The 72,089-nt window shown below is 32.8% G+C and overlaps 2 protein-coding genes and 1 long non-coding RNA gene across 3 annotated transcripts in view; 1 reads left to right on the top strand and 2 right to left on the bottom strand.

Annotated features, from left to right (window-relative positions):
* Positions 1-9,406: 9,406 nt before the first annotated feature.
* Positions 9,407-35,617, bottom strand: LOC143069749 (CXXC motif containing zinc binding protein-like). Its single transcript, XM_076244522.1, has 7 exons — positions 35,540-35,617; positions 25,071-25,154; positions 19,557-19,613; positions 18,244-18,325; positions 17,511-17,620; positions 17,019-17,084; positions 9,407-12,378 (listed from the first exon to the last, which is right to left on the bottom strand). Exons 1-7 carry the CDS (start codon positions 35,543-35,545, stop codon positions 12,298-12,300), a joined length of 486 nt encoding a protein of 161 aa, XP_076100637.1. The 5' UTR covers positions 35,546-35,617; the 3' UTR covers positions 9,407-12,297.
* Positions 35,618-41,319: 5,702 nt separating this feature from the next.
* Positions 41,320-50,207, top strand: LOC143069718 (uncharacterized). The gene is made up of 2 exons (XR_012976467.1): positions 41,320-41,420; positions 49,382-50,207. It is a non-coding gene; the product is annotated as an uncharacterized LOC143069718 (long non-coding RNA).
* Positions 50,208-61,454: 11,247 nt separating this feature from the next.
* Positions 61,455-72,089, bottom strand: part of LOC143069756 (UPF0587 protein v1g245604-like) — a 19,259-nt gene continuing 8,624 nt past the window's right edge. Inside the window, exons 2-4 of the mRNA XM_076244531.1 lie at positions 70,944-71,027; positions 64,961-65,011; positions 61,455-63,384 (exon numbers count right to left, since the gene is read on the bottom strand). Coding sequence (XP_076100646.1) covers positions 63,304-63,384; positions 64,961-65,011; positions 70,944-71,027 — 216 coding nt within the window. The 3' untranslated portion in view covers positions 61,455-63,303. The remainder of the gene's footprint in view (positions 63,385-64,960; positions 65,012-70,943; positions 71,028-72,089) is intronic.

A 72,089-nucleotide genomic window follows, 5' to 3' on the forward strand; every position in this document is an offset into this window, starting at 1 on the left:
TTTCATGCATGTTTATGACGATCATGAAGAATTTGTATGTTAACTACAATCAGAATGTATTTAAAAGATATTAGAAATTAAGAACAAGATGTAAGTATAAATCCAGGAGAAGACTAGTCTACCGGGTATGTTGATTTGAGCTTCTTCTTTGTTATATTTAGTAAACTAGATTGAGGTAACGAGCAGGATTCATGAGGTTTTATATAATACGCCCTTATTACGAGCAGTTTATTTTTTATTATACCTATCATGGGAACAGTATATCTAACAATGTATATATGTTCCTGACCTATCAAAATAGAAAGAGATAACCACAAGCATAAGCTTTTATATCTAATACGGACTTCAACATTCTGTTTGTTGCCGTATAATTACGTAATTCCATAGCTAGTAAAACATGCCTGGCACGTTTTCCTAGGCAAATTTTAATAGAACCGTATTCTTATTGTTTTTGTTTTGAAAAAGGTCCTTTTAAAATGAATCAATGTTAATAATAAAATTAAGAAAGGAACATTCGTAAGTATGTGCATCATAAAAGCCTATGATATCAATTTTCCTAGGAAAAAAAGCCTGTGTAATAATTAAAAAACCCATATTTTAATAAAATAGTGAAATATTAATGCACAACTGTTAAACAATTTAAAATATATATGAATAAGAAATTCCATTGTTTACCGTATAAATCATTGTTTTCATAAAAATAATTCCCATCAAAATAAGGAATATCGGGACTTTTTTTTTTTACCCCTGGTGATGAATTCCTAAAAAAAATTAGTCTGGGCACCTAAATTTTGTCAAGAAATTGTATAGTAAAACTCACTATAAAAATCCTTGATTTTATTAAAAGATTAATGCATTTTACTAGTAGCCGTACGGTGACCTATAGTTGTTAATGTCTGTGTCATTTTGGTCTTTTGTGGATAGTTGTCTAATTGGCAATCATACCACATCTTCTTTTTTATATTAACATACCAATGCCTGGGCTTTCTTGTTGGGACGAAGTTGAAAGAGACATAAGCCATTGTATACATGTCAAATATATCCTATTTTAGAGTGCTACCATTTAATTCTGATAGAAAGGGGGGGGGGGGGGCTAGGATGAAAAAAAAAATATCCTGCATTTTTATTTAGTTGTAATCTCGGTCTTGTCTTTTTATTTTTCGCTCTATTCGGTCTTGCTTTTTTTATTAGTTAATCCTGACTTTTTTTTACATAATTTGTCATCCTGCTTTTTTTTGCCAAGTTGCTCATCCTGCCTTTTTTTACATGATTTGTCATCCTGCATTTTTGTTTATAAGTACAGAGCCACGCGAAGTAACACCTATAGGCATATAGACAAAGCACATTAGCAAAAATGAAAGACAAGAATACGAGAATATTATAAACAATAATGACAGGATGTACAAGTACTACGTAACCAAAGAAGCACAAAAAGGCGTATATTAAATTTAACAACCTCATTCATTGCTTTCTTGTTTTTAGAATTTTAATTATATATGTTAAATCCACCCATAAACGATTGAAAATTTTTAAGTACTGGGACCGAAAGGTTAGAATGTAAACGTCACAGAGGTAGAGATATACAATAATTTTGTCGTTCAAAGTATGAAAGAATATAGTATAGCAGAAGGTAAATTAGAAGTTTACCTTCCCTTCTTGCCGCTTGTTTTGCTTAATGTGTATTCCGATTTGTTGTTCAATGTAATGTTCATTGAAGCCATGAAGGACTTATGATTTGCCAAAATCTCATCCTTGTCAAATTACTGTTAGACATATTTAAAACTAAGGAACTTATCTCTATTCCGTTTGAAAGCTGTGTTATATTTGAGGAAACAGGATTTTTTACTTGAAATGTGCCAAACTCAAACTTGAATAGTTTATATTAGATAAGATAAATATAATTTTAAATCTGTATATGGTTATTTTTCCCGACAATAAAACATATACATCAACAATAAAACAATTCACATCGGCATTCCTATTCCTATTTCAATATAAAAAAAAAATGATTATGATTCGTTTTTTCTTTGATCAATTGATTGATTGGTGTTAAACGCTTGTTTCAATCCTATTGTGGTATATTGGCGGTAAGTTTTTATTTGTGAGAGAACAGCCGACCTTCGATAGGAGAACTGACGATCCTAGTAAACTAAGATTGGCGTCGAATGCATTTGCCTCGATTGCATGATAGCACTCGGAACCTCAGTGTTGACTGGCCAGTGATACAGTAGATCGAATACTTAGACCACTTGGCTTCAAAGGCCCCCGATACCTCTTTGACAGTGAATTTCAAATTGTTGCTGAATGTAATATTGGTTCCTCAGTTAGAGTTATGGCAACTACCGTAATGTACTGCACACTAACATGGCGAGGATGAAACAGATAAACTGTTGTGGCACCTTTTTTTGGAGGAACTTCAACACTGGAAAAACTTGATATACATAATAATTTTCTAGGATTCAGTATTCCATACGATGTTAGAGATGAAATTTTTAAGCCTCTTCGACATTTGAATACTATTGACTTATCACAAAACAGAATACCGGTTTTTCCGCCTTTGTTTTTCATATTTCTTGAACGACTCGTGACCTGTGGGCATCATTCAGCGTAACTATTATCCTTGTGCGAACGACTCGAAATCTTGAATTTACATTCAGTCGGAAACCCGGTTGAAATAGAACAAAAGAATCGAACCTCTTTGTTAGAGAAGGCGATAATTGTGTACTGTAATGTTTACTATAGTGACAAACATTTTAAAAGTTTATAGAAACACACAAAATTACAATTTTCTTCTCAATAACGATGTGTTTTATTTTAAAAACACCATTTGCATAAGTTTACAATTTAACTAGTACATAGTTAGGCAGAACAATTAGATATCAAGTCGATAACATAGGTATCTTTCAAGTTGGATGTAGAAAATGCATATCCTCCGATTTAATTTTTTTTTTACCACGGACGGAAAACATATCAATCTTTTAGTTCAGTAATTTTCATGTCTGCCCTTCCATTATGTGACTCAAGAAAAAATTCCAAAAAATGGGTAACAATAGTATCGAAAAGAGACAATCGAGTGCACCTTTTTATGTTAAGGCGTGTTTGAGTTGAATATTTTGTCTTGATATCGTACAAAGCAAGAATATTTCATACATCGTCTCGCTTCAGATTCTATCATTTCTATATATCAAAGCTACAGGTTGACTTTATAACATAAAAAAATCACAGTACTAAAAGATGAAATATATGGGTCAAGAGAAATACCTATCTAATGAATCACAAAAACAGAGTTGGTGTGTTCGAATAGCTATTTTTTTTTACTGAAAGTACTTGACGACAGTCTTTCAAGTTGGATGATGAAAATGCATATCTTCGAAAAATTATAATTTTTTGTCTGTGATAACTAGGGTTTATAGTCTTCAATCACTAAAAAAAATCTAGTCTGCCCTTCCACGAAATATTTAATTAGAATTTTTTAAAATGTTTATGATTTTTCGAAAATTCCACCTGACAACCGATCAGACAATAGTTTTAAGTTGAATCAATGCAGACAAGATCATTAACTGATGCTCATTAGCGAGTTTATACATTTGTCTTTTAAAATACAACTGACTTATAAGGATCGTAATGGTGCAATGTGGATAAATTTATCGGTTTCCAAGAGCAAAATTGGTAGCGCGTCATCCCTACAATGGCTTCCATTTCTACGATTGTGAAAATGAACTGGCGTAATGGGGAGATAATTTTGACGAAGTAGAATCCTGACTGCATTAAAATCTCATTGAAGATATCGACTTCAAAATATTTCAAATGAAAAACTTATCACATTTTGACATATCAAAAAATCGAGTCCAATCTTTGGGTATACTTTAGCGATTTTTCACTTGGAGTCCGTGGCTGAGGATAACAGGTTCTTCTTGAATTTGAGCGGAAACCCATTTGTATGTTCGTGTGCTACATACGAATTCCTAAAATGGATATCGGAAACAAAGATTGATTTACTTTATCGAAGCAAATATGAATGTAAGTACGAAAACGGACCACAATGTTCTTTGTATCCTGGAGTCATTATAGGACTTGAAAACCGGGGCAATATTTTTGTCGTTTTCAATTATTCTATTTGGACTATTCTACAGATATCGATGGAACCTGCGCTATTTGTATTATATAACTCAAAATCATGAGATTTCGTGGATATACTCCTGTAATAGAGAATTTAAGCAAATCTTACATTTACGACTAAAGCGTCGGCAATTTTGTGCACCACGATGCTATTGATAATCTAGAAAAAGTAGGCAACCTAAAGCTCTGTGTACGCAGACGCGATTTCCTCACCAGAAACGAGATTTCCGTAAATAATACGAGCGCAATCCACAAATGCCGAAAAACGGTCATCATTTTGACCCGCCTTTGCTTGAATTCTCAGTGGTGCATGTTTGAATTCAATATGGCAAGAATGGAAAGTACGTACTCGCGATAAACTGGAAGTACGCTTTTTCTGGTGTTTCTGACAAAAAATGACCCAAAAGAGCTACCTTTAGTTATAATGGAATACATTCATTCTAACTCTTATATAGAATATCCTTGTGACGAAGATAGAGACGTTGTATTCTGGCAAAAAATTATCGAGGCTGTACGAGAATTATTTGACGGTAGCATATATAATATTTACTCTAATATTGTTTTACATTTTCGGCTACTTTGCGACTGCGTTATTTTTTTATCTGTCCTCTTAAAAGCTATGTAATGACCTCAAGCTTTTTTTGGCTGGTTCCTTGTGTTGGCTGGCGCTGCAACAGTAGAAGCGGAAAGCGAATTTCAAATGTTCACAATACGACTGGAGAAAGGATATTTTACCTACATCTGTTTAAGTATAATGCCTTACTACCATTTAGCTGTGAGCTCTGGTTTACAAGTTGCTCAACTCGAACTAAACGTTGGGATTAGATAATAGGATTCATACATATATTGACGCCATTATATAAGCTTCAAGAAATGAATATTAGTCGAACGAAATTATGAAATGCTGAATGGAATATATATAATCCAAAAGTTGATCCGTTAAAATTTGACGCACAAATACAAAATCAATACTTTCTTAGACGTTTAATTTCCTTTCCAAAGATTTAAGAAATAAATTAAATAAAAACCATATACTAGTATTGTGTTTCCTTTAAACGTAATAACCAGGTTTTATACCAAACATATAGTGTGTAGTTCCTCTTGAAGTCTCTGACAATCATCAGCATTTATAATTCCAAGATAATAACATTTTCAGACAGTTGACCATTTGAATAAGCAAAACAAAGGTTAAAATTTATTCTCAGAATCCCATTACAGAAAGAAAAAATAAATTGGGAAAAATGAAAAACCTCTTTAAAAAAGTCATATCAGGCAATGTACATGTTAAAATGATTAGTAAGGGTTATAAATAGCCAAAAATATCTGAAACTTAATCATCTAATAAATGTTTAAGCTTCCAGATTTGGGGTAGATAACCATCTCTCATAATTATATTCAATGACATAGTGAACAAGGTACCATATGATGCCAAAACACTGATAAGCACTATAGATTGATTTGATCCAACTATTTTGATAAAAACTTTGAATTTCATCAGTAGATAGAAGAGAATATAAATTATTCTAGAAATCTACATATAGCAAAAGTGGCATTTTTTTTTACATTTGTTTGCCAAATGCACTTTCTTTATGACTATCTTAAATTGATTAAAACCTAATTGTGAATACAATACACAGTTTTCATTTAAAAGCCTAAAATGGAACCATCTGTAGTGATGTTAATATCATCCATGCAACAACACATTGAAACAAATATAAGTATTCAAGTTGTTTTTGGGTGATGATGTAGTTGTCCTCTGCGTCGTCGGTATTGTCTGAAGACACATTTGGTTTCCTGACAATAACTTTACTTTAAGCAAATAGATCTCTATGAAATTTTATAAGAATGTTAATAACACATAAGGAAGGTTGTCATTGATTTTGGGAGTTATGGTACCAACAGTTAAGGAATTAGGGGCCAGAAAGGGGCCAAAAACGCATGTTTTCTGCAATAATTTGTGTGTAAATGTATGGATCTCTCTGACATTATATGACAAGGATCCATATCACAAAGGGAAGGCTGTGATTGAGTTTGGGTGTATTTGGCCCAAACATGCAGGAGAAAGGGGCAAAAAAGGAGCAAAAAATCTACATTTTTCTGGATTCTAGACAATAACTTGTGTTTAAATGTATGGATCTCTCTAAAATTGTTCTACAAAGTTCCATACTACTAAGGGAAGGCTCAGATGGGGTTTCGGTGTAAAAGCTCCAAAAAGGGGTTCATAAGGGTTTATTTGGGGGGGGGGGGATTTTTTTCCCAAATTTTTTTAAGGGGTATTTGTTTTCAAAAGTTTCAAGAAGAAATCTTAAATTGCACAGTATTGCGCAATAAATTTTTAAGCTCTTTGACCACATTTATTTTGTGTCAGAAACCTATATTCTGTCAAACATTTGATGACAATCCAAGTTCACACACTATCATGCTTGAATATTGTGTCAAAAGTTGGCCAAACTGTTCAGGGTTTGACCTCTGCGGTCGTATCAGGCTGCGCTCAGTGAAGCATTTTATTACCTGTTATGTCTGTTCGTTTTTTCAAACATTGTTGTCAACATAAAGAAATTTTATGATAGTGTCATACAAGTCTGAGATTTAGCTAGCTATAAAACCAGGTTCAATCCTCCGTTTTCTACGTAAGAAAATGTCTGTACCAAGTCAGGAATATGACAGTTGTTATCCATTCGTTTGGTGTTTTTGAGCTTTTGGTTTTGCCATTTGAAAAATGGACTTTCTGTCTTGGAGTTAGTTATTTTTGTTATTTGCTTTTTATTAAACATTCAGTCATGGTCGTTAAAATATTGTACAAAGATAAGGAGCTATAGTATGGTTTCTAATGAGACAACTTATCACCAAAATTCAAATGATGTGTTCCATTTGACGTAAACTTTTACAACATCTTCTCTGAAACAATTTTACAAATTTCTACGAAACTTGAGCATTATAATAAATCCTTAATGTAACTATTTCTGTTCTTGCCAATCCACCCAAAATGCATCAGAAAGAAAAGAACATAGGGAAAAATATATTAATTTTCTAATATATTGTAAACCATAATAGAAAGAAAATCCGACCAGACAAAAATGTTCAGAATGTCAAGATGTACATAGCTTCAATTTTCATCAAAATGATCAGAGCTCTCACTACTATACGAGTTTTTGCCAATTAAAACAGACGTTTAGTGAATTTGGTTGTTTCTGCCTATTATCTCCAAACATTATAAATGGATAGAAACTGTAAACAGCAAACACGCTGAGCTAGGGAGGATCTACCAAACTGGTATTACCACCGAAACCATGGGATGTGTACTTATACGAACTGAGACTTCTTTATTCCATATGTTACAGTAGTATATGATATGCAATGGTGTCGATTAAAAATAACACCACTCCAGACACTTTTGTTTTCCACATAATTGATCATAATTAATATTGCCAATAATTAACAAGTTGCGGGTCGAGTCCGATACCGATACCAATAGTATAATTATTCAAATGTTACCTATTACCTTATCTGTACGTTCCGCATCTGACAGGCGCACCACCAAACGGTGTATTTAGATTTTGCTATATACACGGGTCATATTCACAGGGTTGACACTACTAAAGTCAATCATTGTCACATTGTTCCCTATTGTAGTATTTTATAATCATTATGACTTCCTAAGATGACAATACGAATACTTAAAATCTGGACGTAAAATAATGTGAAAGAAGAGAAAACTGTACATCTAGTTATGGGCATGACTTTATCAGATACCAAAATAAGGCTTACGCATATTTATATACTTTAATTCAGTCACGGGTATGTTCTAGTAGAATATAATAATCACAATATGGATAGGAACAATTAGATTTATTTACATCAAAAGTAGTGGTTCAATATTAAGTATTTTGATAATTGCTGCAATATTGAATCTCAAATCTGAACCAAATGTAACTGTTCTGTACTCATTTTCTGCAAATTGTGGACAAATTTGGACCAGCAGTTTCGATTTTCTATTAACGACTACATCACAAAATATCAGAGACGTAGAAACATTCTAAAGAACCAAAGTGATCATCAAAAATTATAAACAGATAGAAATAGAAAGCCATGAATTTTTTTTATGATAAACATAAATATAAAAAAAAAAAAGATGAATGAAAGTGAATAATGAATAATTCACCCAAAAATAAATCAAGAACATCATTCAAATGTACTTAACTTGAAGAAGGACTTTTTTTTAAAGTTTACTCACGACAGTCTTGTTTAATCAATTTTTTTTTAAGGAATGAAAAACTGTGAAAACCTAAAGATAACTGTTATTCCTGAATGATGTTACTATACTAAAGTTAAAATTTCGGATATTCCAATTTTACAATATGAAACTTTTTTTTTATCGAATTTGGTAATCATTACAGTCGTCGAGTTCATACTAGTTTCTAGATATTGACTGTAATAGCATTTACATTTTTAACCATTAAAAAATTCATATCAAATAGGGAAATTTTTCTATTTAAAATTACCTTATTCAGTTTGTTTAACCTATTAGAATTAAGATAAAAAAAAAAGACATTTATCAAACAATTTCTCAATGAACACAACATTTTTTTCGGTAACTTCACTGATAAAAAAGTTATTTTGAAATCCCAGTTACAGAATTTTGAATTCATTTGTTAAACTGTTTAATTTCAGGTTAGTTGCAAAGAATAGGTTACAGGAATATTATATATGATTTTCTAATGAATAAACTGCATGCGAGAACAACTGATAGTTGTCTCCACAAGTGCATTCATTTTTAAAAAGAATCTGCTTCATTTTAACAAATATGATATTGAACTCACCTGTCTTTATGAAAGTTCGAATAGATATTTCTAAAAACATAACCATTCAAACCATTTCTGTCCAGAATGTCCACAATAGAAACGTTGTCCATTCGCTTGATGTGCTTGAGCTTTGATTTGCCATTCGATAAGGAACTTTTCGTTATAATTTTTCCTTGGAGGTGGAGGTGGAGTTGGTGTTGTTGTTTTTTTACTTTCACAGAACCACAGGGATTTGTATAGTGATACCCTTTCTAAACACATCATTGGAAACCATGATTACTAGCATATTGTTTTAAAAGAAAGAATAATCTTTGGCTTTACTTTCCGACTGCACCATACATAAGTGTCGAATACCAACTCATAATAATAAAATAGCCTCATGCTCTTCTGCTGAATGTATTGGAAGAATATAGAAAACCTTACACATAATGCAACTATCAGATAACAGATTACATATACAAATATACAATAAAGAGATCTAAAAATAGAACTAGAAGCCGTATTTAATTAAATAAGGAAAGAGATAGCATTGTACATTGCATTGTTACTGTAATGAGTTTTTTTCTTTATTGACAGTGTTTTTTCGAAAATGTTATAAACTCATGATTATAATATCTATTTCAATTTGTTTTAAAGGTAAAATTTTCAGGGGCGGATCCAGCCATTTTAAAAGGGGGGGGGGGGTCCCAACCCAGGATAAAGGGGGGGGTTCCAACTATATGTCCCCATTCAAATGCATTGATCAGCCAAAAAAAAAGGGGGTTCCAACTATATATCCCCATTCAAATGCATTGATCAGCCAAACTAGAGGCTCTCAAGAGCCTGTGTCGCTCACCTTGGTCTATGTGCATATTAAAAAATGGACACAGATAAATTCATAACAAAATTGTGTTTTGATGATGGTGATGTGTTTATAGATCTTACTTTACCGAACATTCTTGTTGCTACAATTATCTCTATCTATAATGAACTTGGCCCAGTAATTACAGTGGAAAATATTTTCTAAAAATCTACAAAAATTTATGAAAAATGTAAAAAATTTACTATAAAGGGCAATCACTCCTAAAGGGGTCAACTGACCATATCGGTCGTGTTGACTTATTTGTAAATCTTACTTTGCTGAACATTATTGCTGTTCACTGTTTATCTCTATCTATAATATTATTCAAGATTATAACCAAAAACAGCAAAATTTCCTTAAAATTACCAATTCAGAGGCAGTAACCCAACAACTGGTTGTTCGATTCATCTGAAATTTTCAGGGCAGATAGATCTTGACCTGATAAACAATTGAACCCCATTTCAGATTTTCTCTAAATGCTGGAATTTTTTAGTTATAAGCCAAAAACTGCATTTTACCCCTATTATCTATTTTTAGCCATGGCGGCCATCTTGGTTGGTTGACCGGGTCACCGGACACAATTTTTAAACTAGACACCCCAATGATGATTGTGGCCAAGTTTGGTTTAATTTGGCCCAGTAGTTTCAGAGGAGAAGATTTTTGTAAAAGATTACTAAGATTTACGAAAAATGGTTAAAAATTGACTATAAAGGGCAATTACTCCAAAGGGGTCAACTGACAATTTCAGTCGTGTTGACTTATTTGTAAATCTTACTTTGCTGAATATAATGGCTGTTCACTGTTTATCTCTATCTATAATATTATTCAAGATAATAACCAAAAACAGCAAAATTTCCTTCAAATTACCAATTCAGGGGCGGCAACCCTACAACGGGTTGTTCGATTCATCTGAAATTTTCAAGGCGGATAGATCTTGACCTGATAAACAATTTAACTCATGTCAGATTTGCTCTTAATGCTTTGGTTTTTGAGTTATAAGCCAAAAACTGCATTTTACCCCTATTATCTATTTTTAGCCATGGCGGCCATCTTGGTTAGTTGACCGGGTCATTGGACACAATTTTTAAACTAGATACCCCAATGATGATTGTGGCCAAGTTTGGTTTAATTTGGCCCAGTAGTTTCAGAGGAGAAAATTTTTGTAAAAGATTACTAAGATTTACGAAAAATGGTTAAAAATTGACTATAAAGGGCAATTACTCCAAAGGGGTCAACTGACAATTTCAGTCGTGTTGACTTATTTGTAAATCTTACTTTGCTGAATATAATGACTGTTCACTGTTTATCTCTATCTATAATATTATTCAAGATAATAACCAAAAACAGCAAAATTTCCTTAAAATTACCAATTCAGGGGCAGCAAACCTACAACGGATTGTTCGATTCATCTGAAATTTTCAAGGCAGATAGATCTTGACCTGATAAACAATTTAACTCCATGTCAGATTTGCTCTTAATGCTTTGGTTTTTGAGTTATAAGCCAAAAACTGCATTTTACCCCTATTATCTATTTTTAGCCATGGCGGCCATCTTGGTTGGTTGACCGGGTCACTGGACACAATTTTAAAACTAGATACCCCAATGATGATTGTGGCCAAGTTTGGTTTAATTTGGCCCAGTAGTTTCAGAGGAGAAGATTTTTGTAAAGGATTACTCAGATTTACAAAAAAGGGTTAAAAATTGACTATAAAGGGCAATAACTCCTAAAGGGGTCAACTGACCATTTCGGTAGTTAGACTTATTTGTAAATCTTACTTTGCTGAATATAATGGCTGTTCACTGTTTATCTCTATCTATAATATTATTCAAGATAATAATCAAAAACAGCAAAATTTCCTTCAAATTACCAATTCAGGGGCAGCAACCCTACAACGGGTTGACCGATTCATCGGAAATTTTCAGGGCAGATAGATTTTGACCTGACAAACAATTTAACCCCCATGTCAGATTTGCTTTAAATGCTTTGGTTTCTGAGTTATAAGCCAAAAACTGCATTTTACCCCTATGTTCTATTTTTAGCCATGGCGGCCATCTTGGTTGGTTGACCGGGTCACCGGACACAATTTTTAAACTAGATACCCCAATGATGATTGTGGCCAAGTTTGGTTTAATTTGGCTCAGTAGTTTCAGAGGAGAAGATTTCTGTAAAAGTTAACGACGGACGACGACGCCGGACGCCAAGTGATGAGAAAAGCTCACTTGGCCCTTTGGGCCAGGTGAGCTAACAAAAGGGGGGGGGTTCCAACCCCCGGAACCCCTATGGATCCACCACTGATTTTCACCCTTAAACCATTAAGAAAAAAATGACTCATTAAATTATTTCAAGTTTTACATTAAAATACTGTCAATAGAGTCGACAACTTTTCAAGTGTTACTAAATCATTACTCAATGAATGCTACAATCTTGATCATATACAGTATGTCCAAAAAGACATGACTTGTATAAATAATGCCACACTAAATTTCCCTCTCCATCATAATCAGCAAAATTCCATATTGTTGACTGTGTCAAATCTATTTGACTGTGATAAATTTATGTTCAAGATCATGAACTCCCACAAGAACGGATGCCTTCTCATCATAATCAGACCATTCCTAAAATATAAGATTTAAGATAATAAAGACATTAAAACATATATGATTACAAATAACATTCACATATCATTCAATCATCTTGAATGAGGTCAATGAATGCTAAATTGCCATATTTTTAGCTCACCTGGCCCAAAGGGCCAAGTGAGCTTTTCTCATCACTTGGCATCCGTCATCGTTAACTTTTACAAAAATCTTCTCCTCTAAAACTACCAGGCCAAATTTAACCAAACTTGGCCACAATCAATTTTGGGGTACCTAGTTAAATAAATGTGTCCGGTGACCCAGTCAATCAACCAAGATGGCCACCATGACTAAAAATAGAACATAGGGGTAAAATGTAGGTTTTGGCTTATAACTCTAAAACCAAAGCATTTAGAGCAAATCTGACATGGTAAAATTGTTTATCAAGTCAAGATCTATCTGCCCTGAAATTTTCAGATGAATTGGACAACCGGTTGTTGGGTTGCTGCCCCAGAATTGGTAATTTTAAGGTAATTTTGGTGTTTTTGGTTATTATCTTGAATATTATTTTAGATAGAGATAATCTGTAATTAGCAATAATGTTCATCAAAGTAAGATCTACAAATAAGTCACCATGACCAAAATGGTCAATAGACCCCTTAAGGAGTTATTGCCCTTTATAGTCATTTTTTTACCAATTTTTCGTAAATTTTTGTAATCTTCTACAAAAATCTTCTCCTCTGAAACTACTTGGCCAAATTCAATCAAACTTAGCCACAATCATTATTAGAGTATCTAGTTTAAATCAAAGCGCTGTAAGCGCTGAAGGCAGTTAACCAAAAACCAAGGCAACCGTAATTAGGAAAACTGTGGCAATGTTGCCTCAACATTAAACATTCATATATAGTACATTCATGTTTATCTAATGATTTATTTATTAAGGCAAATAATTTATATGTTATCAAGGTTTCAAAAGCAATGCATATATCAATGTATATTTTTTATGGTGTGTCTGCAGTGGTACAAGTTCCCAATGATTGCAGTTGTTCTACTTGGTAGTTAACCTTGGTTTTATTTGACTGCTAGAAGTTCAATTTGACTTAGTATGAACATGTAATAGTATGAATGGACTGGTTTCCCTGGAAAGAAAACTGAGTTTGTGTTCTATAGTACAAAAGTTATGATACACGAATCAGACGAATGTTCACTACAACAGGGATCAAAGATGAGGTCTGACTGACTTGCCCATAGTAAATGTAAATGATTTGTTATTTTGTCCCATACATATGAATATATATAATTTAGGGGTGGGGATCTCAACGGTTTTCAAGTTCTCAAACAGGTAGGGGTAGGCAGAGGATTTAGGGGGCAGGGGGCCCTGCCCCCCCTTTTAGGGAAAAAATTTGGTTGCTTATATAGGGAATCACTGAAGCGTGACTGGAGCGGGCCCCTCTTAGGTCAGTCAGTGGGCCCCACTTATGAAAATTTCTGGATCCGCCACTGGGGGTAGGGTGACCCTAGGGACTTCCCCTACATTTCATTTTATTTGTTATATTGTCCCATACATGAATATATATGGTTTAGGGGTGGGGATCTCATTGGTTTCCAAGTTTCAAACAGGAAGGGTGGGGTGACCCAAGGGACTCCCCCTATATTTCATTCAATTAGTTATATTGATCCATACATGAATATATATTGTTTTGGTGTGGGGATCTTGACCGTTTCCAAGTTCTCAAACAGGAGGGTTGGGATGACCTCAGGGACTCCCCCATCTTTCATCTGATTTGTTATATTGTCCCATACATTAATATATATGGTTTAGGGATGGGGATCTCGACCATTTTTAAATTCTAAAACAGGAGGGGTGGGGTGACCCCTAGCGACTCTTCCTATATTTCATATGATTTTTCATATTGTCACAAACATGAATATATATGGTTAAGGGGTGTGGATCTCGACTGTTTCCAAGTTCTCAAACAGGAGGGGGTGGGGTAACTCCAGGGACTCCCCCATATTTCATTTTTTATTTATTATATTGTCCTATACTTGAATATATGCAGGGGCGGATTCAGTCGGGGGAGGGTTGCGGGCTTGCACCCCCCCCCCTTAAATTTGCAAAGCATGGGTTGTTCTCAGCTTAATAAAGAATATTCCGATAATTTTTGCTCTGCTCGGCGAAAATTTAAGTTTGCGCCCATCCTAACCTAAAATCCTGGATCTGCCCCTCATATGGTTTATGGGTGGGGAGCTCGACCGTTTCCAAGTTATCAAACAGGAGGGGGTAGAGTGGCCCAAAGAATGCCACCTATATATCATATGATTTACTTACATTAAGGTATATATAATATAGTTGCATTATTTGTGAAAATAAAGAATGAAACTTTCAGCTACTTTAATTAACCCTTCAAAATTGAGAAAAAAACAAATAACCCCTCGAAATTGCAGTAATATGTTTACACTTTAAAAGCATCTCACATGCATTATCATCATTTATCATTTATAAAGAAAATTTAGACTGTGACCATGAACATGTATATTGTTAGATATACTGTTCCCAGCTGTCACGTTGTATTGGATTTTTAAATTAAAATTTATCAAAAAGTAATTTTTAGTTTCTGAATAAAATATTTTTCTGCTTTTTCTTTCTTTTACATATATCTTTTGGTTTACAATACTAGTGTGTATATTCATTTACCATGCATAGATGTATTTTTTCACCTGCTTGGATTTATTTTGTAAATGATCGTCAAACCCGGAATTACCCTTATCCGCTTCCGGAATCGGATCCGATTTTGTAAAATTTTGTCTTCACGGCCGCCATTGTTATGTGTTTACAATGTTGTTTTTGTCAATCAGATACGATTTTACTCGAATTTATACAATATTTGTCGGTGATTTTCTGTATAAAGCTAGCGGTTGAACAAAATGAACATCGCCGTCATGAATAATAATGATAAAAATAAGTTTTTAGCTCGTTTAATTGGAGACTTTGGTGAACATGGTGAAAAGGTTTGCAAAGTAATTTCTTATTTTCTTTCAAATGTAAAGCGACTACGTCGGGCGTAGCTAGAAACCAACTATCCTAGTCGAAATTCCGCTTGCAAAAGTGGAAGGTCGCGGACCTCGGACCACCGCTAATTTGCACACCTGCCTCCAAATTGAAAAGCTACGAAAATTTCTTTTTCTAATTTGAAATTGCCGCCAACAGCATGAACAGTTGAACTTATTATATAATAGACTACTGACGTAGTTGTACTACGTATTGATGACAAACAATATTCCTACGACTTTTGTCATTTGGGAAATCTAAACTGCTTGTCTTAAGAGATTTTCGGCGATTAAATATTTCATACAATTGTTCTTTGACATCTTAGCTAAAAGCACAAGTCATAATGAACTACACAAGGATTCTTAATAAGCACTACTTCCTATGTGTAACTTTAAAACTTTTGGATAAATCGACGATCATTTAAGGTTTTTCTGGTCATGTTTTTTGTAATCCAGAATAAAAAGTATTAAAAAGGTGTTCAATTAGTTATATATAACATAGTAACAAGCTAGATAATAACAATGGCAAGTATTTCAGGATTTATTGGGTAGAACACAAATCTAGGGTGCTCGCATAATGCAGCTTAACTGCATAAAAATGTGTGCGGTGACCCGGTCAACCAACCAAAATGGCCGCCATGACTAAAAATAGAACATAGGGGTAAAATGTAGATTTTGGCTTATAACTCTGAAACCAAAGCATTTAGAGCAAATCTGAAAAGTAGTTGAATTTTTTATCAAGTCAATATCTATCTGCCCTGAAATTTTCAGATGAATTGGACAACTGGTTGTTGGGTTGCTGCCCCCAATTGATAATTTTTAAAGAAATATTGCCATTTTTGGTTATTATCTTGAATACTATTATAGATAGAGATAATCTGTAAACAGCAATAATGGTTAGCAAAGTAAGATCTACAAACAGGTCTGTAACGAAAGGGCCAAGTTTATTATAGATAGATCAAATTATAAGTAGCAAGAAAGTTCAGTAAAGTAAGATCTACAAACACTTCACCATCACCAAAACACAATTTTGTCACGAATCCATCTGTGTAGTTTGTTTAATATGCACATAGACCCAGGTGAGCAACACAGGCTCTTAAGAGCCTCCAGTTTAAATGTTATGTCAGCAAACTTTTTTAAATCGTAAAAAAAAAATTTAATGTTACAAACCTTTGAGATTATATGTTATGTGTACGGTTCAAAATGTTAGGGGGAAAAAATGGTTTCTTTCAAAATCCTCTTTACCTTTTCATAAAAGGCAATTAAAATCTTGATCAATCAGTTTGGAGTCAGTCAGTCAGATTCGGTTTTCCATTAGTAAATCAATTATCTATGCAGTGCCTCGCACATTACTTAGGCAGCTGGATTTAGTTTTTCATTCAGGTTCATTTATATGAACCTTTTTTTAATTCATAACTCACAAATGTTTTGGCAAATTAAAAGAAGTCTATTGATATTTATGTGAAGAAATGAATGTCAATCGGTATGAAAAGTGAAGTCGAAATAACAAGAATTGGATAATTTGTGCTCACAAATCAAACAAAAGTTTTAATTGATTATAAAAGGGTCAAAGGGAATTTATTTTTTACTGCATCTCCAAGGAAAAGTCAAAAGTTAAAGTTGAAACCTACCCCTTGTGTTAATTCTACTTCAGGAAATTTGGTTCCACTTTCTGCACCTTCAGCAACAAACGCAACCTAAGGTAAAAAAAAACCATTCAAATCAGAAAAAATATTTGGCTAATGTGCTAAACAGCTTTAATTAGATTTTAATATTTCAGTAGCTTTTGTTGGCCTAAAATTGTCAGATTCTCAGCAAGGACTTAAAATTTATAATTTAACTATTAAGATCCTCCACGAGTAAATATTTACCCAGTGAGCTGATAAGGGTTATGACACTTAAACTCATCCAATCATCTTCTAAGATCATCAGCAACCATACGTTGATTAGATATTTTATACAATGGGTTGGAAAGGGTTAAATTGCCATGGAATTAGAGAAACAAATATACATGCAACTCCAGGTCAACAATTAGAGTTTTACACATAATGTTCTCCAACTTATCATGTGTGCCAATAATTAACTTAATATGTTGATCAAGAGGGGAAAAAATGGACATTTACCCTAGGTGAAAAGTCTATGGGTTCTACTCCTCTGCAAGCAAACACGACCATCGTCTTAAAATGTCCGGAATCATCAGCGGTGTATGGCTTTATTGAATCTTTCAAAATATCTAAATGAGAAGAAAGTTGTCTATATTCTCATACATATAATAACATGTCTAGAACATTTTGCACACTACTTCAGTCATTTGATATAGAAAAAACACATCATCAAAGATACTAGGCTTACAATTTAGCACTTGTTTCACCTACAAACGACTATTCAGTGACCTTAGAATTAAAAGTGTCAAAAGGCCAAAAAAAAGTACTAAGTATATGATCATAAAGGACTAAAAAAATACAAGAGATTTTGTTTAGAAAATAGCTAAGGTAATCTATTTCTGAAGTAGAAAATCTTAGTATTTTGAGTAATTCAAAATTTGGAAACAATTAATATACAAATATGATCATGTCAATTTAGTTTCACTGGCATCAATTAAAAAAAAACCAAGTATTCAATTAAAAGTGAATACTAACATCCAAAAGAATTCAATATTAGATTTAACTATTGTCATTTAAAGGTACTTTTTACCATAAACCATTTAAGTTTATTTTTTGCCTGACTAAATGTTTTGTTCATTGAGATGTCTAATGACATTCATGGCAAAGAGGGTTCAATCCTTAATGAATGATATTTCCATTTCATTTCCTGATAAATATTTAACACCTTTTCTCTCATTATTCATTGTAATACCTATTGAGTTTTCTCGGCTACAAAGTTTACATTTTATCACCAAACTGGCCTGACCTCTTCCTCCTTTCAATGGAGAATTTTCCTAAAATATAAAAATAACTTCATTATTAAATATTTGTTTAACCGCATATTCCGTATTAATCACTAAAATCAATCTGCACTGTTGTTTATGAATACATTTTACCTTTTGTACTAAAATATTTGGATAAGGTTACAAATGAAGATACAGTTTTTACAAAAGCATAATAGATCAGGGAAGATTTAACACAACAGTACAGATTTCTTTTATTATTGGGACATTTAAGACATGTGTTGATAGGTATCATAAATGTGAAGCTGTCATCTGTTTAAGGAGCTACCATTTGATTTCTATGTGGGGGCTAGGATGAAAAAAAATCTTTCTTTTATTTTTTAGTTGTAATATCTGTCCTACCTTTTTTTTTATCCTGACTTTTTATACATAAATTGTCATTCTCCCTTTTTTTTAATCAAAACTCGTGCCGTGCCCTTTTTTTCAAATTTCATCCTAGCATCTGACCCCTATAAATCAAAGGGTAGCTCCCTTAAAATAAAGTAAATTTAACATTTTATTTTCAGTGCAACAAATGAGATGTTAAAAAATCATAAGTCTGGCTTTTTATTTATTTGATAACTGTGAAAGTGAGTGAGTGATGATGATTTAACTTAATCCATTTTCCAATGCCTTGCATCATGTTTTAGCAAGTAATGATGGTAAATCTCAATTAACAAATACAATTTCTTTCACATACCATTTGAAACAAACCTAAATTTTCAATGAAAAAGTAACAACAGTGTCATCTTAATTTAAATTAACATTCTATATGTAAGATAAAACACAGCAACAATCAGATAAAGGTTCTGTTAAAATATCTTCTTCTAAGGGAGATAAGCCACTTGATTATATTTAAACTACCTAAAATAGATGTAATTCCACTTTTCAACTCTTTCTCTTTATTAGTTTTTTTTTAATTCTAAAATTTTTGATGAAAGATTTATGACTATAATGAAGAGTTGTCATAAAATGTTCATATTGTGAACTTAAATCATTGCTACTGTGAATTCATTTATTTTTGTGAGTATCAATTTTCGTGTATAGTAGAAAATTTGCACATTAGTCTGTATTTGATTTTATGCCATTATGGTTTTGTCAAAGTCTACATAAGAGCCTATATTAAATTTGTCATTCGTTAAAAATTTTAATTTGTGGTTCACCTGTTCCCACAAAACCAATGAAAATTGTTTTCCAAAAAATAATAATAATGAGTCCACAGTATATACTCCTACTAATATACCGTTAATGTCAAATACTGGAACTCATGAGTTTCTTCACCACAACTAATGCACTTCAGCTATAAATAAAAAAAAATTACATTTCATTATAATGCAATTTTTGTATAAATTCACAAAACCATGTGTGACAACAAAAAAGAGGAAAAGAATCTTTAAAAATCCAGAGAACCTACGATGTTTGTTTCAGAATTAAAGAGCAAATGAAGCAGTCACATTTAGGGAAATATTCCTCATTGCATTGTGATGTCTATATAATTTAAAATACAAAAACTTCCATAATAAAAACTCAAATTCATAGTTTCGGTAGTGATTTTTGATTTGCATCAATTCAATTTCAAATTTTCAACAAAGGATTTGCATCAAAAAATGAATTGGTTTATGAATTTACAATACCACAGTCATTTCAAAAATAATTGTGTATGAAATAATTCCTTTCCATGCTAATAATAGTCATTCATCAGAATAAAAATTTACAATTAAAATAAAATCTAATAATTATCTATACAATATTAGAAAAACTAAACAAAAAATTAAGACAAAAAAAAATCTATCCAAGACATGACAGAAAGTCTTTTATATCAATGCTGTTAGAGTTGTCCTTTTTAAGGAATATGCAGATGCATAAAAATTGACCTGTGTGAAAACGGTCTATATTCAGGTAAATTCTGAAAACAAAATGCCATCATTTTTTTTTTACCTTTGTAGATATTCTTTTGCTGAATGTTTTACTTTTAACATGAGCATAAAATAAAAGAACTATAGGTAATTTATTTTTTTGAACCACAAAATAAAGAGAACATCATTATAATCATTGTTTGCAGAAATTTTTAACTAATCACAATGCCTAGGAATAAGATTTTAGAAATATAACCATTGAATATACATTAGATTCTCAAACAGGGATTTATCATTTCAGTCAAATCTACCATAGAGTATATCTTGTCTTGCTCATCATTATTGCTTGTCAAAGTTTTTCTCTCGATCTTATAATTTTCAAGTTAATGGCCAAAACATTAAATAAAATTCTTCGCTGAACGCAGCCTGATATGACCGCAGAGGTTGAACCCTGAAGAGTTGGGTCAAATTTGGAAATAATACTCAAGCTTGATACTGTCTGAATTTGGATTGCTATCAAATTTTAACATAATATAGGTTTCTGACACAAAATAAATGTGGTCAAAAATATTAAAAATCTATTGTGCAATACTGTGCAATTGAAGAGCGGGAGGGGTACTGATCCCGAAATCCCGAGCTTAAAAACATGAAATCCTGAGGTCCTGAATTTAAAGAAATTTAAATCCTGATATCCCGATTTTTGAAAAAGAATTCCTGGATCCCGAAATCCCGAAATCCCAAGCTAAAAAACATCCTATCTCAACGTCCCGAAAAAGGTCCTGCCCCCTCATTGACGATTTTTTCTTGAAACTTTTCCAAAAAATTGAAATTTGAAAAAATATATGAACCCACTATAAAAATTGGGGGAAAAAAATCCCCCAAAACTTTTTGACCCCAACCCCTTTTGGAGCAATTAGCCTTAATCTCAATTCCAGCCTTCACTCTGTAGTATGGAACCTTGTAGTACAATTTTAGAGAGATCCATACACTTACACACAAGTTATTGTCTGGAAACTACAAAAATGCTTGTTTTTGGAACCTCTTTGGCCCCCAATTCCTAAAATGTTTGTACCAGAAGTTATTGTCTGGAAACTAGAAAAATGCTTGTTTTTGGCCCCTTATTCTTGCATGTTTAGGACAATTACCCCCAAACTCAATCCCTTCCCTTTGTGATATGGAACCTTGTGGTACAATGTCAGAGAGATCCATACACTTACACACAAGTTATTATCCGAAAAAATACAAAAATGCTTTTTGTGGTCCCTTTTTCCTAAATTGCTGGTACCATAATTCCTAAATTGTTGGTTCCATAACCCCAATTACAATCCAAAGCTTCCTTTTGTGGTACTGACCTTTTTGTAAAATATTCATAGAGATCCATGCATTAAAACTAGTTATTGTCTGAAAACCAAATGTGTCTTCGGACGAGGCAGACAATGCTGATGCAGACAATGCCAACAATGCTATCGAAAACAACAACTACATCATACCATTATACAAACACCAAAAAATGTTTGCGGTTGTATAAAAATGCGACCGACATAACTGTGTTATATGACTTTTGTAGTTCTAAATTTTGTTTTCATCATTGCTGTTTATCAATGCTAGTTTTCTGGAAATGAGGTAATGCTAATATTTGTTTAAAATAAATGTCATTTAGGGGCAATAACTTCTATATAGATGAAAGTGAGCTGTACAAAGATATTTGTCAATCCTGTCTCACTGATTTTTTTTTGTTGTTTGCAGTTAGTCTTTTCTATCATAGTTAAAAGATAACAGCCAAATAGCTGTTTGCCGATCCCTTGTTTAGTTGTCTGCCTTAAAAGGGACTTAATTTTTTATAGACATCATATAGCTAGGGGAAAGATCAAATTTATCTGTGTGTAATGTGTGTAATCTTAAAAGTTTTTTTATTTACTGTGAAAGTATTTTATTCGTGGGGTACCAATTTTCGTGGTTTTCATGGATGACTATATCCACGAATTTAAGTGTCCAACGAAATAAAACAACCATTGTCCAAATCATGACATGGAAAGATACCCATGTAGGTTGGACTACTGTTATGATTTCGAGAATATATTGAATAACGCCAAATCTGAGAATACTATAATAGTAGTCACAGGGCAAATGCACTATGAACTACAACTGCATGCAGGATAATATCCATTTATTCTTTGATAACCTAAACTGTACAACTTTTGATCTTTTAATTCTCATAAAAAATATTTTTGATCGATGAAAGTCAGATTTCTGGTATTGATATGCTAGTGTGACAAAGTGTTTATTTTATATCCTCATAGTTCTCGTACATATGGGAAATAATAATGTCATGCTGGGCTTGATTTTAATAAAAATTATTTTACAATTCAAGATAGTTCATAGCATTTGTTTATGTTACTGTTTTCTTTAGGGGACATATTTATGGCCTAATTAACACATTTGGTAGTCTTTAATCCGTTGATCACTTTATCTTGGGTTAATAAGTGTTTTCACTACGATTTATACGATTTATACGGGTCAATGTTTACTTAGCAATTTCCTTCAATCCAGACTAAGTGTAACCGTCGTTTCTAAATGCTTCATTTTTTTCTTTCTAGAAAACTTAAATCCACGAATTTAAAAACCCACGAACATGTAAATATTGCTGAAACCACGAAAATTGATACCCACGAATTAAAGTACTATCACAGTAATTTGTTCTTAAGCTAAATCTTTTGATACCAGAAGGTTTTTTTTTTACTAAAAATTGGTTAAAACGTCCATATATATATATCACATTCAACTCTCAACTTATCATGCTTTATATGGGCAAAAAGGAAGTGATTTGTTGAAAAAATGTGTAATAACAGAATCAAAGGTGTAATTGGAAGATCGACTATTGAATAAATATTGTCATCAAAGGGCAACAACTCAATTTTTTTTCAAGATAATTGCCAAAAAACAGAACCAGATGCTCCGCAGGGCGCAGCTTTATACGACCGCAGAGGTTGAACCCTGAACGGTTGGGACAAGTATGGACACAACATTCAAGCTGGATTCAGCTCTAAATTTGGATTGTAATTAAATAGTTGACACAGCATAGGTTTCTGACACAGAATGAATGTGGTCTAATGAACTTAAAATATTTTTTTTTGCCTTTGAGCAATTCACTATGCTGTTGAATATTGAATATTAATCCTCTCATGAAATCTAAAATGAGAAAAATTTACCACCCCCCCCCCCCCCCCCATTTTTTTTCACATCCCCCTTTCCCTTTTTCCAAAACTGATCTCAATTCAAATTTCTTAAGGAGTTTGCAACAATAACTACTCATTTAAATACATCATAAAATATTAAAATGTAACAAAAGGTGCTTGTTATCACTGAATGGTAAAGATTGTTTTAATTTATCAGTTGGTAGTAAAAGTGAATATACATTGTATATTGTATAAAACAATGATTTAAGTTGTTTCAACTACTATTCTGGACAAAGAAAGATAACTCCAATCAATTGAAAATTTCTTGCTATTGCACAATATTGTGCAATTAGATATTTCTTGCTATTGCGCAATACTGTGCAATTGAAAATATTTGCTATTGCACAATACTGTGCAATTGAAAATTTCTTGCTATTGCGCAATACTGTGCAATTGAAAATTTCTTGCTATTGCACAATACTGTGCAATTGAAGATATCTTGCTATTGCTGAATACTGTGCAATTGAAAATTTCTTGCTATTGCACAATACTTAATATAATAATTTTGGATCCTGATTTGAACCAACTTGAAAACTGGGCCCATAATCAAAAATCTAAGTACATGTTTAGATTCAGCATATCAAAAAAGCCCAAGAATTCAATTTTTGTTAAAATCAAACTTAGTTTAATTTTGGACCCCTTGGACTTTAATGTAGACCAATTTGAAAACGGGACTAAAAATTAAGAATCTACATACACAGTTAGATTTGGCATATCAAAGAATCCCAATTATTCAATTTTTGATGAAATCAAACAAAGTTAAATTTGGACCCCCGATTTGGACCAACTTGAAAACTGGGCCAATAATCAAAAATCTAAGTACATTTTTAGATTCAGCAGATCAAAGAACCCCACGAATTCAATTTTTGTTAAAATCAAACAAAGTTTAATTTTGGACCCTTTGGACCTTAATATAGACCAATTTGAAAACGGGACTAAAAATTAAGAATCTACATACACAGTTAGATTCGGCATATCAAAGAACCTCAATTCTTCAATTTTTGATGAAATCAAACAATGTTCAATTTTGGACCCTTTGGGCCCCTTTTTCCTAAACTGTTGGGACCAAAACTCCCAAAATCAAACCCAACCTTCCTATAGTGGTCATAAACCTTGTGTTTAAATTTCATAGATTTCTATTCACTTATACTAAAGTTATGGTGCGAAAACCAAGAATAATGCTCACTTGGGCCCCTTTTTGGCCCCTCATTCCTAAACTTTTCAGACCTCAACTCCCAAAATCAATCCCAACCTTCCTTTTGTGGTCATAAACCTTGTGTTTAAATTTCATTGATTTCTATTTACTTATACTAAAGTTATTGTGCGAAAACCCAGAATGATGCTTATTTGGGCCCTTTTTTTGCCCTTAATTCCTTAACTGTTTGAACTAAAACTCCCAAAATCAATCCCAACCTTCCTTTTGTGGTCATAAAACCTTGTGTTAAAATTTCATAGATTTCTATTCACTTTTACTAAAGTTAGAGTGCGAAAACTAAAAGTATTCGGACGACGACGACGACGACGACGACGACGCAGACGACGACGCCAACGTGATACCAATATACGACCAAAATTTTTTTAATTTTTGCGGTTGTATAAAAATGGGTGGGGAAATCATTATTCAAAGGCAAGAGTCATGGTGAGGTGAGCTAATAATAGACTTACCCTTAGGTACCATCTGAAATCTTCTCCATCAGGCTTCAAGTTTGTTATATTTTGTAACTCAGTTTTAAACTGGAGGCCAATTTTCTATATAGAAAAATAAATCATTTCAATTTACATTTAAGATCTATTCAACTTGGAACTTTGTTTGAAAATCATATCTTTTTCACATGATTTTTCTTCTTTTTTTGGCATATCAGCCTTCCCAAACAAATATTGGTAAGGAGGCATTGTTACGAAGTCATTAATGGAATAAATAATTTTATTATGTAATTACAAAGTCAAAAAAGATTCTAAAGTTCAAATGTTCGAATGTTCACAAACTGTCATAAAAGTTGAATTGTTCGAATGTTCAATATCTCACACGGACACGTGATCGTATAGTAGTATAACTGTTCGTTCCTGTTGGAGTACTTCGGATATTAAGCGCATGAGTTCCAGCCTACCCACGAGGGGGGAGACCTTGGCGTAATCTCCGGTACCAATCTGTCCTAATCGAATTCTCGTCTAATCGAATTGTGTCCTTGAAGTCCATTGAGAGATCTTATATAGTCCAGTGGTCCTTACAAACGGTCCATAGCTGTAGGCCGGTTACGTAGTCGTCTGGTTATGGAGTAATAATAGTCTGTGGTTAATTGTCAAACTATGCAATTAACCCCTGACGGTTACATGTTATTTCAAAGTAGACATGGTCATTTTATACACTCCTGATGTCCAAGGAATAATTCCTGTTGATAATTTTACATGTTGTACGCACCAGATTTGATGTTATAAAAAAAAGATAAATTAAAATATCAAAAATATTCCCGAACTTTGAAATCAAATTCAATATATCTATTTTAACAACTATAGGTCACCGTACGGCCTTCAACAATGAGCAAAGCCCATACCGCATAGTGAGCTATAAAAGGCCCCGATAAGATAATGTAAAACAATTCAAACGAGAAAATTAACGGCCTTATTTACGTAAAAAAATGAACGAAAAACAAATATGTAACACATAAACAAACGACAACCACTGAATTACAGGCTCCTGACTTGGGACAGGCACATACATAAATAATGTGGCGGGGTTAAACATGTTAGCGGGATCCCAAACCTCCCCCTAACCAGGGACAGTGGTATAACAGTACAACATAAGAACGAACTATAAAAATCAGTTGAAAAAGGCTTAACTCATCAGATGGACAAAAATACAAGTGGACGTGGCCCGGTACTTATACATCCCGACACAAAAAGACACAATGAACAGATCTGAGAGTACTCGCACTTATCTGACAGCTAGTCCAAAGCCACTAACAATTAATAAAAAAAAAATCATGCAACTAAGACTAAACGTACATTTTGGTTCAGTGGTGCTGATGGCATTTGAAGCAGTCCTCTTTTTCATATAATGATATCGGGGTTTTATATGATTTGCTATGTGGTATGGGGTTTGCTCATTGTTGAAGTGGTAATAAGCATTGTATGTAACTTTCATAACATTTGGTTGAGGCAAATAAAGTTAGAGCGCGTAGACGACAAACTTAAAATTTTTCCATTTATAAATGGGCTTGAACGGTGAAAGTGATGCCAGCCAAGTTTTAACTTGATCTCAGTTTGGTGGTAATTAGCATTGGGTATAAGTTTCATAGTATTTGTTTGAGGCAAAATAAAGTTAAATTGCGGAAACTTCGAAGTTGTAAATTTTCCCATGAATACGTACGGACGTACAGACGAACAAGCGTTAAAATTAATGCCCCCTCCGCCGTAGCTGAAATTATTCCGGCGGCACGTCTGTCTGTGTATACCTTCGTATAGAAATATGCCATTGATAAGAATGAATAAGTTTGAAAAAGTTTGTGTGTGGAAAATGGGGAGGCAAACTTCTGAAAGTGACAAGAAAAAAAATATATTTTCTATGTAGTGTAATAATCTTAAATTTAGTAATTGTTCTCTTTCATTTTCATTTTCATTTTTTAGAGTAAAACTGTGTAACTGATAATATCTGACTAGAATTTAAACGAATCACTTATTTGAAAAGGTTTACACTTTGTATATTAATACAATTTTAGAGGAGATATGCTTTTTTGATTGATGTTTTCTGAACGTACAGTGACAAATATTTCATGCAGATTTATGACCGGGAGAAGAATATTCAAAAAATAAATAAGATGTTACATGCGTTGTCGTTGATAAAGAATTTAAAAAGGTTCAATAAAAATATATAAAAAAAACAATGATGAGAGAGACACGACAAAAAAATTATCCAGCAAAATATAAAATATTAAATCATTATTCATATATATTTTATTCATCCTCTTTGGTGGTTAGTTGTAGCCTATTAATCTCGCAACTTTGATTTGTAGACAACCAGTAACGACCACAGTTTCTTTTTGTAGATCCTCTTATACTAATAGAACTGTGCATTGTATTCCGTTTGTATATCATATACTTTTTTTTTTAGTTATTTGAAATAATTCAAGATATAGGAGGTGGTTTATAGATTAAAAAATAATTTTGAAACTTAAGAATATGGTGAATTGAAAATAACAGAAATAAATGATTTAAAGATTAATGAAACTTTACGTTTTCTGGATATTAAATTCATTATTGACAATATTCTAGTAGATCATTTCGAAAGAAATGTTGATCTTTCAAATTGGTTGTAAACGCCACTGGTCAAATGAAATAAGCGATGCAAATTTTATACATTCATATAAGCATCATTGTTTTTCGCCAAAATCACGATCTTGCATGAGTTAACTTTCATTTCGTTTCCTATTGTAGACAAATTTAACCTTACATCCTTCACGTGCATTGCGTCAGCAATTATTTAATTTTATTCACCTGGAAAAAAAAAAATAGTTCGTGACAGATGTCAGACCACGATAATCCGATAAGCAACAAAAAGATCTGCAATAGTGGCCGAAAAAAAAAACAAGTTATAAATTCCATGCGTCCGAAGCGAGCACTATTTTTGATTTATCTTCATCATTTACGCCCAGCGACAAGTATTTGAAATCCAAAGATATGAAAGAATAGAAAGAGTTGATGAGCTATATGACGAAAATGAAACACAAAAAATATTCAAATCAGTCGAATGTAACATTGATTGATAGAGTATAAAACCATAGGTATCTTTCTAATTCCAAAATATATAAATTGACCATTGATTCGAATTGTAAGGATTTACAGAACCAAAACATTGTCATAATTCGTACGTCTTAAATTTTCATACTGATGCTCGAGGACGGAAGACATTGTCTTCAATATTTTAGGGTATAACATTTTTTTAGTACCAACACATATTAAATATATTTCATAATATTCACCAAATTGATTGATAAGCAATGTTTCTTTCTATATTTTGTTGGACAGATGAGTAATCAATGATAAAATCGTTTTGGTGATCAAATTTTTATTTTATCCGATTTCAGATTTCTCTTAATGTCGGTTAGCTACCGGTACTGTCACTGTGTTCAGCTCCTCATTACCAGTACCTCGAATCACAAGGAAAATATGATAAAATATACCTCATATCATCTTTACTTTTGTTTATGATCCCAGCTATCCAACTTATTTCGAAGAATTTGAAATACTTTTTTTTTCTCCAAGTTTTATACTTATTTCAAACGTGGTATCATTTATGCAGTACAGTGGCAGAATAAAAAAGAGGGGCTATACGGAGAAGTGTCGTCATACTTATGTTGTTGATACAGACAAGACAATATATCTTGTCAAAATTTTATATACGGAATTTTTGAAATGCAGGAACTGAACCCAAGAATTTTACAGAGAAGGGCATATATTTCTAACTGAATAGAGAAAAATGGCCAAAAGAAATACAGAATGCAGAAATGTAGATCTCCTCCCCTAATACAGACCGTAATATATATATAGCATTGTGACGGATAGTTTTGTTTAATCTATATCTTACTCCTTTTAATTCCGAAAAGAATGTTGTACAAGGTGTTGTTAATTAATGTAACGGAATTTATATCGGGCCCTTTCTATCGACGTCATAATTTTGATGAAAGCTAAAAGCTTCTCTGCTTGTGCAACACGAAAAAAGAAAGAGCAATTTTTATGGCTTCTTGCAATTGCATACTTGTTAAATCGTATTGAATTCGGTATCAAATTTATATTAATCATAAAGCTTCATATCTTGAATATTGAAAACAGGTATAACTTATTTACATGCATTACGATTGATATAAAAACATCCGGTTCGTTTTGTTTTTTTCTTCATCTAGATTTGAGAAAGAAGCAACTTTGTTACACTCAAACAATTATGGACCAAACAATTGATTTATAAAAATGTTACATGTTGTCTTCTTATGTCGTCTGAATTACAATATATTATTGATCTGTAAGTGATTATCCGCCATCCATTATAACTATCTAATATGTTTATTTGGCACGCCATACTCGATAAAAGTGCGGACGTGATAGAAAGCACTCTTTACCAAAATGTCAACGGAGATTACATTCCACGGAGGTTACATTTCGACGATTTCGTCATTTATGAACCATAATATGTATATCTAAAGATCGGAGTTAAACTAAAATTTAATGTTGACATCCATATCGATCTGTTGAATGTGAAATTTGTTTTCATAATTGATGTTTTTTTAAGAATTGGCCATTCCACGGAGATTACACGCTTAACAAATCTCTGCAGTTTTCAACTTTGCTTCGTTTTTCAGACTGATGTAACTTGGAATAAATGACCATTGTTATAAACAACATTATTTATGGTAACCTTATGATCAAATTTAACTCATATTACACTCTATACTGTACTAAATATTTTGTCCTGCTTGGTCTTTTATCCATCAATGGAAATTTCATCTTTTCGAAGAAAACATTATGGACGGCCGGTACGATCACGATCGTTGTGCATATGTACTAAACTTTATAAAAATTAAAAATATAGATAATAAAGAATTCTAAAATTCTCAGATATAAGTATAACAAGCTACGGGTATATAACTGGAAGTCGTTGGGTTTGCTTTCTTACGGAGGGACAAAATAACGTCATAAAATGGGCGCTTTAACGGACACCAGTGTCCTACCTCCATAAGCCTTGAAGTGTCATGGCGGGTCACAATTTTAATATATAAATATAGGTACTACATGTATATATAAGTTGATATTATATGAAAATGGGTACATTGTTTTAGACAAACATAGCACAACCCTACCAAAAAAAAATCGAAGTTAACCCCTCCACCCTGATTAAAACTGATAATTCCAAGATTAAAGTTGGAAACTGCAAGATTAAAGTTGATAATTCCAAGATTAAAGTCGACAATTTGAAAAAAAAAATAAATGAAAAAGGATGACCCTAATACGCTTTTGTAATAAATGGAATTGCATAAGTAAATGCCAAAAGTATCATCTTTTGTCAATCATAGACCGTAACTCCCAAATAACAATAATAAGAGATTTGTTGTTGTTTGCTTAACCTCCAATGGTAAATATTTCATGCATATTTAAACTTTACGAAAAAGCGATGATTTCAATTTTTCCATTGTGAACGTTCCATTTCAGTGAAGCGACTTTCCAGCTGTAGTAGTATAGGGCTCGGGTTTCCTTTCCTATTTTCTTGATAGAGGGTTGCTACTTGCAAGGACGCTGTGTTACCAAGGGTTTCCAATGGTAAAGTTGATTGTATCCCTATGAAGGTGTAACTTGACCCATTGCCTTGTTTTAACGGGTTCTTGTTCTTAACAAGCTTTCTAAAATAGCTTTCAGTAGTATATTAAAGTGTAAAGAAAGTGCGATCTTTTTTGGCTTTCGTATGCGCGGGGAATCATGATAGATTAATGTAGGATTTTTGAGTTTTGAGTTTTGAGTTTTGAATTTTGAATTTTGAATTTTGAATGATCCTTCCCGGCTTTCGTACATTTTACACCGTAGCACAATTCTAACTTAGCAGATGTATCTATTCATCTTTTTCGGAGATCCTGAATTCCAATTGCTGAATAGTAGTTAATGTTATTAATGATATGCTAATAACTATTTATTAAGAGGATTCCATTATACTGGACTTCTAATTTCAACCACTCATAATTTCCCACTCAAATTTATTTTATGAGCAGTATTCAAGAAATGCTTCTACCAGGCAATTTATAGAAAAAATCTAAAACCCTCATATATCGCACTCTGCCTGGTTCTTACAAAGAGCTGTACTTAAAACATATGAAAATATGAAAATTTCAACCTGAGATACACAGAATCTGTTTTAATAGAGTAGAGTGATTCATGTACTCATAAAAAAACACTTTTTATATCAAGCTGAGATACACAGAATCTGTTTTAATAGAGTAGAGTGATTCATGTACTCATAAAAAAACACTTTTTATATCAAGCTCAGGAAACTATTAATGCCATGAAAATCACAATGAAGATTAGAGACACTGTCAGATAGTGTTAACTAATCTTAACTTAACATTTTACCTTCTACATTGTACTTTAACTTGTTATTAACATTTACCTCTACTTAAAGGTGTTTTCAACAGTGTTTTTTTATTCATGAATTCAAAGTGTGATTTTTTTTTAATTAAAAATAAGCTTAGATTTATTAGTAATGGGAAGCTATAATTGCAGTGTAGTTGCAGAACCGTGGCTCTTGGGTCCTTATATTTTTTTTCACTATTTACCAACTAAAGTAAAAAAATTATCATAAGGAACCACAGGGACGCGTATCATCAATTTTTTGGATTTCCGCCCCAAAACATCTATGATACACGCCCCTGTGAAGGAACTAAGAGCTACTGTTACACGGCTAATATGGGGTCCGCTCGACATGTTATGTTGAATCTATGTGCATTTTGCTTATTGTATTGTCTGCTTCAGAAAATGCTTTATGCTTTATTTGCACGTATTTTCTTGCTTTGCATGTATATGTTATTTTTAAATATGCTTATTTAAGTTTGGTATTTGATAGTTTATTGCATTACTGTTATAATGTATTACTAATGCACCGACATATGCATTATGATTAGATTTGGTCTTTAGATGTATTCATGAAACAATAGAATTGGAGATCACTATTTCCGACTTAACGAAATTATATAGTATTTATTTTGGATTACAATATATAACGAAACAAAGAATCCATAACTATATATTGTCTTGGTGTATTCATTTGCCAGGAAACAAGACTACACTACAGTTCTATAGTCTGACGGTTCAATGGTCCGACGGTTTAATAGTCCGACAGTTCTATAGTCCGACAGTCCGATATATACAACCAGATATGATATGGACTAATCACGGGCACAAGACCAGGCTTTCAAGACGCGACAGACCTAACTTTTTTTCTAAAACCGAATCCCCGTTATTGTTTTTAAGTGATTTGAACCCCCCAAACAAAAGCGGAATACAATTATGGAAAAAGAAATTTGGACCAATACTGGAACAGTGTGCTTTGGAGTGGTTCAGTTTTGATAATTTATTGTATTTTCTGTAAACAAAGTGTAAAATTAAAAGTGCACTTTTTGATAAAAATCATTTAGTTTCATGAATACTATATTGAATTTTGGCTGCATGTCAATCTGCAATATTTTTCATAGATAAATAATTCTAAATTTGATCATAGTGGTTTGTATGAAAATAAATTAATGCATTGCCAAAAACAAACTAAGAAAAATACAAACGGATTATCTGTTGTTACACAATGTACTTATACCAATAAAATAACTTAATACATTACCCCCACTCCCTAATAAAGAACCAAAAAAGCAAAGAACTAAAGAAATGTCATCTTGCGGTATTGCAATACCACGTACACGAGAAAGCGGACTTAACTGGTACCGTTAATGTATTATTGTATATATCTCTTAACAAACTATTTGATATATACTATTGTTAATTTTTTGTGGCAAGTATCAAATTGATAATTTTGGTCGTTTTCAACTGATTTTTATCGTGTTGTTTCACCATTCTACGGAAAACTTGAGTCCAGAAAAAACGTTTAACCCTCCGGTGGTTTTTGTTTGCTGCTGTAATTTCATACTTGTTTTCCGTTTATTGGTTTTCTCGTCTGAATTGGTTTCCGCAGGGGCCCTTTTTTCAGCTCACCTGACCTAAAATATCATGTGAGCTTTTGCCATCACTTGGCGTCTGTCGTCCGTCTGTCAACCTTTTACTTAAAACCATTGGGCCAATTTGAACCAAACCTGGCAGCAATGGTCCTAATGTGGTCTTCTTTCAGAATTGTTTCTGATGCCCTGATCCGAGGTACAAGATGGACGCCATAGCTGAACATAAGGGTCCTATGGAAAGTTCACATCAAAATCATCTTGTCTGAAACCATTAAGCCAATTTGAACCAAACTTTGCAGCAATGTTCCTTGGGTGGTCCCCTTTATAAGTTTTGTTCAGCGTCCCCACACTCCAACCTAGATGGCCACCACAGCCGAACTTAGTTAAACATAGGACCCTATGGGAACGTCACTTAAAGATATTTTTGTCTGAAACACTTGAGTTAATTGGGACCAAACTTGAGTAAAATGGTCCTTGGGTGGTCCCCTTCCGAAAACTGTGTCTGACATAACCGATCTCCGACCAACATGTCTGCCACAGCTAAACTTAACTAAATATAGGATCCTCTAGAAAACTCACATAAAGATCCTCTTGTCTGGAACCAGTGGGCCAATCGGGACGAAACTTTGGTTGAATGGTCCCCTTCCAAAAGTTTTTCAAACATCCTCAACCTGCGAACAAGATAGCCGTCCCAATTAAACTTAGTTTAACATAGGACCCTATAAGAAATTCACAATGGTCCTTTTTGTATTCTGAAATCAAAGAGCCAATTTGAACTCTGGCTAACAAATGATGTCTTGAACATCTAAGAAACAACCATCTTAAAAATGAAATAGTGCAGCATTTGTAAGCCAGGGGCAGCACTAGCCAGTCAAATGAGTACTGTGAATATGTGAAAACAGTCATGTGTGACCAGAACTGACTTAAGGAGGCCTAAAAAAAACACAGTGACCGGAGGTCATGTTCAGCTGTTCCTCCAGTAGGTAGGTCGGATTTTTTCCCTTTTAAATCAGTTCATGATACTTTCATCATATATACGCAGTACTCAACTCCGGTACATGACTTCTGACTCACATACATATGAAGTAGAAATACCAACAAATTGTCGGACTATCGAACTGTCGGACTATTGAACTGTTGGATCATCGAACTGTCAGACCATCGAACTGTCATACCATCAAACTGTTGGACTATCGAAGCGTCAGACTATCACTACGGCCCCGCTAATTGCAGTGTTGGTTTATGTTGCGTCTGTATAGTTTGTATTTAGAGAAATAAGCCAACACTGATTACTTAGAACAAAAAAAAATATATTAATATCTAGCTCAAAACAAGGAGTTATACGTCCTTGCTCAATCCAAGGATTTGTATAGTGAGAAATACAAATCCATGTTCATGTTATTAAGAATTCTTCAACTGGTATACTCGTAAAGATAAATATTAATTGAGAATATGGCAGTCCGTGTCGACTATCTGACGTTTCTTGTACATATCATATGTATTAATAAAGCGATAATATGAGAGTAAGATTTATTATTCTCATCAAAGTGAAAATATAAAAAAGAAGATGTGGTATGATTGCCAATGAGATAACTATCCACAAAAGACCAAAATGACACAGACATTAACAACTATAGGTCACCGTACGGCCTTCACCAATGAGCAAAGCCCATACCGCATAGTCAGCTATAGAGTGGGGTGCTCATTTTCGCCATATCTTTCCATGTTTTCTACAGTTTATGTTCAGATCTATGTTTTTGAAGTATACTGATATTTCTATAGGAAGATAACTTCAAATGCAAAATATTCTTAAGCTTGAAAACGTCTTTGTTTGAAAATAATGTTCTGAAAAGTAAGATTAAAGGGTGTTTGAAATTGCCTGATATTTTGTCAATGGGGGACACATATTCGCCGTTTTTACACATCTATTTAAAACCAAATAACTGCAGCTTTAAAAAATATTTATCAAATCAAATTCATATAGATGAATAGCAAATATTTCAAATGTGTAAAGAACTGACATTTAGGGCAATCAGTCACAGAATTACTAGGAAATACTTTTTTGAAATATTTTTTTTTCATTCAGGAAATTGGCTGAAAATCGTTGTCTGTTTTTCGGTCCTTTTCGGTAAGTGCCGAAATTTTGTCTTAGTTTAAAAAATAATCATATTTGTTATAATAATATAATTCACCGGTATATTTCTTCCATTTCACCCATCCTTTGAAGTTTTTACACCTCAAAATCATAAAACGGCGAAATTGTGTCCCCGGCGAATATGAGCGCCCCACTCTGATAGAATAATAAATAAATAATAAATAATAATAAATAAGCTTTATTTAGGGTCGGCATGGTATTAAAACATAGACCCCGATAAGACAATGTAAAACAATTCAAACGAGAAAACTAACGGCCTTATTTATGTTAAAAAGTATGCTTACCGCCATTTTGTGGATAGTTCTAGAATAATCTACGTTCAGTTTAAAAGATACACCTGTAAATAAAGGTTGTGTCTAATAGTAAACCTTAAAATGATATAACCACCTAGGGTAGGTAATGCATATTCATGACTACGCGATGATTGACAGCTATGTAGATAAAAGAAAGCTTCGTAGTTCCGATCATAATCACAGTCAAAGAATGAAAACAAAGTAAGAGCAGATATACTAATAAAGAATTAATAATAGGAAAAATAAATGGAAATACATAAATTTAAAATTATAATGAGGATAAGCAGAGACAAAAACTAGAACTTTTTGAAAAAAAAATGATCAGACGGGTGTCTTAAAATTAATTTAAAAAAGACAAAAAATCCGGGTATTTGATAAAACTGTGAGACATTTCTTTCGGCATTTTGCTTTAATTCAATCATTCTACTATGGAATGTGTATCCAGTAACAAATATATGAATATACATTTTTCGGCATGAAGATTGATTGATTGATTGATTGATGGTTCCAGTGGCAAATATTTCATGCATGTTTATGACGATCATGAAGAATTTGTATGTTAACTACAATCAGAATGTATTTAAAACATATTAGAAATTAAGAACAAGATGTAAGTATAAATCCAGGAGAAGACTAGTCTACCGGGTATGTTGATTTGAGCTTCTTCTTTGTTATATTTAGTAAACTAGATTGAGGTAACGAGCAGGATTCATGAGGTTTTATATAATACGCCCTTATTACGAGCAGTTTATTTTTTATTATACCTATCATGGGAACAGTATATCTAACAATGTATATATGTTCCTGACCTATCAAAATAGAAAGAGATAACCACAAGCATAAGCTTTTATATCTAATACGGACTTCAACATTCTGTTTGTTGCCGTATAATTACGTAATTCCATAGCTAGTAAAACATGCCTGGCACGTTTTCCTAGGCAAATTTTAATAGAACCGTATTCTTATTGTTTTTGTTTTGAAAAATGTCCTTTTAAAATGAATCAATGTTAATAATAAAATTAAGAAAGGAACATTCGTAAGTATGTGCATCATAAAAGCCTATGATATCAATTTTCCTAGGAAAAAAAGCCTGTGTAATAATTAAAAAACCCATATTTTAATAAAATAGTGAAATATTAATGCACAACTGTTAAACAATTTAAAATATATATGAATAAGAAATTCCATTGTTTACCGTATAAATCATTGTTTTCATAAAAATAATTCCCATCAAAATAAGGAATATCGGGACTTTTTTTTTTACACCTGGTGATGAATTTCTAAAAAAAAATTAGTCTGGGCACCTAAATTTTGTCAAGAAATTGTATAGTAAAACTCACTATAAAAATCCTTGATTTTATTAAAAGATTAATGCATTTTACTAGTAGCCGTACGGTGACCTATAGTTGTTAATGTCTGTGTCATTTTGGTCTTTTGTGGATAGTTGTCTCATTGGCAATCATACCACATCTTCTTTTTTTATATTAACATACCAATGCCTGGGCTTTCTTGTTGGGACGAAGTTGAAAGAGACATAAGCCATTGTATACATGTCAAATATATCCTATTTTAGAGTGCTACCATTTAATTTTAATAGAAAGGGGGGGGGGGGCTAGGATGAAAAAAAATATCCTGCATTTTTATTTAGTTGTAATCTCGGTCTTGTCTTTTTATTTTTCGCTCTATTCGGTCTTGCTTTTTTTATTAGTTAATCCTGACTTTTTTTTACATAATTTGTCATCCTGCTTTTTTTTTTTTTGCCAAGTTGCTCATCCTGCCTTTTTTTACATGATTTGTCATCCTGCATTTTTGTGTATAAGTACAGAGCCACGCGAAGTAACACCTATAGGCATATAGACAAAACACATTAGCAAAAATGAAAGACAAGAATACGAGAATATCATAAACAATAATGACAGGATGTACAAGTACTACGTAACCAAAGAAGCACAAAAAGGCGTATATTAAATTTAACAACCTCATTCATTGCTTTCTTGTTTTTAGAATTTTAATTATATATGTTAAATCCACCCATAAACGATTGAAAATTTTTAAGTACTGGGACCGAAAGGTTAGAATGTAAACGTCACAGAGGTAGAGATATAAAATAATTTTGTCGTTCAAAGTATGAAAGAATATAGTATAGCAGAAGGTAAATTAGAAGTTTACCTTTCCTTCTTGCCGCTTGTTTTGCTTAATGTGTATTCCGATTTGTTGTTCAATGTAATGTTCATTGAAGCCATGAAGGACTTATGATTTGCCAAAATCTCATCCTTGTCAAATTACTGTTAGACATATTTAAAACTAAGGAACTTATCTCTATTCCGTTTGAAAGCTGTGTTACATTTGAGGAAACAGGATTTTTTACTTGAAATGTGCCAAACTCAAACTTGAACAGTTTATATTAGATAAGATAAATATAATTTTAAATCTGTATATGGTTATTTTTCCCGACAATAAAACATATACATCAACAATAAAACAATTCACATCGGCATTCCTATTCCTATTTCAATATAAAAAAAAAAAATGATTATGAATCGTTTTTTCTTTGATCAATTGATTGATTGGTGTTAAACGCTTGTTTCAATCCTATTGTGGTATTTCGTATCGGTAAGTTTTTATTTGTGAGAGAACAGCCGACCTTCGATAGGAGAACTGACGATCCTAGTAAACTAAGATTGGCGTCGAATGCATTTGCCTCGATTGCATGATAGCACTCGGAACCTCAGTGTTGACTGGCCAGTGATACAGTAGATCGAATACTTAGACCACTTGGCTTCAAAGGCCCCCGATACCTCTTTGACAGTGAATTTCATATTGTTGCTGAATGTTATATTGGTTCCTCAGTTAGAGTTATGGCAACTACCGTAATGTACTGCACACTAGTCTAACATGGCGAGGATGAAACAGATAAACTGTTGTGGCACCTTTTTTTGGAGGAACTTCAACACTGGAAAAACTTGATATACATAATAATTTTCTAGGATTCAGTATTCCATACGATGTTAGAGGTGAAATTTTTAAGCCTCTTCGACATTTGAATACTATTGACTTATCACAAAACAGAATACCGGTTTTTCCGCCTTTGTTTTTCATATTTCTTGAACGACTCGTGACCTGTGGGCATCATTCAGCGTAACTATTATCCTTGTGCGAACTACTCGAAATCTTGAATTTACATTCAGTCGGAAACACGGTTGAAATAGAACAAAAGAATCGAACCTCTTTGTTAGAGAAGGCGATAATTGTGTACTGTAATGTTTACTATAGTGACAAACATTTTAAAAGTTTATAGAAACACACAAAATTACAATTTTCTTCTCAATAACGATGTGTTTTATTTTAAAAACACCATTTGCATAAGTTTTCAATTTAACTAGTACATAGTTAGGCAGAACAATTAGATAGCAAGTCGACGACATAGGTATCTTTCAAGTTGGATGTAGAAAATGCATATCCTCCGATTTAATTTTTATTTTTACCACGGACGGAAAACATATCAATCTATTAGTTCAGTAATTTTCATGTCTGCCCTTCCATTATGTGACTCAAGAAAAAATTCCAAAAAATGGGTAACAATAGTATCGAAAAGAGACAATCGAGTGCACCTTTTTATGTTAGGGCGTGTTTGAGTTGAATATTTTGTCTTGATATCGTACAAAGCAAGAATATTTCATATATCGTCTCGCTTCAGATTCTATCATTTCTATATATCAAAGCTACAGGTTGACTTTATAACATAAAAAAATCACAGTACTAAAAGATGAAATATATGGGTCAAGAGAAATACCTATCTAATGAATCACAAAAACAGAGTTGGTGTGTTCGAATAGCTATTTTTTTTACTGAAAGTACTTGACGACAGTCTTTCAAGTTGGATGATGAAAATGCATATCTTCGAAAAATTATAATTTTTTGTCTGTGATAACTAGGGTTTATAGTCTTCAATCACTAAAAAAAATCTAGTCTGCCCTTCCACGAAATATTTAATTAGAATTTTTTAAAATGTTTATGATTTTTCGAAAATTCCACCTGACAACCGATCAGACAATAGTCACTACTGGAAGAAAAAACAACTGTCCATACCAGTAACAGTTGTTGTACGACTGTCTTAGTCTGTAAAAGACAAGTAATGACTGTCAAATCTGTCATATTTCGTTGCAACAGTTCATGTATGTCCCAACTTTTCTACGGGTTGTGAAAGTCAAAAAATGCTACCCTCAGTCATTTCAGAACTGTTGCAGTGGTTTACGGTGTTGTCACAGTCAAAATATATGTATTACAGTCTTTCTAATAGTTGTGGCAGTTGCATAATGACCGTCCCAACCTTTTAATAGTTGGAACAGTTAAAATTTGTTTGTGTCAACTTTTCAGACGTTGATGCAGTCGTTAAATGTTTGTTACAACTTTCTAAAGGTTGGGACAGTCATTAAATGTTTATTACAACTTATAAAAGGTTGACACAGTCGTTAAATGTTTAAAACAAACACTTCATAGGTTGATACAGTCGGTAAATGTTTTAATACAAATATTTTAGCGTAACGGTAGTCCATCAGTGTAAAAAAAATCACGTCTCACCCGGCTCTCAAGATTTAATTTTGTTGTGAAATAGTCCATTACTTATACTATTATCGTCTATTGTGCGATTGTAAACTTGTTTTACTGTTTATTCATTTATTTTGCGATCGTTGTTTGTCTTATGTCGTTTTCCATTTATTGCCGTAGCATTGTCCGTTCATTTTTGACAGTCATGTGCGTTTGACTTTAAATAATCCTTTTGATATCCTTACTTTTTATTTTATAATATCTGTTTTATAACATTTTCGTTCATAACTGGTTTTAAAAACCAGAAGCTTTCGTTTAAAATAGAGTTTTAATATTATTGCAGAAGAATGAAAAGATGATAATGGATTCATTCAAATTTATACTTGAAAAAGTTTTGATAAATTCTGCGCAATAGAAAAATGTACAAGGGTGTACCTGAAAAAAATTTAAAGATTATGACTAAGTTACCAATATTGTACAGCATAATAAAACAGTTTACATTCGAATTACACCCGAGGGACATTTCCGATGATTAAACAAATAATTAATAAAATCTGTCAAGTTTCATTAAAAACGGAAAACAATTCTTCACCGTAAACGATTTACCCTCTTTAATTTTTTGTCGGCAAAAAACCCGGACCAATCGGAACAACTCGGCCTTTCTGGTTGCACGAAGAAATAACCTCGTATGCATTAGGCGGAGGAATCATTGTCCGGAAAATTTTCCGATTCGATTCAAAATTATATTTTTTCGACTGGACTGGTACATTTTTTTTACCACTACTGATTTACTTGCTCCTGTCCGGAAAATTTTCCGATCCGATTGAATTTTATATTTTTTCGACTGGAATGGTACAAATTTTTTACCATTACTTATTTACTTTGCTCCTTCTTTCGCGCCAAAATATTTGGCAGAGTTAAAGTTCTTGATTACTCTGTGATATGTAACCAAATTATAGCGCCACCTGGAGGATAGAACTTCTTTGTGTCGCGGATCACTACAATTCCGGCCAACAATTTAAGAAGAATTTCTCCGTAGTGCATACGAGGCTATTGTACTGCGTAGCGAGAATGGCCGAGTAGTTACGATTGAACCCGGACCTCAATCTCCGGCGCAGAGTTCATATCCGTTCCATACATGCTCCGCAATACTGCACTTAATATGAGTGTAGTGTTACAAAGTATTGAACGGAACGGATATGTGATCTCTGCGCCGGAGATTGCCCGGACCTCAGGTCGGCAAACTACATTTTTACACATATGTGGTAACTGCAGATCTATGTTAGACCACATGTTCAATAATCTGAGCTGAAAATTACAATCGGTGAGTAGAAATTATCAATATTTTAAAGCATGTCTATCGAATAATCATGGATTCATAATTTTGAAGGGAAAATGTGCACATTTGTCTACTTACAGACCTTACAATTTGTTCTCATTGGCGGATCCAGGGGGAGGGTTCCGAAGGTTGGACCCCCTTTTTGGGGGGCCGCTCAATGCATTTGAATGGGGACATAAAGTTGGAACCCCCCCTTTTTAAAATGGCTGGATCCGCCACTGATCCTACGGAATTTATATTAAGATACTCCGATAGGCTATATAGCTGTGAATCGACGTTCTATATTACCACACTCGTGCATAGTTGCATATTCCAGGGAAAATATAGGCTTTGAGTTTGAGCTTGTTAAATCATTGAAAGTCATAAAGGACACCGTTCCCCTCCCCCTATTATCATGTGTTAATTATTTTGCATACACCACCCTGAGTGGAATACAAAAAAGGTTACTCTATATCTTCCCTTTTTTGTGGGAAAAATGAGTTTGATTATATAGGGAATCACTCAAGCATGACTGGATCTGTGCCCCTTAGGGCAGTCAGTGGCCCCTCTCCCTTATGAAAAGTTCTGGATCTGCCACTTACCTATACATCATGTAGTGTACATATTGTATGTTAATGTATTGCTATCTCTGGTCCGAAAGGAGTAGGTTCAGTAAGTCCCCTTTTTGGCCCCAAAATATAGCAGTTTTACAAAATTGTTAAAATGTAAACCTTTAGTTATTTATTGGACAGTAGAATGCTTCTGCTACATAAATATGGGCTGTTTTTGACAATACAATGCACATATATCCGGTAATAGCACCATTAAGTCATGCTAAATTACTGAAATCCTCATAATTCTAGTATTTTAGTTAAATTTTAGACGGTTTTCGTGTAGAACGAAAGTGGCCGCATTCGTGTTCATCCATAATATTGAAATGTAAGTTGTATTTTATGATAATACATAACATATATAAAGGTTGAGGATGAACACGGATGCGGCCACTTTCATTTTTACCAAAAACCATCTGAAAAGTGACATTTTTCGGCATATTAGGTAGATTTTTCATATTTGAGCTTGAATCGGATTGTTTTTAATGACTAAATCTGTTAAAATCTTTCACATAAACTAATTAATTCAAATAAAATAGACACTTAAGTGTTTAAAAAGTGGTCAAAATCTTTCGTCAGATGAACCTGAAATTTGAGGCCAAAATCGGTCCTTACCGGACCTACTCCTTTGCATGAAATACTTGTCACTGGACATTTTATAACCAGCAATCAACCGATCTTTACATGTACATATTCATATAAATGTGTTTCTTATCATGCTTATGCTGGATTACTAGTATTTCCCTGGCTTTGCTTTATCAGCTGATAGTTTTTGTTCTATTAATAAAATTGAGAATGGAAATGGGGAATGTGTCAAAGAGACAACAACCCGACCGTAGAAAACAAGAGTGCACACGCTGAAATGTCTCGCCTTCTATACTAATCATTGATATTATGTTGATAGTCCTAAGTATAAAGCTAAGCTTTATTACAACTGTCACATAAACTTAACATTAACCAAAATAACTAAACAAAGACCAATGAACCTTGAAAAAGAGGTCCAGGTCAGATGAACCATGCCAGGCAGACAGGTACAGCTAACAATGCTTCTATACAACATATATGGTTGACACATTAATTATAGTTTAAGAAAAATAGTCCAAAACACAAAAACTTAACTCTGTGCAATGAACCGTGAAAATGAGGTCACGGTTAAATAAAACCTGCTCCACTGACATAAAGATCATAAAATATTTCCATACACCAAATATAGTTGACCTATGGCATAAAGCATTAGATAAAAAGACCAAAACTCAAAAACTTAACTTTGACCACTGAACCATGAAAATGAGGTCAAGGTCACATGACATCTGCCCGCTAGACATGTACCATTAACAATCATTCCATACAACAAATATAGTAGACCTTTTGCATATGGTATGAGAAAAACAGACCAAAACACAAAAATTTAACTATAACCACTGAACCATGAAAATGAGGTCAAGGTCAGATGACACCTGCCAGTTGGACATGTACACCTTACAGTCCTTCCATACACCGAATATACTAGCCCTATTGCTTATAGTATCTGAGATATGGACTTGACCACCAAAACTTTACCTTGTTCACTGATCCATGAAATGAGGTCGAGGTCAAGTGAAAACTGTCTGACAGACACGAGGACCTTGCAAGGTACGTACATATCAAATATAGTTATCCTATTACTTATAATAAGAGAGAATTCAACATTACAAAAAATTTGAACTTTTTTTCAAGTGGTCGCTGAACCATGAAAATGAGGTCAAGGTCATTGGACATGTGACTGACTGAAACTTCGTAACTTGAGGCATCTTTATACAAAGTATGAAGCATCCAGGTCTTTCACCTTTTAAAATATAAACCTTTTAAGAAGTAAGCTAACGCCGCCGCCGCCGGATCACTATCCCTATGTGAGCTGTATACATATTTTACGATTTTAATTCAACTTAACATCAAACAACTTTTTAAATACACCTTCTTCTCGAACCTTGGTTTTACATAGATGTTGTAACTAATCAACTGTAAACATAAATGTATTTATTCAAATGATATGCATTAATTCTTTCTCATACTTTGGTTCTACATAGACGTCCTTGTTTCTCAATCTTTTATATAGTTTTCTATGTAGTGCTTTGTGGACTTAATTGTCCTCTCTTCGTATTTCATTTTCCTATGTCATTGTCAGTTTCTTTATCTACGAGTCATGAAATTATATAAACCTTAAGTACCGTCTGTCTGTGTTTTATAATTGTTTCTCATTTCAAATAAATTTAAAACTTTATTATATATAAGCCCACATTTTCCTTTTGTACGATATGATCTCATCCAAGGACGTATAACTAACATTCTTACCACACGGTCAGAACATTGCTAAAGGAATTTGCATGATTGGTGCAAATATCAGGTAAACTAATAAATCAAAATTATAACTTTAGAAATTGCTTACATAAAAGAATATCACGTGCAGTTATAATTTAAAAAGAGATGTTTAAAAGTTGAGTATTATTTATCAAAGTAAAATGTCAATAATTATTTAAAGATAATTTCTCAATCTATATACAAGGACGTCTATGTAGAACCAAAGTATAGAATGAGAGTCAGAGCAACCTATAAAAGATTTTCCTTTGATAAATAATACTCAACTTTTAAAAATCTTTTATAGGTTGCTCTCTCATTCTATCTATACAAATGTTATATTAACATATGTCAAAAATGTATATTGATTTATAATTGTTTAGAATTATTAGGGTCCCGCCAAAGGCGGTCCCCTATAGTGATCAGTCTGTCCGTCCGTCCATCCGTCCGTCCGTCCGTAACACTTTGTGTCCGCTCCATATCTAGAGAACCATTATGATTTCATACTTTATACTTTACATGTTTATTAACCACCACCAGAGGGCGTGTCATGATGTATGTACAACTTTCTAGGTCAAAGGTCAAGGTAAAAAAACGTTGGTTTCAGTTGACAACCCTGTGTCCTGTGGTGAAGATCGTGTCCGCTCTATATCTTGAGAACCGTTATGATTTCAAAGTTTATACTTGACATGTATATGAACCAACACCAGAGGGTGTGTCATAATTTATGAGCGACTGCCTAGGTCAAAAACTTTGGTTTCAGTTGACAACCCCATGTCCTATGGTAAAGATTGTGTCCGCTCTATATCTTGAGAACCGTTATCATTTCAAAGTTTATACTTGACATGTATATAAACCAACACCAAAGGGTGTGTCATAATTTATGTGCAACTTCCTAGGTCAAAGGTCAAGGTCAAAAACTTTGGTTTCAGTTGACAACCCCATGTCCTATGGTAAAGATTGTGTCCCCTCTATATCTTCAGAACCTTTATCATTTCAAAGTTTATACTTGACATGTTTATAAACCACACCAAAGGGTGTGTCATAATTTATTTACAACTTCAAAGGTCAAGGTCAAAAACTTTGATTTCAGTTGACAAACCCATGTCTTATGGTAAAGATACAATTTTTTAATGCACATTATTCACAGCGCGGCCCACAGAGATGGCTCCCATCTCAATGATATCTAGTTAATTCATGTGATTGACGAGACGACATAAGTTTTTTAATTCGTTAAATGGATTTTATCTTTTGTTAACTCGTAGTTGTAGTTGAAATGAGGTCGAGGTCAAGTGAAAACTGTCTGACAAACACGAGGACCTTGCAAGGTACGTACATATCAAATATAGTTATCCTATTACTTATAATAAGAGAGAATTCAACATTACAAAAAAATTGAACTTTTTTTTCAAGTGGTCACTGAACCATGAAAATGAGGTCAAGGACACTGGACATGTGACTGACGGAAACTTCATAACATGAAGCATCTATATACAAAGTATGAAGCATCCAGGTCTTCCACCTTCTAAAATATAAAGCTTTTAAGAAGTGAGCTAACGCCGCCACCGTAGCCGCCGCCGCCCGATCACTATCCCTATGTCGAGCTTTCTGCAACAAAAGTTGCAGGCTCGACAAAAACTACAGCAGGTCACCAACAGGTCTTCAATGTAGCGAAAAATTCCCGCACCCGGAGGCGTCCTTCAGCTGGCCCCTAAACAAATATATACTAGTTCAGTGATAATGAACACCATACTAATTTCCAAATTGTACACAAGAAACTAAAATTAAAATAATACAAGACTAACAAAGGCCAGAGGCAAGAATGCATTGTGACGTCACAATTTCCTTTAAAAGAACATGCATAGTACAAAAACATATGATTTGATCATAAAATCATAAAAATGTTATGAAAATTATTAACTTTAAGATTAAATAGTGACTTATTTAGCATTAGTGTCCACTTTCATTTAGATTTTAAATAATTCTCAAATCATGGACAACAAAACATTTATATATTTAATAATATCAGGCATTGAAAGTGAATAGGTATTTTAAAAATAGTTTAAAAAAATATCATTAATCATCAAAATAAAACAATATTATTAAATTAATGTTCCTGAAACAAGGCACAGAGTCATAAACAGTTGCCATTTACACACAGTTGATTAAACAAATTGTGCTAATTCAATTAGTAACTGTTTTATCATGTACTACATGTACATTGTTTAAAAAACACATATTAAAAGAGCAAAGCTAGCATCATAATTTTATTCTTTTTAGATTTAACATAGAATCTATAGAAAATCACTATAATTTGTTAATACTTTGAACCTAAACTATATAATTTGATGTGAAATTTTAATATAAATTGTGCCCTGTTAGCATTGTTTTTCAAAATTTATTTGTGCCATACATGTTATCTAACTTACAATTAGTAACATTCAATGGTCTTTTTATTTATTCCGCAATGATTAAGGACCTTCTAATCATGAGTCATATTTTTTGACACGCATTCAATTGTGTTTTAGTTACTTTATTGTTGCCTAACTGTTGGGTTGATGCATCATTGATTTATCCAACATCTCCTTTGATCATTTGAATTCACGTACGACTGCAGATTTTTTGCATTTTCTACATAATCATGATAATTATTTTATGTTAACATTAAATATGTCAGGAAAACATAACAAAAAAATCTATCTGTATGCATGTTTTTTTATGTTAACATGGTATAAACTGTTTTAAAGTATTTTATGAAGCTCAAAATATTTTTTATAGATATAGTATTATCCAGTAAGTTGTCATAACATTTACTAAAATATTGAATCTGAATCTTTACTGTGTTAACTGCATTGTATATGTTGTATCTACTAATTTAGTCTAAAAATTTTTTTTATTCAAATTCAAAATAAATAATTAAAATATTTGTATTTACTGAATATTACCATGCAAATGTGACATTAAAATAGGGAATAATCAGGATGTTAACACTGGATAGGTAATAATCAGAAATTCTTATATACCGCAACATGATACAAATTATTAGTTTATTGCCCTGGGGATGACATTTAATCTGTCATTGGTATAATGATATGATTTTATAATAATGTTCACAAATTATCATGATAAAATTGTCCTCTTGAAAATTTTGATAACTTTTTCAAAACAAATTATCATTTAAGAAAAATATGAAACAGCAGGATATATACTATTATTTTGGATATAAAAATGCAAATTTTAAAAGTAATCTGAATATTGATTTATTAAAATAAAATTGGGTGAATAACTAAATTAAATAAAAAAAAGTGTTGTCTGAAATATGCAAAGCATTATTTAATGCAAGCTGTAATAACAAATGAATAAGTAAAAATTATTCAGGGTAACACAAAAGATGTAGAATTTATTAAACTCAAGGATTTAAAACATTAACTGGGATGGTTAAGTCTTGGAACAATATATTTACATCACAAAGGTTTATTCATTATATGCACTGGACATTGAAAAGTAAAGTCAATATCATCTACAGGTATATAATAACAGTGCATTTATTTATTTATTTTATTTTTTTATTCCTTAAACTTTTCTTTGTCATGTTTGTAGTATTAATATATTTCATATTAAATGATTAACATAATTAAAATGAACAAAAGAAATAACCTGTTGTGTTTTAGAGGAATAACTATGTCCATAATAAGATATCTGATTTTAAAGAATTGATGAAATAAAGTATAGTGTGAGCCTCTATAAGACAGTAACCCTTCAATGAAAGTACACAATCACACTTAAAAAATCATTAATGCAGGAAAAAAGATAACACTATATAGAATTTAGACCCCCTAAAAAGATTAATTTTTCTTGTTAATAGGGACTTGAAAATAGAATTACAAGTATTACACAAACATGTTTAACCCCGCCGCATTTTTGCGCCTGTCCCAAGTCAGGAGCCTCTGGCCTTTGTTAGTCTTGTTTTATTTTAATTTTAGTTTCTTGTGTACAATTTGCAAATTAGTATGGCGTTCATTATCACTGAACTAGTATATATTTGTTTAGGGGCCAGCTGAAGGACGCCTCCGGGTGCGGGAATTTCTCGCTACATTGAAGACCTGTTGGTGACCTTCTGCTGTTGTTTTTTATTTGGTCGGGTTGTTGTCTCTTTGACACATTCCCCATTTCCATTCTCAATTTTATTAGTGCTAGAATTTTCGGTCAATCAAATGAGAAGTGCTAGTTTTATCTAGGTAAATAGACAATAATAGTGCATTGACTTGACATATCAACGATATAAGGATGAGGCTTAGAAACGGGGAAATGCGAGGCTGTGTCGAGCTATTTCCACGTTTCGGGCCGAATCCTTATATTGTTGATATGTCAAGTCAATGCACTATTATTGTCTTTATACTGCAATCTAAAAAAAAAACATTTACAATTGTTGTTTAGTGTGTTAATGTTATTTATTTGATTTAAATATTGGGGAAAATCCCCTTTAAAAAGGCCTCATATCATGCTCGCTGAGAAATATACAACACAAAGAAATGTACATATTTACCTGTTGAAACTCACACTCGATGGTGAACAAAATCGTTTGAGTATGGACCAATATCAACCATAAGCATGAAACATAATGATTTATAGGGTGCATACAAAAATATCAACAAATGAATTATGTTTTTCCAATAATTGCAAAAGAAACAAGATTGAGTCGATCCACGCATCGTTGTATGCATTGGAAACAAGAACAGGTTGAAGAGGTTGTATGAATAATTAAATATTATTTCGGCATTTTCTATTTAAATATTCATGAGGAAAAGTGATATCGGGTCAGTGACTGTATATATGACATAGAAATATACAGTCAACGCATTTTGACTGCTCAAATAGAACGAGTGCAGTATAAATACATGTATTGTAATTAACTTTCTTTAATATTATTGCACAATGTATAATATACATGTAGTATTTATATATTTATTATTAGTTAAACATTTACTGTACTTGAGTCTAAATGTATATTTTATTTTGTAGAATCATACTGAATATGTATTGGTTTGACCATGATTCCCACTTAGAATATGACGCCTGCTAGTACATGTGCACTTTGATGCATAGGAAATATAGATGTCACTAAGTCGCTCATATAGCTGCAAATTGTGAAACAATGGATTAATTCATTATTTTATGCTAGTTATCTTTTGTTTTTGGAAATTATGAATATGGCGTGCAGCATTATTCCATGATGATGATGTGATGCTCTGATTAAATTTGACAAGAAGACAATTGTGCCTTGTACAAATAGGAAACTTACAAATTGTATTAAAGGAGGACCACATTACTGGAGGACTAATTACCTTGGATTATCATGATCAATTGTGAATTTTGAATAACAAAATTTCGTAGTTGCAGTGAATATTACTAGTGCAATCATACACGTACATTGTTTTTGAATTCCATGAATACCCAGGATAATTATTCATTTGAAATAGCAATTTGGAATAATGAAAATTCACAGTTTCAGTGAATACTACTAATAATAGTGCATCATATCTGAATTCATGAATACTTTTAATAAGTGGATAATCAGTCATTTTAATATAATACCAATATGGATAATGTGAATTTCTAGTTTTAGTGAAATTTACAAAACAGTACATGTATATCACATCTGAAGTTTATGTTGGCATATTGCAATTGTTAACTACCACCAGCATGTCCAGGGTGTGTAAAAAGATCTTAACCAACTACATGTATGAGGGTCTTGTGCAGTCCGTGTCAATTGTTTAGTGTCAAATGACTGCTTGCTGTACTTAAATTATTAAAGTCTGAATTAGAATTAAATAAAAATCTTAATTAGCATGATTAGCATGATTAGCATGATTAGTGGCCAAGTATTTGAAACAAATAAACCATGCATTTACTTTAAAGTATAATTTTATTATCCCTCCTGCAACAAAAGTTGAAGTACATGCATGCAAGAAATAGGTATTACAATCTGGCAGTGGCTACAGCGTACCATTTTGTATTTAACCTTCACCAGATACATTTTAGAAGCTGAAAGGCCTGGATTCTTCCTTATGTTATGAAGTTTCTGTTAGTGATTTGTCCATTGCACTTTACCTAGTTTTCATGGTACACTACATGTACATGTAACTGTTTGAAAAATTATATTACTGTTTGAACAGTCACAGTGAAATACACTCTTAAAAGTATAACATATGTATATTAATTGAGTTATTGGATTAATTTTTATGGTACATGTATCTTGAACATGTTGAAAGGTCTACATGTCTCATTGTCTGTCAGGCAGGGTTGGCCTGATCCTGACTTCATTTCATGGATCAGTGATTAAGGTTACTTCAATTACATGTAATTTGTCAAGTTTGTTTCTCACACATGTTAAATATTACAAGTAGTAGGAAAAGTAGGTCAACTATATTTGGTGTATGAAATGATTGTAAGGTGAATATGTCTAATTGCAAGACTTACATCAGACTTTGACCTCAATGAAAATGTCATGGTTCATTGAACAATGCTTAGTTTTTGTGGTTTGATCTATTTCCAAATGTTTCTCAGATGCTACAGTATAAGCTACATGTACATGCATGACATGTATAGGATCACTATTTTTGGCAAATTATTGGATATTCATAAGTTGTACAAGTTTGATTGGCAGGCTTTAAATCTGACCATGTTCCATTTCATATTTCATTGGGCAATGGTCATGGTTTGGATGTTAAGAATGTAAAGTCTATTTCACAGACAGTATAAATCACTAAATTTTGGGTATGGAATGTCAGTTTGTAGGGTGTACATCATCTGTCTTGCATGGTTAATTTGACTGCGACTTCATTTTCAAAGGTTAAATGTAGGCAAAGCAGACATGACATTTCAGCATTTGCACAGTCACTCTTGTTTACATCTGACACCAGTAATTATGTCTACCATATTGATTATACACATGTAGCTGCTTTTTGACAACAAAAGTCTGACAACTATTAACAATTGTTATAATTCATTTGATAATACTAGTTACATCCTAGCTCCTTTGTTCTAACAGGGGTGATCTGAGCCGGATCACCCCTGCCAGATCACCTTAGTTTGAGTTTCTTTGTTATGCATGCTTTCCTTTGTTCTGTAACATTTTGGCGGGAATGTCGAATCCACTATAAAACTTATAATTAATTTTACGGAAAAGACTATCTATCAAAATTCATTTAGAAAAAATCCAGTAGATATGCTGGGATTCGAACTCAAGACCTTTAGCATATCAAGCCACGACACATACCACTACACCAGGACGACTTGATACGAAATAATAATAATTTGACATACTTAAAGGAAGCAAGATATTTTTATTAGTGGGGCGAGTTGTGAAACCTTTATTCAGTGGGGTTTTAACCTTTTACGTTAATTTGTGAGTTTTCAGACTGATTGTTCAATTTGATTTTACACTTTTTCAAAGTGGGGCAAGTCGGTAAACAAGATTGGGACGATATTTTTATAAAGTGGCGATATAACGTGGGCCGATTGGCAACTCATCGTGTTTGGGGGTCAAAAAGGGTATACATCATATAGTAATATATAAAGTATATTGTTATGGTTGTGTGGCGTTCTAAACTAGATTTTATGAATTGTAAATGGTTTTTCGTCTAATCTAAAACAGCTGGGATGTAAAATAGTTATCCCAGTCGGACTTGGTGTGTCAGTGTTAGATCACCCTCTGGCCTCCGGCCATCGGGGTGATCTTACACTGACACACCGCGTCCTTATGGGATAACTATTAAGTATTGTAGTCTTGTATAACATGTATACTGTATGATATAAACCAGAATAAGGAGATGTGGTATGAATTCAATAAGACAACCATCAATCGTAAACCAAGTGATGTAATTGTTAATAACTGTATATCCTTCAACAATGAGCAAAATCAGTTCCGCTTAAGTGTGATAATGAAAAACCTATAACAGGCCTAGCCATATTGGATGATGTAACACAATGTAAACAAGTTTAGATGAGAAACCCAAGTTTAATTTTTATAAAATTGAGAATGGAAATGGGGAATGTGCCAAAGAGACAACAACCCGACCATAGAAAAAAAAACAACAGCAAAAGGTCACCAACAGGTCTTCAATGTATGTATACAAAAGCAACATTGATACATCAGTGATGACAAATATATTGTGGTTAACCAAAGACTTGTACTATAATAGGTGATCATCTGCCCTTATTCGTGTTTTTTTCTACAAATCCATTCTATCTGCTTTTGAATAAATGCCTTCTAAATACATATATCCCAAGATGTTAAGCAACATTTTCCCATTGTTTTCCATAAACACAATAAGCATTACAAAGTCATACATGTATAGCACACTATTAGTGAGCTGTTTGTTATAATTTAATTATAATATTTATGTTTGGAAGCATATTTTTGGGGTTTTAATATGCTATGGTTTAAAAACTTCTAGTAAAAGAAAATACTAATCTTGTGAAATTGAGTAAACTGCAGTGTTATTTGAACGAGACATCAGCACATTGTATATACAGTACACACAGAGAGGATGTAATCGCATACTCCCTACACTGTGTAAAAACTTGGTGTCACACCAGGAAACTCCAGCAACACTCTCCAAATCTTGGGAGGAAATTGGGAGAAACTTGGAGTAATTCCTCCCTAAAACTCCTTAATTGTTTATTACCTTGGTGTGGTTTCTCCCAACACCATGATTTTTATTGCTATGTTCACCTTTGAAGTGTGCAAGGAGTTGATAACTACAATAAACATTTCTTGTGTTTTCTGTCATTAAATGACAGTCACAAACAATGAAAAGTGTGAGATTTGTTAAATTTAATCAGAGATATATTATAATCTGATTTTATTAAAGAATCCTGCACAACTTTTTTTTATTAATAACATACTCAGCATTTGTTTGGACAGTATTGGACTAGTGTTGGACATAATATATTTTAATATCTACATGTTTAAACTAACTATAAATACAACTTATTGTAAATATCAAGTTGACATTCTTAATTATGAGATTATGAAAGAATGTAAATAATTTTCCAATCTAAAATACTTTTGGATATAACTTTTAAAAATCATTTCATTAACCTTTTTTATAGCTTTCAGAAATAAAACTAAATAGGAAATGATTGAAATAGGAAGAAGTGAGAGAATAGTTGACATTTAGTTTTATGTCACTGTCAGACCATGCAGTCATGCTTTGTTGATTTTTATTACTTTTACCTGCAATCAACAGGTCATAAAACCCTCCCAGATGGGAGAAATTACTTGGTGTTTTTCGGGAGGGAAATCTGTGTTTCACAGTGTGACACTGTGTTACACCAGAATCAGTGTTGGGAGTATGAGATTACATCCTCTCTGTGTGTACTGTATATACGTCAATTATACTGACACACCATTAGTCCGACACCCCTATGGTCTGACGCCCCATTAGTCCGACACCCCAATAGTTATGATAGTCCGGCACGAAATAATTAAACAATATTTTAAATAAATAGTCTGTATTTCAAGAGGTTAATTAAACTATTTTGAATTGATCTTCACCAGTCACCACTCTCATGACTCTGATATTTGTGAAAAATTATACATCCTGCGCAACCAAATGTATGTCCAACTTTGGCAAGGGTTTACTGGCAGTCGGAAGAAGACCAAAATGACCACATTTCTATTCCTACTTGCATTTTATATTAAAACCAAAACTAACTGCACCTTGTCCATCAAATGACTAAAGAACAGGTAATGCAATCGATCAAGGTTGGTTTTCATTCCATCCTTCTTTTAAAGTGAGTCCAACAATTTTTATGATTTTTGTTTCTAAGGTGTATATATTCAGAATATCGGACCCATTTGCCTAATAATAAATGTGACCATTTCTAAAATTTCCATCACTGTACTGTCATAGATATAGGAAGATAGGGTGTGTTCCATTCAAATAACAATTTATAAAAGTAAACCATTATAGGTCAATGTACGGCCTCGGGGGCAGATTCAAAAGGGGGGCGGGGGTTTGAACCCTTTTTTTTTTGGACGATCAAGGCATTTGAATGGGTACATGTAATTGGAACCCCCCCTCTTTGTCCTGGGTTAGGAACCCCCCTTTTTAAAATGGCTGGATCCGCCCCTGGGCCTTAATTCAACATGGAGCCTCGGCTCACACCAAACAAAAAAATATAAAGGGACCCAAAATATTGTCTGTACATCTAGTAACATTATTAGTTTTCTTTACTGATTGAATAATATGTCATTATTGTATATCTCAATCATGAATGCTGACGTGCTATTTACATGTATCATGTGTATCAATTACAATTGAACTTCAAATAGACCATTTCGTACAAAATACAATACAAAGTCGAGTTAATATTGAACTATTCAAAAATAAAATACGGTAAAATAAAATAAATTAAATTCAGATAGATTTAAGATTTGTTTTCCATAGCTCCAAAGGATGTGTTAAATGTCTGATTATTTTTTTTACATGTATAGAAATCAAAATGGTTAATACGGCAATATTTATAATTTTACAAGAAAAAATGTAGCCCCAAATAAAAGCTCAGAATAAGTGTGTGAAATAAGCACTCAAGAAAATATAAAGCAGTTTTATATTGGGATAAGTTTGACAAGTGTGTGTATTAGGAGTTCCCCGCTAGGTTTAGAGTATATCATGTATATTGAGCGTGATTATGAAGTAATGTGATTCGTAAAACTACGGGTATTGAAAACAACCGTGTATGCATGAATGATTTCACACCTAACTAATTTAATAAAAAATAATTAAATTGTTATTTAGATAATATTAAAAAAAGATACATTTGGTTACAAATATATTGGATAACGTTTTTCGATTTTTCTGTTAGTAGTTATCATTTATCTAGTGAAATTACAGGTATTTAGTGCTGGTTCCGATTTTATTTGTTCGAAGAGATAAGGGCGAGGAAGTGTTATAAAAATATATGAATTCAGCACATTCACTAAATAACCGAGGAATACAAAACTGTGTTCAGCGGCAAATACTTCAAAATACTTTTTTTTTAAATCAATATCTATCTAAAATTAATGTATTAAATGGGAGTGATAGTCGTTTTTCTTTGTCACAACCTTATATTTCACACAGTAAAATTGTTTTACAAATAATTGAACCTATAATCCTGACTGTTAGACATGTTGTATCCGTGACTTTTAAGTGTACATGAAGATCAATGCTTGGAAGTTGCTACGCTTATAAATTAGCTATGCCTATACAATGGTTGTAGCTATCATATTTTAACTGTTACAACTTTTTCTGCGTTTAAACGGTTTATTTATGACTGCTTCAACGTTTTACGTGTTTGGACAGTATTTAAATGACTGTTACAACTTTCAAATGGTTGCATCAGATTTATTACGACTGTGACAACCCTTAAGGCGTTTAATCAGTTTGTTTATGACTGTTGCAACGTTTTTCGAGTTGGGACAGTTGTAAATCAACTGTTACAACTTTGAAATAGTTGTATCAGTCCTTTAACGACTGTGACAGTTATTTCTTGCGTTGTTACAGTCGATTTATGTTGTAGACAAACACTTTTAAAGTTGGGACAGTTACACAAAAACTGCAGCAGTGAAATTTAACAACTGTTACAACTTTAACAAACATTATCAGTCTTAGAACGACTGTTACTGGTATGGACAGACGTTTTTTCGTCCAGTAATGAGTTTTAAGTTGAATCAATGCAGACAAGATCATTAACTGATGCTCATTAGAGAGTTTATACATTTGTCTTTTAAAATACAACTGACTTATAAGGATCGTAATGGTGCAATGTGGATAAATTTATCGGTTTCCAAGAGCAAAATTGGTAGCGCGTCATCCCTACAATGGCTTCCATTTCTACGATTGTGAAAATGAACTGGCGTAATGGGGAGATAATTTTGACGAAGTAGAATCCTGACTGCATTAAAATCTCATTGAAGATATCGACTTCAAAATATTTCAAATGAAAAACTTATCACATTTTGACATATCAAAAAATCGAGTCCAATCTTTGGGTATACTTTAGCGATTTTTCACTTGGAGTCCGTGGCTGAGGATAACAGGTTCTTCTTGAATTTGAGCGGAAACCCATTTGTATGTTCGTGTGCTACATACGAATTCCTAAAATGGATATCGGAAACAAAGATTGATTTACTTTATCGAAGCAAATATGAATGTAAGTACGAAAACGGACCACAATAGTCACTTGCAAACGTAAATGGTGTTGTCATTGAAGAAAGAATGTTCTTTGTATCCTGGAGTCATTATAGGACTTGAAAACCGGGGCAATATTTTTGTCGTTTTCAATTATTCTATTTGGACTATTCTACAGATATCGATGGAACCTGCGCTATTTGTATTATATAACTCAAAATCATGAGATTTCGTGGATATACTCCTGTAATAGAGAATTTAAGCAAATCTTACATTTACGACTAAAGCGTCGGTAATTTTGTGCACCACGATGCTATTGATAATCTAGAAAAAGTAGGCAACCTAAAGCTCTGTGTACGCAGACGCGATTTCCTCACCGGAAACGAGATTTCCGTAAATAATACGAGTGCTATCCACAAATGCCGAAAAACGGTCATCATTTTGACCCGCCCTTGCTTGAATTCTCAGTGGTGCATGTTTGAATTCAATATGGCAAGAATGGAAAGTACGTACTCGCGATAAACTGGAAGTACGCTTTTTCTGGTGTTTCTGACAAAAAATGACCAAAAAGAGCTACCTTTAGTTATAATGGAATACATTCATTCTAACTCTTATATAGAATATCCTTGTGACGAAGATAGAGACGTTGTATTCTGGCAAAAAATTGTAGAGGCTGTACGAGAATTATTTGACGGTAGCATATATAATATTTACTCTAATATTGTTTTACATTTTCAGCTACTTTGCGACTGCGTTATTTTTTTATCTGTCCTCTTAAAAGCTATGTAATGACCTCAAGCTTTTTTTGGCTGGTTCCTTGTGTTGGCTGGCGCTGCAACAGTAGAAGCGGATAGCGAATTTCAAATGTTCACAATACGACTGGAGAAAGGATATTTTACCTACATCTGTTTAAGTATAATGCCTTACTACCATTTAGCTGTGAGCTCTGGTTTACAAGTTGCTCAACTCGAACTAAACGTTGGGATTAGATAATAGGATTCATACATATATTGACGCCATTATATAAGCTTCAAGAAATGAATATTAGTCGAACGAAATTATGAAATGCTGAATGAAATATATATAATCCAAAAGTTGATCCGTTTAAAATTTGACGCACAAATACAAAATCAATACTTTCTTAGACGTTTAATTTCCTTTCCAAAGATTTAAGAAATAAATTAAATAAAAACCATATACTAGTATTGTGTTTCGTTTAAACGTAATAACCAGGTTTTATACCAAACATATAGTGTGTAGTTCCTCTTGAAGTCTCTGACAATCATCAGCATTTATAATTCCAAGATAAGGTTTTCTATATTCTTCCAATACATTCAGCAGAAGAGCATGGGGCTATTTTATTATTATGAGTTGGTATTCGACACTTATATATGGTGCAGCCGGAAAGTAAAGCCAAAGATTATTCTTTCTTTTAAAACAATATGCTAGTAATCATGGTTTCCAATGATGTGTTTAGAAAGGGTATCACTATACAAATCCCTGTGGTTCTGTGAAAGTAAAAAAACAACAACACCAACTCCACCTCCACCTCCAAGGAAAAATTATAACAAAAAGTTCCTTATCGAATGGCAAATCAAAGCTCAAGCACATCAAGCGAATGGACAACGTTTCTATTGTGGACATTCTGGACAGAAATGGTTTGAATGGTTATGTTTTTAGAAATATCTATTCGAACTTTCATAAAGACAGGTGAGTTCAATATCATATTTGTTAAAATTAAGCAGATTCTTTTTAAAAATGAATGCACTTGTGGAGACAACTATCAGTTGTTCTCGCATGCAGTTTATTCATTAGGAAATCATATATAATATTCCTGTAACCTATTCTTTGCAACTAACCTGAAATTAAACAGTTTAACAAATGAATTCAAAATTCTGTAACTGGGATTTCAAAATAACTTTTTTATCAGTGAAGTTACCGAAAAAAATGTTGTGTTCATTGAGGAATTGTTTGATAAATGTCTTTTTTTTTTTATCTTAATTCTAATAGGTTAAACAAACTGAATAAGGTAATTTTAAATAGAAAAATTTCCCTATTTGATATGAATTTTTTAATGGTTAAAAAATGTAAATGCTATTACAGTCAATATCTAGAAACTAGTATGAACTCGACGACTGTAATGATTACCAAATTCGATAAAAAAAAAGTTTCATATTGTAAAATTGGAATATCCGAAATTTTAACTTTAGTATAGTAACATCATTCAGGAATAACAGTTATCTTTAGGTTTTCACAGTTTTTCATTCCTTAAAAAAAAAATTTGATTAAACAAGACTGTCGTGAGTAAACTTTAAAAAAAGTCCTTCTTCAAGTTAAGTACATTTGAATGATGTTCTTGATTTATTTTTGGGTGAATTATTCATTATTCACTTTCATTCATCTTTTTTTTTTTTGATATTTATGTTTATCATAAAAAAAATTCATGGCTTTCTATTTCTATCTGTTTATAATTTTTGATGATCACTTTGGTTCTTTAGAATGTTTCTACGTCTCTGATATTTTGTGATGTAGTCGTTAATAGAAAATCGAAACTGCTGGTCCAAATTTGTCCACAAGTTGCAGAAAATGAGTACAGAACAGTTTCATTTGGTTCAGATTTGAGATTCAATATTGCAGCAATTATCAAAATACTTAATATTGAACCACTACTTTTGATGTAAATAAATCTAATTGTTCCTATCCATATTGTGATTATTATATTCTACTAGAACATACCCGTGACTGAATTAAAGTATATAAATATGCGTAAGCCTTATTTTGGTATTGGTATTGTCATCTGATAAAGTCATGCCCATAACTAGATGTACAGTTTTCTCTTCTTTCACATTATTTTACGTCCAGATTTTAAGTATTCGTATTGTCATCTTAGGAAGTCATACTGATTATAAAATACTACAATAGGGAACAATGTGACAATGATTGACTTTAGTAGTGTCAACCCTGTGAATATGACCCGTGTATATAGCAAAATCTAAATACACCGTTTGGTGGTGCGCCTGTCAGATGCGGAACGTACAGATAAGGTAATAGGTAACATTTGAATAATTATACTATTGGTATCGGTATCGGACTCGACCCGCAACTTGTTAATTATTGGCAATATTAATTATGATCAATTATGTGGAAAACAAAAGGGTCTGGAGTGGTGTTATTTTTAATCGACACCATTGCATATCATATACTACTGTAACATATGAAATAAAGAAGTCTCAGTTCGTATAAGTACACATCCCATGGTTTCGGTGGTAATACCAGTTTGGTAGATCCTCCCTAGCTCAGCGTGTTTGCTGTTTACAGTTTCTATCCATCTATAATGTTTGGAGATAATAGGCAGAAACAACCAAATTCATTAAACGTCTGTTTTAATTGGCAAAAACTCGTATAGTAGTGAGAGCTCTGATCATTTTGATGAAAATTGAAGCTATGTACATCTTGACATTCTGAACATTTTTGTCTGGTCGGATTTTCTTTCTATTATGGTTTACAATATATTAGAAAATTAATATATTTTTCCCTATGTTCTTTTCTTTCTGATGCATTTTGGGTGGATTGGCAAGAACAGAAATAGTTACCTTAAGGATTTATTATAATGCTCAAGTTTCGTAGAAATTTGTGAAATTGTTTCAGAGAAGATGTTGTAAAAGTTTACGTCAAATGGAACACATCATTTGAATTTTGGTGATAAGTTGTCTCATTAGAAACCATACTATAGCTCCTTATCTTTGTACAATATTTTAACGACCATGACTGAATGTTTAATAAAAAGCAAATAACTAACTCCAAGACAGAAAGTCCATTTTTCAAATGGCAAAACCAAAAGCTCAAAAACACCAAACGAATGGATAACAACTGTCATATTCCTGACTTGGTACAGACATTTTCTTACGTAGAAAACGGAGGATGGAACCTGGATTTATAGCTAGCTAAATCTCAGACTTGTATGAAACTCTCATAAAATTTCTTTATGTTGACAACAATGTTTGAAAAAACGAAGACATAACAGGTAATAAATTGCTTCACTGAGCGCAGCCTGATACGACCGCAGAGGTCAAACCCTGAACAGTTTGGCCAACTTTTGACACAATATTCAAGCATGATAGTGTGTGAACTTGGATTGTCATCAAATGTTTGACAGAATATAGGTTTCTGACACAAAATAAATGTGGTCAAAGAGCTTAAAAATTTATTGCGCAATACTGTGCAATTTAAGATTTCTTCTTGAAACTTTTAAAAATTTTGAAAACAAATACCCCTTAAAAAAATTTGGGAAAAAAATCCCCCCCCCCCCAAATAAACCCTTATGAACCCCTTTTTGGAGCTTTTACACCGAAACCCCATCTGAGCCTTCCCTTAGTAGTATGGAACTTTGTAGAACAATTTTAGAGAGATCCATACATTTAAACACAAGTTATTGTCTAGAATCCAGAAAAATGTAGATTTTTTGCTCCTTTTTTGCCCCTTTCTCCTGCATGTTTGGGCCAAATACACCCAAACTCAATCACAGCCTTCCCTTTGTGATATGGATCCTTGTCATATAATGTCAGAGAGATCCATACATTTACACACAAATTATTGCAGAAAACATGCGTTTTTGGCCCCTTTCTGGCCCCTATTCCTTAACTGTTGGTACCATAACTCCCAAAATCTATGACAACCTTCCTTATGTGTTATTAACCTTCTTATAAAATTTCATAGAGATCTATTTGCTTAAAGTAAAGTTATTGTCAGGAAACCAAATGTGTCTTCAGACAATACCGACGACGCAGAGGACAACTACATCATCACCCAAAAACAACTTGAATACTTATATTTGTTTCAATGTGTTGTTGCATGGATGATATTAACATCACTACAGATGGTTCTATTTTAGGCTTTTAAATGAAAACTGTGTATTGTATTCACAATTAGGTTTTAATCAATTTAAGATAGTCATAAAGAAAGTGCATTTGGCAAACAATGTAAAAAAAAAAATGCCACTTTTGCTATATGTAGATTTCTAGAATCATTTATATTCTCTTCTATCTACTGATGAAATTCAAAGTTTTTATCAAAATAGTTGGATCAAATCAATCTATAGTGCTTATCAGTGTTTTGGCATCATATGGTACCTTGTTCACTATGTCATTGAATATAATTATGAGAGATGGTTATCTACCCCAAATCTGGAAGCTTAAACATTTATTAGATGATTAAGTTTCAGATATTTTTGGCTATTTATAACCCTTACTAATCATTTGAACATGTACATTGCCTGATATGACTTTTTTAAAGAGGTTTTTCATTTTTCCCAATTTATTTTTCCTTTCTGTAATGGGATTCTGAGAATAAATTTCAACCTTTGTTTTGCTTATTCAAATGGTCAACTGTCTGAAAATGTTATTACACATAATGCAACTATCAGATAACAGATTACATATACAAATATACAGTAAAGAGATCTAAAAATAGAACTAGAAGCCGTATTTAATTAAATAAGGAAAGAGATAGCATTGTACATTGCATTGTTACTGTAATGAGTTTTTTTCTTTATTGACAGTGTTTTTTCGAAAATGTTATAAACTCATGATTATATAGGGTTCCAACTATATGTCCCCATTCAAATGCATTGATCAGCCAAAAAAAAAGGGGGGATTCCAACTATATATCCCCATTCAAATGCATTGATCAGCCAAACTAGAGGCTCTCAAGAGCCTGTGTCGCTCACCTTGGTCTATGTGCATATTAAACAATGGACACAGATAAATTCATAACAAAATTGTGTTTTGATGATGGTGATGTGTTTATAGATCTTACTTTACCGAACATTCTTGTTGCTACAATTATCTCTATCTATAATGAACTTGGCCCAGTAATTACAGTGGAAAATATTTTCTAAAAATCTACAAAAATTTATGAAAAATGTAAAAAATTTACTATAAAGGGCAATCACTCCTAAAGAGGTCAACTGACCATATCGGTCGTGTTGACTTATTTGTAAATCTTACTTTGCTGAACATTATTGCTGTTCACTGTTTATCTCTATCTATAATATTATTCAAGATTATAACCAAAAACAGCAAAATTTCCTTAAAATTACCAATTCAGAGGCAGCAACCCAACAACTGGTTGTTCGATTCATCTCAAATTTTCAGGGCAGATAGATCTTGACCTGACAAACAATTTAACCCCCATGTCAGATTTTCTCTAAATGCTTTGGTTTCTGAGTTATAAGCCAAAAACTGCATTTTACCCCTATGTTCTATTTTTAGCCATGGCGGCCATCTTGGTTGGTTGACCAGGTCACAGGACACAATTTTTAAACTAGATACCCCAATGATGATTGTGGCCAAGTTTGGTTTAATTTGGCTCAGTAGTTTCAGAGGAGAAGATTTTTGTAAAAGTTAACGACGGACGACGACGCCGGACGCCAAGTGATGAGAAAAGCTCACTTGGCCCTTTGGGCCAGGTGAGCTAACAAAAGGGGGGGTTCCAACCCCCGGAACCCCTATGGATCCACCACTGATTTTCACCCTTAAACCATTAAGAAAAAAATGACTCATTAAATTATTTCAAGTTTTACATTAAAATACTGTCAATAGAGTAGACAACTTTTCAAGTGTTACTAAATCATTACTCAATGAATGCTACAATCTTGATCATATACAGTATGTCCAAAAAGACATGACTTGTATAAATAATGCCACACTAAATTTCCCTCTCCATCATAATCAGCAAAATTCCATATTGTTGACTGTGTCAAATCTATTTGACTGTGATAAATTTATGTTCAAGATCATGAACTCCCACAAGAACGGATGCCTTCTCATCATAATCAGACCATTCCTAAAATATAAGATTTAAGATAATAAAGACATCAAAACATATATGATTACAAATAACATTCACATATTATTCAATCATCTTGAATGAGGTCAATGAATGCTAAATTGCCATATTTTTAGCTCACCTGGCCCAAAGGGCCAAGTGAGCTTTTCTCATCACTTGGCATCCGTCATCGTTAACTTTTACAAAAATCTTCTCCTCTAAAACTACCAGGCCAAATTTAACCAAACTTGGCCACAATCAAAATGGCCGCCATGACTAAAAATAGAACATAGGGGTAAAATGTAGATTTTGGCTTATAACTCTGAAACCAAAGCATTTAGAGCAAATCTGAAAAGTAGTTGAATTTTTTATCAAGTCAATATCTATCTGCCCTGAAATTTTCAGATGAATTGGACAACTGGTTGTTGGGTTGCTGCCCCCAATTGATAATTTTTAAAGAAATATTGCCATTTTTGGTTATTATCTTGAATACTATTATAGATAGAGATAATCTGTAAACAGCAATAATGGTTAGCAAAGTAAGATCTACAAACAGGTCTGTAACGAAAGGGCCAAGTTTATCATAGATAGATGAAATTATAAGTAGCAAGAAAGTTCAGTAAAGTAAGATCTACAAACACTTCACCATCACCAAAACACAATTTTGTCACGAATCCATCTGTGTAGTTTGTTTAATATGCACATAGACCCAGGTGAGCAACACAGGCTCTTAAGAGCCTCTAGTTTAAATGTTATGTCAGCAAACTTTTTTAAATCGTAAAAAAAAATTTTAATGTTACAAACCTTTGAGATTATATGTTATGTGTACGGTTCAAAATGTTAGGGGAAAAAATGGTTTCTTTCAAAATCCTCTTTACCTTTTCATAAAAGGCAATTAAAATCTTGATCAATCAGTTTGGAGTCAGTCAGTCAGATTCGGTTTTCCATTGGTAAATCAATTATCTATGCAGTGCCTCGCATATTACTTAGGCAGCTGGATTTAGTTTTTCATTCAGGTTCATTTATATATTTTACATACCATTTGAAACAAACCTAAATTTTCAATGAAAAAGTAACAACAGTGTAATCTTAATTTAAATTAACATTCTATATGTAAGATAAAACACAGCAACAATCAGATAAAGGTTCTGTTAAAATATCTTCTTCTAAGGGAGATAAGCCACTTGATTATATTTAAACTACCTAATATAGATGTAATTCCACTTTTCAACTCTTTCTCTTTATTAGTTTTTTTTAATTCTAAAATTTTTGATGAAAGATTTATGACTATAATGAAGAGTTGTCATAAAATGTTCATATTGTGAACTTAAATCATTGCTACTGTGAATTCATTTATTTTTGTGAGTATCAATTTTCGTGTATAGTAGAAAATTTGCACATTAAATATTTGATTTTATGCCATTATGGTTTTGTCAAAGTCTACATAAGAGCCTATATTAAATTTGTCATTCGTTAAAAATTTTAATTTGTGGTTCACCTGTTCCCACAAAACCAATGAAAATTGTTTTCCAAAAAATAATAATAATGAGTCCACAGTAATATATTTTTTTTACAAAAACTCCTACTAATATACCGTCAAATACTGGAACTCATGAGTTTCTTCACCACAACTAATGCACTTCAGCTATAAATAAAAAAAAATTACATTTCATTATAATGCAATTTTTGTATAAATTCACAAAACCATGTGTGACAACAAAAAAGAGGAAAAGAATCTTTAAAAATCCAGAGAACCTACGATGTTTGTTTCAGAATTAAAGAGCAAATGAAGCAGTCACATTTAGGGAAATATTCCTCATTGCATTGTGATGTCTATATAATTTAAAATACAAAAACTTCCATAATAAAAACTCAAATTCATAGTTTCGGTAGTGATTTTTGATTTGCATCAATTCAATTTCAAATTTTCAACAAAGGATTTGCACCAAAAAATGAATTGATTTATGAATTTACAATACCACAGTCATTTCAAAAATAATTGTGTATGAAATAATTCCTTTCCATGCTAATAATAGTCATTCATCAGAATAAAAATTTACAATTAAAATAAAATCTAATAATTATCTATACAATATTAGAAAAACTAAACAAAAAATTAAGACAAAAAAAAAATCTATCCAAGACATGACAGAAAGTCTTTTATATCAATGCTGTTAGAGTTGTCCTTTTTAAGGAATATGCAGATGCATAAAAATTGACCTGTGTGAAAACGGTCTATATTCAGGTAAATTCTGAAAACAAAATGCCATCATTTTTTTTTACCTTTGTAGATATTCTTTTGCTGAATGTTTTACTTTTAACATGAGCATAAAATAAAAGAACTATAGGTAATTTAATTTTTTGAACCACAAAATAAAGAGAACATCATTATAATCATTGTTTGCAGAAATTTTTAACTAATCACAATGCCTAGGAATAAGATTTTAGAAATATAACCATTGAATATACATTAGATTCTCAAACAGGGATTTATCATTTCAGTCAAATCTACCATAGAGTATATCTTGTCTTGCTCATCATTATTGCTTGTCAAAGTTTTTCTCTCGATCTTATAATTTTCAAGTTAATGGCCAAAACATTAAATAAAATTCTTCGCTGAACGCAGCCTGATATGATCGCAGAGGTTGAACCCTGAAGAGTTGGGTCAAATTTGGACATAATACTCAAGCTTGATACTGTCTGAATTTGGATTGCTATCAAATTTTAACATAATATAGGTTTCTGACACAAAATAAATGTGGTCAAAAATATTAAAAATCTATTGTGCAATACTGTGCAATTGAAGAGCGGGAGGGGTACTGATCCCGAAATCCCGAGCTTAAAAACATGAAATCCTGAGGTCCTGAATTTAAAGAAATTTAAATCCTGATATCCCGATTTTTGAAAAAGAATTCCTGGATCCCGAAATCCCGAAATCCCAAGCTAAAAAACATCCTATCTCAACGTCCCGAAAAAGGTCCTGCCCCCTCATTGACGATTTTTTCTTGAAACTTTTCCAAAAAATTGAAATTTGAAAAAATATATGAACCCACTATAAAAATTGGGGGAAAAAAATCCCCCAAAACTTTTTGACCCCAACCCCTTTTGGAGCAATTAGCCTTAATCTCAATTCCAGCCTTCACTCTGTAGTATGGAACCTTGTAGTACAATTTTAGAGAGATCCATACACTTACACACAAGTTATTGTCTGGAAACTACAAAAATGCTTGTTTTTGGAACCTCTTTGGCCCCCAATTCCTAAAATGTTTGTACCAGAAGTTATTGTCTGGAAACTAGAAAAATGCTTGTTTTTGGCCCCTTATTCTTGCATGATTAGGACAATTACCCCCAAACTCAATCCCTTCCCTTTGTGATATGGAACCTTGTGGTACAATGTCAGAGAGATCCATACACTTACACACAAGTTATTATCCGAAAAAATACACAAATGCTTTTTGTGGTCCCTTTTTCCTAAATTGCTGGTACCATAATTCCTAAATTGTTGGTTCCATAACCCCAATTACAATCCAAAGCTTCCTTTTGTGGTACTGACCTTCTTGTAAAATATTCATAGAGATCCATGCATTAAAACTAGTTATTGTCTGAAAACCAAATGTGTCTTCGGACGAGGCAGACAATGCTGATGCAGACAATGCCAACAATGCTATCGAAAACAACAACTACATCATACCATTATACAAACCCCAAAAAATGTTTGCGGTTGTATAAAAATGCGACATAACTGTGTTATATGACTTTTGTAGTTCTAAATTTTGTTTTCATCATTGCTGTTTATCAATGCTAGTTTTCTGGATATGAGGTAATGCTAATATTTGTTTAAAATAAATGTCATTTAGGGGCAATAACTTCTATATAGATGAAAGTGAGCTGTACAAAGATATTTGTCAATCCTGTCTCACTGATTTTTTTTGTTGTTTGCAGTTAGTCTTTTCTATCATAGTTATTAAGATAACAGCCAACTAGCTGTTTGCTGATCCCTTGTTTAGTTGTCTGCCTTAAAAGGGACTTAATTTTTTATAGACATCATATAGCTAGGGGAAAGATCAAATTTATCTGTGTGTAATGTGTGTAATCTTAAAAGTTTTTTTATTTACTGTGAAAGTATTTTATTCGTGGGGTACCAATTTTCGTGGTTTTCATGGATGACTATATCCACGAATTTAAGTGTCCAACGAAATAAAACAACCATTGTCCAAATCATGACATGGAAAGATACCCATGTAGGTTGGACTACTGTTATGATTTCGAGAATATATTGAATAACGCCAAATCTGAGAATACTATAATCACGGGGGGGGGGGGGGGGGGTAAGTTCGATATTTTCTTGGTAGGGGTGTGCCATTTTTGCCTCAAAAAACGTACCCATTTTAATATAACATTCACTGAAATTCAGTACCTATAGTTATATAAATATTTAAGAAAGAATGACCTATACTTATATACAATATTTAAAATATGACCCATGCTTATATAAGCACTAACTCGCCGGGGTTCATTTGGGAACTTATTGGAAAGCACTTTGTTTTAAAGGTGAACTTTCAAATAAATTGATTTAATTTAATATAATAATTGACCATTAATAATGTATGATTCTCAATAGCATATTTATATATGATATGTAGATCATACCCCGAATCAATATATAGTTATCAAACGTAAATGCATTTTAATATAGAATGTCATTAAAAAGGAGGGTCATTTTTATATAAAATCTCGCAAAATTATGACCCATATTTTTGGCACATCCCCGTATACCCAATAATAGGAAGTTGACCCCCCGTGACTATAATAGTAGTCACAGGGCAAATGCACTATGAACTACAACTGCATGCAGGATAATATCCATTTATTCTTTGATAACCTAAACTGTACAACTTTTGATCTTTTAATTCTCATAAAAAATATTTTTGATCGATGAAAGTCAGATTTCCGGTATTGATATGCTAGTGTGACAAAGTGTTTATTTTATATCCTCATAGTTCTCGTACATATGGGAAATAATAATGTCATGCTGGGCTTGATTTTAATAAGAATTATTTTACAATTCAAGATAGTTCATAGCATTTGTTTATGTTACTGTTTTCTTTAGGGGACATATTTATGGCCTAATTAACACATTTGGTAGTCTTTAATCCGTTGATCACTTTATCTTGGGTTAATAAGTGTTTTCACTACGATTTATACGATTTATACGGGTCAATGTTTACTTAGCAATTTCCTTCAATCCAGACTAAGTGTAACCGTCGTTTCTAAATGCTTCATTTTTTTCTTTCTAGAAAACTTAAATCCACGAATTAAAAAACCCACGAACATGTAAATATTGCTGAAACCACGAAAATTGATACCCACTAATTAAAGTACTATCACAGTAATTTGTTCTTAAGCTAAATCTTTTGATACCAGAAGGGTTTTTTTTTTACTAAAAATTGGTTAAAACGTCCATATATATGTATCACATTCAACTCTCAACTTATCATGCTTTATATGGGCAAAATGGAAGTGATTTGTTGAAAAAATGTGTAATAACAGAATCAAAGGTGTAATTGGAAGATCGACTATTGAATAAATATTGTCATCAAAGGGCAACAACTCAATTTTATTTTCAAGATAATTGCCAAAAACAGAACCAGATGCTCCGCAGGGCGCAGCTTTATACGACCGCAGAGGTTACACCCTGAACGGTTGGGACAAGTATGGACACAACATTCAAGCTGGATTCAGCTCTAAATTTGGATTGTAATTAAATAGTTGACACAGCATAGGTTTCTGACACAGAATGAATGTGGTCTAATGAACTTAAAATATTTTTTTTTGCCTTTGAGCAATTCACTATGCTGTTGAATATTGAATATTAATCCTCTCATGAAATCTGAAATGAGAAAAATTTACCACCCCCCCCCCCATTTTTTTTCACATCCCCCTTTCCCTTTTTCCAAAACTGATCTCAATTCAAATTTCTAAAGGAGTTTGCAACAATAACTACTCATTTAAATACATCATAAAATATTAAAATGTAACAAAAGGTGCTTGTTATCACTGAATGGTAAAGATTGTTTTAATTTATCAGTTGGTAGTAAAAGTGAATATACATTGTATATTGTATAAAACAATGATTTAAGTTGTTTCAACTACTATTCTGGACAAAGAAAGATAACTCCAATCAATTGAAAATTTCTTGCTATTGCATAATATTGTGCAATTAGATATTTCTTGCTATTGCGCAATACTGTGCAATTGAAAATATTTGCTATTGCACAATACTGTGCAATTGAAAATTTCTTGCTATTGCGCAATACTGTGCAATTGAAAATTTCTTGCTATTGCACAATACTGTGCAATTGAAGATATCTTGCTATTGCTGAATACTGTGCAATTGAAAATTTCTTGCTATTGCACAATACTTAATATAATAATTTTGGATCCTGATTTGAACCAACTTGAAAACTGGGCCCATAATCAAAAATCTAAGTACATGTTTAGATTCAGCATATCAAAAAAGCCCAAGAATTCAATTTTTGTTAAAATCAAACTAAGTTTAATTTTGGACCCTTTGGACTTTAATGTAGACCAATTTGAAAACGGGACTAAAAATTAAGAATCTACATACACAGTTAGATTTGGCATATCAAAGAATCCCAATTATTCAATTTTTGATGAAATCAAACAAAGTTAAATTTGGACCCCCGATTTGGACCAACTTGAAAACTGGGCCAATAATAAAAAATCTAAGTACATTTTTAGATTCAGCATATCAAAGAATCCCACGAATTCAATTTTTGTTAAAATCAAACAAAGTTTAATTTTGGACCCTTTGGACCTTAATGTAGACCAATTTGAAAACGGGACTAAAAATTAAGAATCTACATACACAGTTAGATTCGGCATATCAAGGAACCCCAATTCTTCAATTTTTGATGAAATCAAACAATGTTCAATTTTGGACCCTTTGGGCCCTTTTTCCTAAACTGTTGGGACCAAAACTCCCAAAATCAAACCCAACCTTCCTTTAGTGGTCATAAACCTTGTGTTTAAATTTCATAGATTTCTATTCACTTATACTAAAGTTATGGTGCGAAAACCAAGAATAATGCTCACTTGGGCCCCTTTTTGGCCCCTCATTCCTAAACTTTTCAGACTTCAACTCCCAAAATCAATCCCAACCTTCCTTTTGTGGTCATAAACCTTGTGTTTAAATTTCATTGATTTCTATTTACTTATACTAAAGTTATTGTGCGAAAACCCAGAATGATGCTTATTTGGGCCCTTTTTTTGCCCTTAAATCCTTAACTGTTTGAACTAAAACTCCCAATCCCAACCTTCCTTTTGTGGTCATAAAACCTTGTGTTAAAATTTCATAGATTTCTATTCACTTTTACTAAAGTTAGAGTGCGAAAACTAAAAGTATTCGGACGACGACGACGACGCAGACGACGACGCCAACGTGATACCAATATACGACCAAAAAAATTTTAATTTTTGCGGTTGTATAAAAATGGGTGGGGAAATCATTATTCAAAGGCAAGAGACATGGTGAGGTGAGCTAATAATAGACTTACCCTTAGGTACCATCTGAAATCTTCTCCATCAGGCTTCAAGTTTGTTATATTTTGTAACTCAGTTTTAAACTGGAGGCCAATTTTCTATATAGAAAAATAAATCATTTCAATTTACATTTAAGATCTATTCAACTTGGAACTTTGTTTGAAAATCATATTTTTTTCACATGATTTTTCTTCTTTTTTTGGCATATCAGCCTTCCCAAACAAATATTGGTAAGGAGGCATTGTTACGAAGTCATTAATGGAATAAATAATTTTATTATGTAATTACAAAGTCAAAAAAGATTCTAAAGTTCAAATGTTCGAATGTTCACAAACTGTCATAAAAGTTGAATTGTTCGAATGTTCAATATCTCACACGGGCACGTGATCGTATAGTTTTATAACTGTTCGTTCCTGTTGGAGTACTTCGGATATTAAGCGCATGAGTTCCAGCCTACCCACGAGGGGGAGACCTTGGCGGAATCTCCGGTACCAATCTGTCCTAATCGAATTCTCGTCTAATCGAATTGTGTCCTTGAAGTCCATTGAGAGATCTTATATAGTCCAGTGGTCCTTACAAACGGTCCATAGCTGTAGGCCGGTTACGTAGTCGTCTGGTTATGGAGTAATAATAGTCTGTGGTTAATTGTCAAACTATGCAATTAACCCCTGACGGTTACATGTTATTTCAAAGTAGACATGGTCATTTTATACACTCCTGATGTCCAAGGAATAATCCCTGTTGATAATTTTACATGTTGTATGCACCAGATTTGATGTTATAAAAAAAAGATAAATTAAAATATCAAAAATATTCCAGAACTTTGAAATCAAATTCAATATATCTATTTTAACAACTATAGGTCACCGTACGGCCTTCAACAATGAGCAAAGCCCATACCGCATAGTGAGCTATAAAAGGCCCCGATAAGACAATGTAAAACAATTCAAACGAGAAAATTAACGGCCTTATTTATGTAAAAAAATGAACGAAAAACAAATATGTAACACATAAACAAACGACAACCACTGAATTACAGGCTCCTGATTTGGGACAGGCACATACATAAATAATGTGGCGAGGTTAAACATGTTAGCGGGATCCCAAACCTCCCCCTAACCAGGGACAGTGGTATAACAGTACAACATAAGAACGAACTA

This window comes from Mytilus galloprovincialis, chromosome 1, assembly GCF_965363235.1.
Source record: "Mytilus galloprovincialis chromosome 1, xbMytGall1.hap1.1, whole genome shotgun sequence".
In the NCBI taxonomy this organism is placed as follows: domain Eukaryota; kingdom Metazoa; phylum Mollusca; class Bivalvia; order Mytilida; family Mytilidae; genus Mytilus; species Mytilus galloprovincialis.

Bases quoted from the DNA above. Each gene is read 5' to 3' on its own strand.
- LOC143069749 (XM_076244522.1), bottom strand. The intron at 18,326-19,556 runs GTATATTAGTAG...TTTATATTTTAG, and splicing joins TCCAGTATTTGACATTAACG to GAAAATTCTCCATTGAAAGG. The intron at 12,379-17,018 runs GTAGGTTTCAAC...CTTATATTTTAG, and splicing joins AAGTAGAATTAACACAAGGG to GAATGGTCTGATTATGATGA.